Source organism: Coffea arabica, chromosome 1c, assembly GCF_036785885.1.
Source record: "Coffea arabica cultivar ET-39 chromosome 1c, Coffea Arabica ET-39 HiFi, whole genome shotgun sequence".
Lineage (NCBI taxonomy): Eukaryota > Viridiplantae > Streptophyta > Magnoliopsida > Gentianales > Rubiaceae > Coffea > Coffea arabica.
Window position 1 is genome coordinate 30,560,824 of NC_092310.1, and position 72,089 is coordinate 30,632,912.

Here is a 72,089-nt window from a genome sequence, read left to right on the forward strand (position 1 = left end):
TCGAAACTTAGACGTTTCGTTCAATAAAAATCAAGAAATTGGAATTCACTTGGAGAGTAGTCGTGAAACACTTGCTCACTTTTTAAACGATAAACTTTGTAACATTTATACTTGAAAATACCATGCGAGTCGAAAGTACAAGGAAAACATACTCCGAGCAATCATTATTTCATTTTCCAAGGGTACAAGTTTGGCCAAGTCCTTACTTATATACCTCGGAACAAGAAGACCCAAGTACCCTAGATGGTTCAAGCAGTAATCACTCTTAACCCTTACTCAAGTTGCAGTAGTTCTCTAGTCTTCGAGCGTAAATTTGGGCAGCATGCCCTTTATGTTTACCTAATTTTCCAGCCATTTAGGCTTCATTATTTTTCCTCAGCCACAACCCAAAGTCACACATATCATAATTCAAGTCAAAAGCCGTTCCATAGGCTCATCATATCATAAGAATAAGAATCACAATAATAACAAGTGCAGAAATACAATCTAGCACAAGACAGATTTGACGTGTGGATGCAGAAATAACATATCCGAGGCTACGCTTATCGGATTGAGGCACAACCTATGCCATTTCAAAGCTGAGACACAAGGCTACAATGTTAATGAAGGTTACTTAGTCCAGTTCCTAATGTAACTTAGTCAAATCCTCAAATTACAGAACCAAAATTCAACTCGTCGGCTAATTAACCGCATTACACTGTAATGGTCATATCTCAGAGTACAAAAGTCCGATTCAGGTGTTCTTAGAGGCGTTTGAAAGGTAAGTCAGAATACGACAACTTTGATGTTTTGGAAAAAAGCTAAATGAGTACGAATCCTACTGAAAAAACGTGATAAACTGGACAAACTGATGAAACGGACTGCTGGGGAAAAACTTAAAACAGTAAGGGTATTTTGGACTTTTCACGACCTACATTACTCTGATTTAGCTGAAATTTTGTAGGCACCTATAAAATACCATTCTATACAACTTTCATGTTTTGCACTAAGGCCAATTCGGCCTCTAACATAGGGCTACAAAACCGGACAGAATGGAAGCAGAATTTTCCAGAAATCTGGAATTTTTGGTATTTAATGGAACTTTCTCAATTTTCTTGTTCTAATCACTACCAAAACACCTTATACAACCTTAATTGCAACATATAGGCATCATACATCAAATTGGGCAGAAATTCCTCAAACCCTAGTTCATCATATAAAAAGGGGAAAACTTCCAAAACATGATAGCATCCATGATTCCACTACAAATCAAGTTACTAAGCTTAATTTAAACAAGATTGAAAGTAAAATTGAGAGAGATCATCTTCCTTACCTTGATTAGAGTTCACTAAGTTTAGCCCAAGCTTTCTCTTTCCAAAATCTCACCAACAATCACTAACTAATCACTCAAAGGTGAGTTTAATCGGTTTATTTCTTTTGTTTTCTCACTTTGTAGCTAGAAATCAAGAGGTAGGATGGTGTTTCTTCTTGCTCTCTCTCTCACTCTTTGGGTCGGCTAAGCAGCAGAAATAAGGGGAAGAAGATGCAAAATTTGGAGATAAATAGAAAGTCCTTGTCTTTGGTCAAGAAGCTCTAAGGTGGCGACAAGTGTCGCCACCACCACCTTTCTTTTTTTTCTCTTTCTTTCTTGCTATTTTCTAGCCTCAAATTTCGGTCAACCTTGCTGCCAAGTAAGAAGATATTTTGCCCAATAGTCAATAAGCTTGTTTGGTAAGAAAAATGGTGGTCACGTGGTGCGTTCAATCGGTAGTGCGTGGGACCCGCCGGTTCGCGCCGTTTTTCTTAAAAACACACGTATTAGGGTTTTTACTTCCCATTCACTAACCTTATATCATTGCTACTAATCACATATTATTTTTCACTTAAAAGTCACTTTTAATCTCCAAAGTTAATCCTTACTCTGTACCGAAAGTTCATCCGGCCAAAAATCGCGAAAACCCTAATTTTGCTCCAAACTTGAAACCGAAGAATAAAACCCTATTTTCTAGGTTCATCTGCACTTATTGTTGAACAATTGGGTAGTAGGGCTTTAATAAATGATAATTTTCAAATAAAAGGAAATTTTTAAGAAAACGTGAGGAATTTTCCAATTCCAGTAATTAAAATTAGGGTTTCAATTAAAATAGGAGAGATTTAGGAAAACCGGTTAGTCACAAGTAAACTAGCGTTTTTGGCTACAATATTAGGGTTTCTAGTCTTTTAAAACAAAATAAGGTTTTAAATCAAACCCCAAAGAAATACACTTTAATATTTTCTTCACAAACAACCTCCTAATATTCGGGATGTTACACCTTTTCCTCGTTTGCATTTCTTGATCGGACGTTATTGACTCTTCGTCAATGTTCAACAATAACTAACCATAGACTCGACTTTACTTCCATACCTTCCACCTAACATTCCCCAGCCGGGCCCGAAATCCAAACACTTGCATTGTGGTATTACTCGAGTAAACCGGAATCGAGAGTCTCTCATACTACAAGATTCCATATAACATTGCCCCAAGGCACATTAATTGGCACGACCAAACCCTCGCCGGCTCAATTCAATCAATTACCAATGGGGTTGAGCTTATTGATAACATTTGTAGTCGTTGGAGACTCGTCCAAACGACACCAAGTCATGCATTTCATTTCATATAACATTCCAATAACTTTTCAATAACATGCGAAACAATAAGTGAGAATGATAAAGTACACTCTCACTTCAATCAATTAACATTCAACATCTCAAGTTCAAATATCAAAGCCATATAATAGCACACAAGTGAGTAGTGCACTCACCAAGCTAGCAAATGTGGTTTCATGCACTTCCGTCAAAAGAACGTTGTGCACCACCGTCACGCCCTAAAACATGCAAACAAATACAATGAGACTCGATAACGAGTCATAAACCAAGGCCAAACATGACCCCAATAGGGTTCCATAAGCATATACAAACATTAAAGGAAACCAGAAATTTCGGAAATGTAACTAGCTTTGGCCCTGAAAAAAACAGTTTTTGTCCTCATTTTACGGTAATGGTACCAATCTCACTACGATTATCGGATGAGGGTTCAAGACCCACCATCTCGAAGCTAAAAATAGGGCTACAACATCACAGAAGGTCACTCAATCCAGTTTTGAGTGCAAACAGGTCAAAAATGCAAGATACTACATCAAAAACGTAAAACAGATTCACCAAAATGCATTCTAGCGGAAACATTATAACTCAGGCTCTACAAGTCCAAATCTAGAAATTCCAAAACCAGCTGAAAGCTAAGAAACAGGGATAAATTTCATTAGTAGGCCTCAACAACAAATTCAGAAGCAATTCCAGCCAAAACAACCCATTACAGACGCACTTCTCAATTTCGGGTAAAACCAGAACAGCAATAGTAATTTTGACTTATCTCATTCTACACTACTCCGATTGACCTGAAATTTTGTAGGCACCTCTACAATGTCATTCCATACAACTTTTATGTTTTAATCTAAGGCCAATTCGGCCTCTATCTAGGACCTAAAATTTCGGACAGAATGCTCCCTCAAGAACCCTAGTTTTCTGAAATTTCTTCCAAACCAGAAATTGGTTGCAATTAATCACTTTTCCCACCTCCTTAAGTCATTATAGACCATTTCCAATCATCATAGATAGCCACACAATCATGCTTATATTAAAACAGAAAAATCCCCAAAAATAATAAAACTTCATCATTTCAACCACAAATCAAGAATTAATCCATAAAATTGCATCTTATAATACCACTAACCATGATTTAAGCATCAATTAAAGGAGGAGGGTGGTTCTTCACAACTTACCTTAAGAACAAGAGAGAGAGAGCTATTGACCACCTTAACTTTCCAAACAACTCCACAAATCCACTCACTAACTCTAATTGAAGAGGTTTTATGGAGTAATTTCAAGGTTGGATGGTTAGTTTTGATGATTTGGAACAAGATTGAAGTGTTTTCTTCCTTGTGCTTGGAGTAAGAGAGAGAGAAAGAGAGCAAGAGAGGGCCGGCTTCAAGGAGGATTTTTTTTGAGGATTTTGGGTCATTTTTGGTTATTTAAGTCAATGGTAAGAAAAGTCTTAAGGTAAGCCCAATCAAATGGTGACACTTGTCACCTTTTATTAAATGCTCACCAACCTTGTCTCTCTTATATCTGTGACGGCCCCACCTCCCCTATGGCGTACCAGAGGGTTCGGCGGGCCGCCTGCCCAGCTCTCGCCGGGACTCAGTCGTTCACTACAATCCTCAAATATATTACAAGAATAAACCTCAAATATTACAATGTAAATCTCCAATATTTACATATAAACAAAACGAAGCGGAAACTAATTCCAAGCGTGGAACGTATGTATACATCCGATCGATTCCAAACATTCATTACAATCCCTAATAGTAACTATTACACAAAAGGAAATCCATCCATTCACATGAATAAGCACAACAAGTCCTGCCTTCGCCTTGAGCCCTGTGGAGGGGAATAAAATATTTTTGGGGTGAGCTAGAAGCTCAGCGAGTAACCAAATAAAACCAGTAATCAAATATCTTTCACAATAATTCATTTCGATGATGTCATGATGTCATGATTCAAGTATCAAATGCACGTATTTTTGCTCTCGTGAGCCAGTGAAATCATTGAAACTAAACACCCAACGCTCAAACAGATCACGAAACCATAAACATTAAAGGGGAGCAGCATCGGTGCTCCAGATCATATCACAAACTCACGAAAGTGGTGGAGACGTTGGTGTCCAGCACAAGACTTCTCAAGAACTCATTAAAGCCAAACCATGTCAAGAACTCGTATGCGCACACACATGATATGCAAACCAAAGAAACAATGCAAGGAACATTTCAAAAGTAACTTTGGAAACAGTTTAGGGTCACTCACCTCCACGGCTCAGAAACCATCCATCATGTATCATTGCCTTGCTCAACTCCAAGCCTTAGATCACAAACCCAATGCAAACAAGTCCCTTCAAAGTTCGGACAGCACTTCCCCTACATTTGCTAACTTTTCCAGCCATCATGGCTTCATTATTACTCCAGCCAGTCCCAAAGTCACACAAATAAGTTCATCTAATATCCATTCAGCAAGCTCCAAGAAGTACAAAGACAAGTAAAGCTAGGGAAAAAGTCCGGAAATGAAGGTTAAGCTCAAAACCAGAAAAACAGTTTTGACGTCATTTTGCGGTAATGGTACCAAGGCCGTTACGATTGTCGGATGGGGGTGTAAGATACACCGTTTTGAAGCTAAGAGATAGGACTTCAATATTACAGAAGGTCACTCAACCCAGTTTCGAGCACAACTAGGTCAAATATGCCAAAAATACCAAACCAGAACCACTAAAACAGGTTCACAAATCCCACTATGCTGTAGTGAACACAACTCAGTCTATACAGGTCCAAATGCCGAAATTCCAAAGGCATATGTTAGCTAAGACATCCAGCTACATTTCCTCAGAAGACACCAACAACAAAATCCAAACCAATTCCAGTCAAAACAAACGATTACAAGCGCAGTTTTCACATTCTGAGCAACCCAGATCAGCAACAGTAAAATCGACATAACTCACTCTACACATATCCAAATGACCTGAAATTTTGCAATCACTTCAAACTCACCAATACCTACAACTTTCATGTTTTGAGCAAAGGCCAATTCGGCCTCTAACATAGTGCAATAAATTCGGGCAGAATGAAGAACTACAAAACCTAATTTTCTGAAATTTCTTCCAAAACAGAAATTGATTGCACTTAATCACTTTTTCCACCTCCTAGAGTCATTAAACATCATTTCCAATCATCATACATGACCACAACACCATGATCACATTAAACCAGAAAATTCCTCAAAAAATTAAAAAACTTCACCAATTCAACCAAAATCAAGTTTTAATCCATAAACTTGCATCTCCTACTATCACCAAGCATGAATTTAACATCATTAGAGGGAGGAGAGGGGTCCTTCTCAACTCACCTTAGTAACCAAAGAGATGGAGCAACCTTGCACTTAAATCTTCCAAATCACTTCACCAAGAACCTTAATCCAACCAAGAGAAGAGTTTTTATAGAGTAAAACTAAAATTAAACGGTTAAAAGTGAAGATTAAGCAAGCTTGGAGCAAAGAAATTGGAGAGCTTCTCTTCCCTTATTGCTTGAAGGTGGCCGGCCATATGAAGCTTAGCAATGAAGATATTTTGGTCAATTTTTGAAGTTATTATGGTAAATGGTAAAAGGTTGAATAGTAAGTCAAAGTCCAAGACTTAATCTTATGGTGACACTTGTCACCCTTAGGTTTAAAACTTATCTTTTGTCTCTCCAATTACAAATATCTTAACACCTTGTAAAATAATATCACTTAATACAAAATTCAAACAAGTTGTAAAAAAAATATAATGCATTTACCGCACTTGCGGGTCCCACGTCCAAAATACGCTTTTAATTTCTCAAAAACTAACCGATACTAGAAAAATCATTTTAAAACTATTTTTGCTCATAAACTTTATCTGGAAAATTTTTCTAATCAAGAAAATGTAGAAAAGGCGGGCAATTAAAAAAATAAACCCTAGAAAATTAGAAAATTTCCGGGTTCTCAAACTCAGTTTTTTTTTTCGGGGCGTCACAATATCAATCCACTTAGCACCCTCTACTTATCTCTTAACACCCGGTAACTTAATTCCAGTATGCAAAACTTAACCTAGTTGGCCGAATTTTTTCGAACTTTTCGCACTAGTGGGTCCCATGTCCGGTATACGCTCTTAATTTCTCAAAAACTATCAAATACTAGAAAAATCATCTAAAACTATATTTACTCATAAAATTCACCAAGAAACTTTTCCCTAAGCCAGAAAAAGCAGAAAACATGCCATTAAGGGGAAAAACCCTAGGAAAAAATATTAGGAGGAATTTACGAGTTCTCATACTCTTTCCCCCTTAAAAGAATTTCGCCCTCAAAATTTCTCACCTTAACTCCCGAAAAGGTTTGGGTATTGTGAGAACCCGTAATCTTTCCATTTTCTAGGTTTTATTATATTTCCAGGTTTTCTTATTTTCAATGGTTTGTTTTCTGCACTTTCTGTATCCGGAAAATTTTCTAGATAATTTTTATGAGTAAATATAAGTTTTAGATGATTTTTCTAGCATTGGTGAGTTTTTAGAAAATTAAGAATAAATAGTGGACGTGGGACCCACTAGTGCGAAAAGTTCGGAAAAATTCGGCCAATAAGGTTAAGTTTCGGATACTGTGAAAAATTTATCGGGTGTTAAGAGATAAGTAGTGGGTGTGAAGTGATTGATGTGAGAGAGAAAAGAAAGATAGGAATGCATTTAATGAGGTGACAAGTGTCACATTCTCATTGGTTGGACTTTAAGAATTACTATTCACTTTCTTGACTTTTTTGACCAAAGGATTAAATATCAAAAAAATGCACAAAAATTGCCATTTTCTTACCTCTTATGGCCGGCCCTCTCTCAAGCTCAAGAAGGAAGAATTTCATCAACTCTCAAGCTTCCATATGGTTCAATCCACCAAAATAAATTGCCTATACTAGATTCTACTCCATATTATCCTTCCATTAGGTGTTAGTAAGTTGATTAGTGAAGTTTGTTTGAAGGTCTAAGGTGGCCAACATCCCTCTCTCTCTTGATTTCTTGGTAAGTGATGCTTGAAACACCCTACTACATCTAATAATGCTTATTTTGTGCTTAATGGGGGCATGAGAGAAGGAATATATGATTTGTTTCTTGATTTGGCTTGTTTTGGTGAAGTTTTTATTTTATTGGGAATTTTTCTGGTTTAATATGATCTTGATGTTGGGGGCTTGTATGATGAATTGTAATGGTTGGAAATGGCTCTAGTGGATGTGAAATGTGGTTAAATGCAATCAATTTTGGATTTGGTGTGAAATTTGAAAAGTTAGGGTTCTTGAACCCCAATTCTGTCCGGTTTTAGATCACTGGGTTAGAGGCCAAATTAGACTTTGCTCAAAACATGAAAGTTGTAGGTATTGATGTGTTTGAGGTGCCTGTAAAATTTCAGGGCATTTAGATTAGTGTAGAGTGAGTTATGACGAAATTACTGTAGCTGTTCTGCTTTGGACAGAATGCGAAAACTGCGATAGTAATTGGCCATTTTGACTGGAATTGGTTTGGATTCTGGAGTTTGTGTCTTCTGATGAAATGTAGATGGATGTCTTAGCTAACTTATGCCTTTGGAATTTCGGCATTTGGACTTGTATGGACTGAGATATACTGATTACAGTTTTTTGTGTTTTGTGAACCTGTTTTAGGAATTCTGGGTTAGTATTTGGCATATTTGACCTAGTTGTGTTACGAACTGGATTGAGTGGTCTTCTACATTATTGTAGCCCTGTTTCATAGCTTCGAAACGGTGGGTCTTACACCCCCATCCGATAACCGTAGAGAATTTGACGCCATTACCGCATAATGAGTGTAAAACAGTTTTCTATTTGGGGCCAAGACTAAGGCCATTTTCTAATTTCTGGTTTGCTATTATGCTTATATATGTATATGAAACCCTATTGGTTGGCATGGTTTTAAGGCTTACTCTTATTCCGGTCATTTTCTAGCTAACTTTTGTACTTGTACTACTTTGAGCCTAGTGAACGGCTTTTGGGAATGAGATGACTTTTGTGTGAGGTGTTGGGACTGATTTGAGGAAATAATGAAGCCTTAATGGCTGGAAAAGTAAGAAATTTAGGGGAAGTGCTGCCCGATTTTCTAGGCCGTTTGGTTCTTTAAGTTGGATTTGCCTTTAGATGGAAATGAAGGGCTTTTGGGTTGTTTGCGCCTAGGTCTTGATGTTATCTTTTTGTTTTCAAGAAAATCATATTTTTGCACCCTTGCATTAGTATGTCTCACTTGTGCATTCCGTTTATTCGATTTTAGATATGAAACCTTCAATTGGTTTATTTTGATTATTTTAGGGTTTCTTGGCGATTAAGGCCAATCTGAAGTGAAACTTTTGAAGTTGAATCGGTGAGTGTACCACTGCCTGCTACCCTTTATGTGAAATATCTGAATATCTGAATACTTGACTTATGACTATTGAAGCCAAGTACTGCTTTGATAAAGTGGAGGCGAGGGTGTACTTTATCACACTCGTTCTCTGGTCTGTTCATATTCCAATTCTGAACGTCTATCTGAATCTGTTATCTGTATCTGTATCTGAAACTGTACTGAATCTGTTATCTGTATCTGAAACTGTATCTGTTCTGACGTCGTTTGGAAGCTTGTGTCCAACGACCTTTCTGTGACCTATGAGCTCAAATCCTGTGGCTAAGTTATTCAAGTCGGGCCGGCAAGGGCCTGGACGATTAGATAACGAACCACGGTAGTCTGTTCGGGGATCTTTGGGTATTGAGACCCTTGGGTTCCGGTATACTCGAGTATTACCATTTCTGTTACTGATACGGTGAGCGGGCCCGGTAAAGGGGTGTTTGGTGGACGGAATTTGGAGTGAATAGGGGTCTACGGACGCTTTGGTTCTATATACGTTGACGGAGGGTCAACCGGTCTGGATCAAGTACTGAGCTGGAAATTTGGCTCCTGAGAGCCACCCGTATCCTTCTGATTTGAATCAGTGGTTCCGTTGCTTCATATCTGGCATGTGTATCTGATTTGTTAAACATGAAATGCCATGATTTTATTGCTATCTGTTTGGTACCTCATTGAGCGCAAGCTCACCCCTTTCTGTTCCCTTTTGTTTTCCTTACAGGAAAATAATCACTTTTGGGAGCTCATACGTGTTGGTTGCCAAATTGAGCCATGTATATGTCTATTTTGAATAACTCATTTCATGAAACCCTAATGTGTATTGGGTTCATCTTCTGAATGGCAAACCGAATATGTGTATACCATATGTATAGTTTTGACATGCCAAGTGTGGTTGTAAATGTTGAATTGCTATGTATTACTGTTTGGTGGGTTCTCGGTTTCCCCTATTCCAGGCACTATTCATCGTTTTCCTTTTGCTTATTATTTTGTTATTTTGGTTCTTGTGGCTTGTCCGAGCGCACTTTTGCATTTTCGAAACGTTTTAGAACGCGTGTAACCGCTCCGTAGTCCTGGCGAGAGCTGGGCAGGCGACCCGCCAAACCCTCTGGTTCGCCTTAGGGGGAGGTGGGGCCGTCACAGGTGGTATCAGAGCCTGCTTCGCGTGGTCTCTGCGCGGAGTGAGCCTGGACTATGTGGTGAATTGGTATGAAGGAATAAGTGCTCGATCGAGCCTAAGTTCTGAATTGTGAATGTTATAGGCCTTAACTTTTCTTGTGGTATCTGAGGAACATAGATCGGTACGTCTGGTGGGAATTTCGATTGTAGATGGTTTACTCTTGGGACTGGCCAGCTCGAGAGGTGAATTGTCTTATTTCGGATTCTTGTGCCTGAGTACTTCAGAGTAGAGGCGGTGTTAAGTATGTGAAATTTGCATTTTGGGAACATGAATAGGCTTTGTTTGGCTAGAATGAGTCCAAGAGGTTATTGGATATCTAGTTTGCATAGTAAGTGACGTGAGGGATCGGACGGGGTTATTTTAATTGGGTCTGGGACTATATCGCCTTTACTCTTGATTTGCTTGATACCCCTATGACATGACAGTGGTTTGGGTATTGTGCATAGGATTATCTGTCTAATTGGCATGTGTTGGTGTACTTGGTTATCCGTTTTCTTGATACATGGCGTGTTATATGTGTATATGTCTTTGGTGTAATTGGTGTGCTAGAATTCGATTACTTTTGTCACTTTACTGTAGTTATGCGTTGCAGTACTGTGGGAAAGGGGAAAAAGAAAAGAGAGAAAAAAATATATATATATGTGAGGAAGATGTCGTCGTGGACGTGGAACTAAATGAGGCCAGGAATCAAGAAAAGAAAAGGGAAACAATAGCTGGACAAGGACCGGGAGTGCCACTTGTACTTAAGAATGTATTATGACCCATTGTTTTGCCCGGCAGGCTAGCATCCGAGTTCCAGCACTTCAGTAAGATGACACATTGGGTTGATCCGTATCAGGAAATTTTGGTTCTCCGAGATGAATTAGAGGTTCAAAGGAGGCTGACCGAGTACTGGGAAAGGCAATGGAAGCAAGAGTATTCGGAGAAACTTGAACTCTTACACCAAAATATGGAGTTAAAGAGGAAATACGAAGATATTTCCAAGGAGACCGTAGCAATGGCACAAGGTAACACATCTATGGGAACGCCAGAGGAAGCTCAAAGGACGGGAATTGCAAAGCCACAACTGAAGATCTTTCATACAAAGAAAAAGGGTAAAGCTGGTAGATCAATTGTGAAGAAGGGCCGTGGAGCGAGTGGTGAGATAATTTGTGGATATTGTAGAAAATCCAATCATATTGAAGTGGATTGCTGGAAAAAGGGGAGGAGATGTCTGTGTTGTGGGAGCGCCGAGCATTTGGTTGCTAATTGCCCGGGGGTTATTGCACGAAAAGAAAGGAACCAGGAGCCAACCAAGACCGACCCTGGCCCGTCAAGTGGAAAAGGGACTAAAATGAAGAACCTTATTTCTTCTGACTCTGAAGACGGAGAAGGTACAGGCCATTGGTTACTTTAAATTGTGAAGGTAAAATTTCGAGGGCGAAATTTCTTTAAGGGGGAGAGAGTGTGAGAACCCGTAATCTTTCCATTTTCTAGGTTTTATTATATTTCCAGGTTTTCTTATTTTCAATGGTTTGTTTTCTGCACTTTCTGTATCCGGAAAATTTTCTAGATAATTTTTATGAGTAAATATAAGTTTTAGATGATTTTTCTAGCATTGGTGAGTTTTTAGAAAATTAAGAATAAATAGTGGACGTGGGACCCACTAGTGCGAAAAGTTCGAAAAAATTCGGCCAATAAGGTTAAGTTTCGGATACTGTGAAAAATTTATCGGGTGTTAAGAGATAAGTAGTGGGTGTGAAGTGATTGATGTGAGAGAGAAAAGAAAGATAGGAATGCATTTAATGAGGTGACAAGTGTCACATTCTCATTGGTTGGACTTTAAGAATTACTATTCACTTTCTTGACTTTTTTGACCAAAGGATTAAATATCAAAAAAATGCACAAAAATTGCCATTTTCTTACCTCTTATGGCCGGCCCTCTCTCAAGCTCAAGAAGGAAGAATTTCATCAACTCTCAAGCTTCCATATGGTTCAATCCACCAAAATAAATTGCCTATACTAGATTCTACTCCATATTATCCTTCCATTAGGTGTTAGTAAGTTGATTAGTGAAGTTTGTTTGAAGGTCTAAGGTGGCCAACATCCCTCTCTCTCTTGATTTCTTGGTAAGTGATGCTTGAAACACCCTACTACATCTAATAATGCTTATTTTGTGCTTAATGGGGGCATGAGAGAAGGAATATATGATTTGTTTCTTGATTTGGCTTGTTTTGGTGAAGTTTTTATTTTATTGGGAATTTTTCTGGTTTAATATGATCTTGATGTTGGGGGCTTGTATGATGAATTGTAATGGTTGGAAATGGCTCTAGTGGATGTGAAATGTGGTTAAATGCAATCAATTTTGGATTTGGTGTGAAATTTGAAAAGTTAGGGTTCTTGAACCCCAATTCTGTCCGGTTTTAGATCACTGGGTTAGAGGCCAAATTAGACTTTGCTCAAAACATGAAAGTTGTAGGTATTGATGTGTTTGAGGTGCCTGTAAAATTTCAGGGCATTTAGATTAGTGTAGAGTGAGTTATGACGAAATTACTGTAGCTGTTCTGCTTTGGACAGAATGCGAAAACTGCGATAGTAATTGGCCATTTTGACTGGAATTGGTTTGGATTCTGGAGTTTGTGTCTTCTGATGAAATGTAGATGGATGTCTTAGCTAACTTATGCCTTTGGAATTTCGGCATTTGGACTTGTATGGACTGAGATATACTGATTACAGTTTTTTGTGTTTTGTGAACCTGTTTTAGGAATTCTGGGTTAGTATTTGGCATATTTGACCTAGTTGTGTTACGAACTGGATTGAGTGGTCTTCTACATTATTGTAGCCCTGTTTCATAGCTTCGAAACGGTGGGTCTTACACCCCCATCCGATAACCGTAGAGAATTTGACGCCATTACCGCATAATGAGTGTAAAACAGTTTTCTATTTGGGGCCAAGACTAAGGCCATTTTCTAATTTCTGGTTTGCTATTATGCTTATATATGTATATGAAACCCTATTGGTTGGCATGGTTTTAAGGCTTACTCTTATTCCGGTCATTTTCTAGCTAACTTTTGTACTTGTACTACTTTGAGCCTAGTGAACGGCTTTTGGGAATGAGATGACTTTTGTGTGAGGTGTTGGGACTGATTTGAGGAAATAATGAAGCCTTAATGGCTGGAAAAGTAAGAAATTTAGGGGAAGTGCTGCCCGATTTTCTAGGCCGTTTGGTTCTTTAAGTTGGATTTGCCTTTAGATGGAAATGAAGGGCTTTTGGGTTGTTTGCGCCTAGGTCTTGATGTTATCTTTTTGTTTTCAAGAAAATCATATTTTTGCACCCTTGCATTAGTATGTCTCACTTGTGCATTCCGTTTATTCGATTTTAGATATGAAACCTTCAATTGGTTTATTTTGATTATTTTAGGGTTTCTTGGCGATTAAGGCCAATCTGAAGTGAAACTTTTGAAGTTGAATCGGTGAGTGTACCACTGCCTGCTACCCTTTATGTGAAATATCTGAATATCTGAATACTTGACTTATGACTATTGAAGCCAAGTACTGCTTTGATAAAGTGGAGGCGAGGGTGTACTTTATCACACTCGTTCTCTGGTCTGTTCATATTCCAATTCTGAACGTCTATCTGAATCTGTTATCTGTATCTGTATCTGAAACTGTACTGAATCTGTTATCTGTATCTGAAACTGTATCTGTTCTGACGTCGTTTGGAAGCTTGTGTCCAACGACCTTTCTGTGACCTATGAGCTCAAATCCTGTGGCTAAGTTATTCAAGTCGGGCCGGCAAGGGCCTGGACGATTAGATAACGAACCACGGTAGTCTGTTCGGGGATCTTTGGGTATTGAGACCCTTGGGTTCCGGTATACTCGAGTATTACCATTTCTGTTACTGATACGGTGAGCGGGCCCGGTAAAGGGGTGTTTGGTGGACGGAATTTGGAGTGAATAGGGGTCTACGGACGCTTTGGTTCTATATACGTTGACGGAGGGTCAACCGGTCTGGATCAAGTACTGAGCTGGAAATTTGGCTCCTGAGAGCCACCCGTATCCTTCTGATTTGAATCAGTGGTTCCGTTGCTTCATATCTGGCATGTGTATCTGATTTGTTAAACATGAAATGCCATGATTTTATTGCTATCTGTTTGGTACCTCATTGAGCGCAAGCTCACCCCTTTCTGTTCCCTTTTGTTTTCCTTACAGGAAAATAATCACTTTTGGGAGCTCATACGTGTTGGTTGCCAAATTGAGCCATGTATATGTCTATTTTGAATAACTCATTTCATGAAACCCTAATGTGTATTGGGTTCATCTTCTGAATGGCAAACCGAATATGTGTATACCATATGTATAGTTTTGACATGCCAAGTGTGGTTGTAAATGTTGAATTGCTATGTATTACTGTTTGGTGGGTTCTCGGTTTCCCCTATTCCAGGCACTATTCATCGTTTTCCTTTTGCTTATTATTTTGTTATTTTGGTTCTTGTGGCTTGTCCGAGCGCACTTTTGCATTTTCGAAACGTTTTAGAACGCGTGTAACCGCTCCGTAGTCCTGGCGAGAGCTGGGCAGGCGACCCGCCAAACCCTCTGGTTCGCCTTAGGGGGAGGTGGGGCCGTCACAGGTATTTCTTTCGCATTTCTTCTTCCACTTCCCAGGTAGCTTCCTCTATCCCATGGTTTCTCCATAGTACCTTCACTAACGGAATCTGCTTGTTTCGGAGATCTTTGACTTTCCGGTCAAGCACTTGGACAGGTTTTTCTTCGTAAGCAAGCGACTCGTCTACTTCGATCTCTTTCGGTTGTAAGATATGGGATGGATCGGGATAATACTTTTTTAGCATCGAGACGTGGAATACGTCGTGAATTCGAGAGAGACTGGACGGTAGCTCTAATCGATACGCGACCGCTCCTACCCTCTGGAGGATCTTGTAGGGTCCGACGTACCGCGGTTGGAGCTTCTTTCCTTTGCCTGCTGTGACACTTCGTAAGGGTGTGATCTTGAAGAATACGTTGTCCCCAACTTCGAACTCCAAGTCTTTTCTTCGGTTATCCGCGTAGCTCTTTTGTCGGCTTTGAGCTGTTTGGAGTCATTGCCGTATCAACTTGACCTTCTCTCGAGCCTCTTCCATCCATGGAATAGTTGCCGGGTCTAGTGCCTTTTTTTCTCCAACTTCGTCCCAATAAATCGGCGATCGGCATTTTCGTCCGTATAGGGCTTCGTATGGAGCCATTTCAATCGACGAATGGAAGCTGTTGTTGTACGCAAACTCTACTAAGGTCATGTGTTGACCCCAATTGCCTCCAAAATCCAGAATGCAAGTTCGTAGCATGTCCTCGAGAGTTTGAATCGTTCGCTCCGATTGTCCATCCGTTTGAGGGTGATAGGTCGTGCTCAAATTGAGTTTAGTCCCCAGGGTTTCTTGAAACTTCTGCCAAAATCGAGATACGAACCGTGGATCTCGATCAGAGACGATGCTCACAGGAACGCCGTGTAGCCTTACAATCTCATCCATGTACAATTGGGCCAACTTGTCCATGGAATACTTCATGTTCACCGGCAAGAAATGGGCCGATTTGGTTAATCGATCGACGATCACCCAAACTGTGACGACCCCACCTCCCCCTAAGGCGTACCAAAGGGTTCGGCGGACCGCCTGCCCAGCTCTCGCCAGGACTCACTCACTATCTTAATCGAGTCACGTACACACATCCATGAACCATAAATAACATTCCCAATTCAAGCTTATAATTTACATTAATAGAAATCGAGGTACAAAGTCTCAACACACCCAACTAGTTCAAAACGTATACAATCCAAGTACAACATGTTCCATTCGAGGAATAGCGCGAGTACAAGACCAAAAAGTCAAAAGTCAAAACAAAAGGCTACGCTAGTCTTTTACAAGTCTCACGCGTCACTCGTATCCCTGAAAGGAAAACAAATGGAGTGGAATGAGCTAAAAGCCCAGTGAGGTTCCAAATAGCAAATTGACCATTATTTAGAAGTACAAGTTTTCGGTATAGCAAAGTAACAAGCATGAAGAGTTCATAAAGGTGAGCAATAACACGTCAAGTAGCAATCTTAAAATGAACGAATGTAGAAAATTTTTCAAAAGAAACAATAATCCAATAAACAATAATTACTCCAAAGTATAAGGATACGGATGACTCTCAGGAGCCAAATTCCCATTACATTACCAGAAGCTTGATCCCGTAGTAGTTGACACTCCGTCAACTTTCAAGTAAGTAACCAATCCAGTAGAACACCACTTAAACGACTCTCCGTCCACCGTTCAACCCCCAGCTGGGCCCAAAATCCTCAAGAACATGGGTGGTAATACTCGAGTATACCGATTAGTCGAGGAGATATCACTCCACTCGACAATACAAGAGACCCAGGGTTCGTTACCCAATCGACCAAGCCCTTGCCGGCTCGACTAGAGTAACTCGCCACAGGGTTTCTGGAATTCCAGGAAGTGCGCGCATCATAATCAAGTATATCAAGTCAATTGCAACAATAAACAAGTATATCACGTAAGGGCAAGTGCGATAAAGTACACTCTTGCCCTATCAATTCACGTATATAACATGTACTCATATTGGTCACGTATCAAGTTCAAGTATCTAGTGCAATTCGGTATTTGAAAGCACTCACCAAAAGATATAGTGCCTTTACTGGTCACTTTCAGGTTATACTCCGGGTTCGGAGTCCAAATCTGCGATAAAACTCAGTTTGAGAACTTTGAAACATGACTAAGATTCGAAACTTAGACGTTTCGTTCAATAAAATCAAGAAATTGAAATTCACTCGGATGGTAGTCGTGAAACACTTGCTCGCTTTTTAAATGGTAAAACTTTGTAACATTTATACTTGAAAATGCCATGCAAGTCGAAAGTATAAGGAAAACATACTCCGAGCAATCATTATTTCCTTTCTCAAGGGTACAAGTTCGGCCAAGTCCTTACTTATATACCTCGAAACAAGAAGACTCAAGTACTCTAGATGGTTCAAGCAGTAATCACTCTTAACTCATACTCAAGTTGCAAAGATAGTTTTCTAGACCTCGAGTAAAAATTTGAGCAGCATGCCCTTTGTGTTTACCTAATTTCCAGCCATTTAGGCTTCATTATTTTTCTTCAACAACATCCCAACATCATACAAATCAGCAATTTATGTCAAGAGCCGTTCCATAGGCTCACAATATCATAATAACAAGAATCGCATTAAGTACAAGTGCAGAAATTTAACTTAGTACAAGACAGATTTGACGTACAATTGCGGAAATAACATATCCGAGGCTACGCTTATTGGATTGAGGCATAACCTATGCCGTTTCGAAGCTAAGACACAGGGCTACAATATTCATGAAGGTCACTTAGTCCAGTTTCTAATGTAACTTGGTCAAATTCTCGGATTACTAAACCAGAAACCAAATCGTCGGCTGTTTAAACGCAGAACACTGTAATGGACAAAACTCAGTGTTCACAAGTCCGAATCAGGTGTTCTTAGAGGCATTTTAAAGCTACTTCAGAGCACTACAACTTTCATGTTTTGGTCCAGAGCTAAATCAGAATGGATCCTGGTCAAAAATCGTGATTAACTGGACAAACTGAACACACGGACTGCTGAGGAAAAACTTAAAACAGTAAGGGTATTTTGGACTTTTCACGACCTACGTTGCTCCGATTGAGCTAAAATTTTACAGGCACCTACAAAATACCATTATCTACAACTTTCCTTCTTTGACCCAAGGCCAATTCGGCCTCTAACACACCGATACAAATTCGGACAGAATGCTTGGGAAATTTTCCAGAAATCTGAAATTTTTAGCTCTAAGTGTAATTTCCTCAAATTTCTGGTTCTAATCACCACTAAACAACCTTATATAACCTTAATTGCAACATTTACACATCATACATCACATTGAGCAGAAAATCAGAACCCCTAGTTCATCAAATAAATTGGGGAAAACCTCTAAATCATGCTAATCATCCATGATTCCACCACTATAATCAAACTACTAACTTAATTTAACAAAATCAAAAGCAAAACTTAGAGAGATGAGTTCTCTTACCTTGGTTAGAAGTCTCTAAAAGCAGCCCCAAGCTTTCCTTTTCCAAACTTTCACCACCAAACACTAACTAACCACTCAAAGACAAGATTAATCGGTTTCTTTTGTTTGATTTCTCACTTTGTTGGTGGATTGAAGAAGAAATGGAGAAGAGTTTTGTTTTTCCTCTCTTGTTCTTACTCTCTCTCTCTCTATGCTCTTAGCAGCAGAAAATGAAGAGAAATGAAGCTGATTTTTGTCTTATAAGGAGTAAGAAGGTTAGAGTTAATTAAGACCACAATTTGGCTAACACTTGGACAATTCTTAGCCACTAATTTTTCTCTTTCTTCCCCTTGCTTATAAGCCACAAATTTCGGTCCCCTTAGCTGTAATATAAGAAGATATTTTGGCTCAAATATCAATAAGCTTGTGGTGCAAGAAAGTGGTGGTCCAGTGGTGCGTTCAAACGGTAGTGCGCGGGACCCGCCGGTTCGCGCCGTTTTTCTTAAAAACTCACGTACTAGGGTTTTTACTTCCCATTCACTAACCTTATCTCATTGCTACTAGTCACATATTATTTCTCACTTAAAAGTCACTTTTAATCATCAAATTGATCCTCGGCCAGTACCGGAAATTTATCCGGCGGAAAAATCGCAAAACCCTAATTTTGCTCAAATCTTGAGACCGAAGTATAAAACCCTATTTCCAGGTTCATCTGCACTTATTGTTGAACGATTGGGTAGTAGGGCCTTAATAAATAATAATTTTCAAATAAAAGGAAATTTTTTAAGAAAACGTGAGGAATTTAAAATTTCAATAATTAACAGTAGGATCTCTAGTAAAATATGAGAGATTTAAGAAACCGTGTAGTCACAAGTAAACTAGGGTTTTTTGATTAAAACATTAGGGTTTCTAGTCTTTTAAAACAAAATAAGGTTTTAAATCAAACCCAAAGAAATACACTTTAATATTTTCTTCACAAACAACCTCCTAATATTCGGGATGTTACATAAACGGCATCGTGCCCTCTTTGCGTTCGCGGCAAACCTGAAACGAAGTCCATAGTGATGTTTTCCTACTTCCACTCGGGTATCTCAAGGGGCTGTAACAAGCCCGATGGTTTTTGATGCTCTGCTTTAACTTGTTGGCACACGAGGCATTTCTGCACGTACAGAGTGATTTCCTTCTTCATATTGTCCCACCAATAGTTTCCTTTCAGGTCCTGATACATCTTGCTACTCCCCAGATGAATTGTATACTTGGATCGATGGGTTTCTTCTAGAATCTCCGTTTTCGATGATTCATCTTTCAGCACCACTATCCGCTTTCGGTATTGTAAAATACCCTCAGGACCAAAATTGAAATCAGTGGTTTCCCCTTTTTCCACTTTCTCTCCCCACTTTCGTACCATCTGATCCTCCTTTTGAGCTTCTTTAATTCTCTCCAAGAGAGTGGAAGTCACTTTAATATTGCCAAAAATCACCTTATGGCTCCCAGGGCAGGGTTTCCATTCACACACGGAGTTTAACAATTCCCACTCTTTTATCATTAGACTCGCGACCTGAGTTTTGCGACTTAGGGCATCAGCCACCACGTTTGCTTTTTCCGGATGGTAGTTGATGGTACAGTCGTAATCCTCCAAGAATTCCATCCATTGTGGCTGCCTCATGTTTAATTCCTTCTGTGAGAAAAGATACCTCAGGCTTTTATGATCGGAGTAAACCTCGAAAGTTACTCCATATAAGTAGTGCCTCCACTTCTTCAGAGCAAACACAACTGCAGCTAGCTCCAGATCGTGGGTCGGGTAATTTTGCTCGTGGGGTTTTAACTTCCTCGAGGCAAAAGAGATCACATTTCGATTTTGCATTAATACACAACCTAGGCCTTCTCGGGATGCATCAGTGTACACAGCATATCCGTCCACCCCGTTTGGTAAGACTAGAATTGGAGCCATGGTCAATCTCTTCTTTAATTCCTGAAAACTTGTCTCACTTCGGGCGTTCCATAAGAACCAAACATGTTTCTTTGTCAAATCGGTTAGAGGACCGGCTAGTTTGGAGAAGTCCTTGATAAAACGCCGGTAATATCCAACCAGTCCTAGAAAGCTGCGGACCTCTGTGGGAGTTTCTGGCCTCTTACAATTAGTCACAGCCTCTACTTTCGCCGGGTTGATTGAAATACCCTCTTGAGAAATTACGTGCCCCAGAAAAGCAATTTTTTTCCAGCCAAAATTCGCACTTGCTGAACTTGGCATACAGTTGATGGTCTCTCAGGGTTTGCAAGACAGTCTTCAAGTGTTGTTCATGCTCTTCACGGGTCTTGGAATAGACCAGGATGTCATCGATGAAGACTACTACAAATCGATCCAGGTAGGGCTTAAAAACCCTATGCATTAGGTCCATGAAGGCGGCAGGAGCATTGGTTAGTCCGAAGGGCATCACTGCGAACTCGTAATGCCCATATCTCGAGTTGAAGGCGGTCTTCGGAATATCCTCCTTCCTGATTAGTAACTGGTAGTACCCTTGGCGGAGGTCCAGTTTCGAGAAAACCACCGCTCCTTGCAACTTATCAAATAGCTCATCGATATGGGGCAGTGGATACTTATTTTTAATTGTAATATTATTCAGGCACCGATAATCAATACACATCCTCAAACCACCATCTTTTTTCTTTACAAACAGTACAGGAGCTCCCTAAGGAGACCCACTCTCTTGAATGAATCCCCGCTCCAGAAGGTCCTGTAATTGCAACTTTAGCTCCTTGAGCTCGGCAGGAGCCATTCGGTATGGTGTTTTTGAGATGGGTGAGCCTCCCGGTAGCAGGTCTATTTTGAATTCAATTTCTCTTTCTGGAGGTAAGGCTACTAATTCATCAGGAAACACGTCCGGAAATTCCTTCACTATGGCCACATCCTCCACTTTCAACTTATCCGTGGGGGTGTTAATCAAAAAGGCCAAAAATCCTTGCGCCCCTCTACTTAGCAATTTCCTAGCCCGAATGCCTGAAATTAAAGCAGATGAGGCTAACCTACCCCTTATATCCAACCTTAAGGTCGCCTCACCAGGAATGCGAAATTCAACCACTTTTGTTTTACAGTCCAGTTGGGCATTATACTTGGCTAACCAGTCCATACCCAATATCACATCATACCCTTTAATAACCAAACTTATCAAGTCCCCTAACAATCTTTTCTCTCCTACCCACACTTCACAATCCATATAAACCATACTAGTAACCAAACGTTGATTCCCCGTAGGTGTACTAACTTCTAGGTCGTAGGGTAAACTAGCAGGTTTTATATCGATGCCACACATGAACTCAGAATTAACAAAGGAATGGGTGGCACCAGGATCAATTAAAACTTTGGCAAAACGGTGGAAAATAAAGATCGTACCTTCTACGACCTCTGAGGAATCTGGGACCTGTCGAGGTTCTAAGGAATAGACTCGAGCTGGCACCTTAGGTTTCGCCTCATTCGGTCCCATGTTGGTCTTTGACGTGGGTTGAGCTCCCCTTCCTTCTTGCGTTAAAAGTGGGCAGGTAGCAAGCTGGTGGTCTGCGCTTCCGCAACGCAGACATTTGCCTCCCTTCTTCTAGCAATTGTCTTCCGAGTGATTCTGTGACGCCCCCACTTCTCCCTAAGGCGAACCAAAGGGTATCCGCAGGACGCCTGCCCAGCTCTCGCCAGGACTCAAGCAATTTCCGTCCAAGCTTAATACAACACTAGACGTTACGATTAAATACCATAAATACAATCAGTGCGTAAGCTTTCAAGCTTATCAATATTCAACATCTGCCCAATCATTACATCGAAATCTCGAAATACATCAATATTCAAAATATACATCAATCACAAGTCTAGCCCCAAAGTGTAACGGAAACCCTAAAACAAGAGTACGCCAAGAGGGGTTTCTCCAACATTTCTCCAAGTCCAATCCTGTTAAGGAAAACAAATCTATAGGGTGAACAAAACGCTCGTGAGGGCAAGAACACACATGCAAGCACTTTGTTCAAATAGCAATCCCAAATTCATTAAATAAAACAGGATATTTCATTAATCAATCATTCGAGCAGGAAAAGTAAATCAGAAACAATTCAAGGATATAGTAGCTCTCAGGAGCTAAGTTCCACTCGCTCTGTCGATGTCATTCGTATACTTTCCCGCATTGACCCTCCTGTCAACCGGGTCGGTATTTCCATTTCCGTAGATCACCACTTTCTTTCCTCCGTCCACCGTACACCCCAAGGGCCCACAATGTCCATTATTGGGCGATACTCAACGAGTATGCCAAGCAAGACCTCTTATTAGGTCGAGCTTATATGTATCTCATGGCTCGCCCAAATCCCCGACCAAGCCCATTGCTGGCTCGAGTCTAAGGACGGCCTATGAGTTTGGGCGTCCCCCATTCATTTGAAAGTCGAGGAGGTTCACTCCAACGACATAAGTGTAACAGCCCCACCTTCCCCTAAGGCGAACCGAAGGGGTTAGCGGACTACCTGCCCAGCTCTCGCCAGGACTAACGGTTCAGTTCACGTCGATCTAATACGCTCCGAAACATACCCACGCGCGTAAACAAGGCAAAAGGGCAAAATAACCCAAAATAAAAGAAATGAAGTCCAGAGTCGGCCATGAATAGTAACCGACCCGTCCGAAACCCAACCAAACATCGAAATACATATACAACATAACATTAACCATTTGCAAGCCACAATGGCCTTTGAAAGCGATACAAAAGTCGCTACATATGTGGGTTGCCAAAACAAAAGTGAAAACGGCCCTAATGATACATTTAGGGTCCCATTTTATATACAATACAAAAGAGGCATTCATCTAGTTCATTCGGCAACCATTTAACAAAATTCATTCCAAAAGTAGTCATATGCCTGTAAGGAAAACAAAAGAAACGGGGTGAGCTATATGCCCAGTGAGCAACTATCACAATAGCAGTTAAGATCACATAAGCATAACCATTCAATTCAAGTATGCAATTTCGAAGTAAAGCAAATCAGTGAAAGGATACGGTCGGCTCTCAAGAGCCCATTTCCACGCTTGCAATCTTGATCCAACCTCATTGACCCTCCGTCAATGTTTAGAATACCCGACCGTAGACCTCACTTCACTCCATTCCTTCCACCAAACATACCCCAACCGGGCCCGCACTCCATTCAGTAGCTTTTGGTAATACTCGAGTATACCGGAACCAAGGGTCTCAATACCACAAGGTTGCCCAGTACAGTCCCCGTGGTATGTCACTTATCACGACCAAGCCCTTGCCGGCTCGATCCAAATGACCACCAAACGGGGTTGAGCTCAGTAATACAGTGAGGTCGTTGGACATCGTCCAAACAACACCAAATCAGTTTTCCAAGATTGCAATTCAATAACTCATATAGCCAGTGCAGTATTTCAGTATAACAGTAAGCAGTCATGAATGAAATCACAAGGGGTGAGGGCGGTCAAGTACACCCTCACCTCAATCACTTCCAATAACCAATTAAGCCTTCAAGGCATCAAATACACATAGAGCAAAGCCATATTATAACAAGTAAGTGAGTAGTATACTCACTAAGCAATTAAGTGCTATGTCATGCACTTCCGTCAGGGGAATGTTGTGAACCACCGTCACGCCCTAGAACACGTAAGCAAGTACTATGAGACTCAATACCGAGCCATAAAACAATGCCAATCACAACCCCAATAGGGTTTTATAAACATATATAAGCATCATAGGCAACCAGAAATTAAGAAAGGGCTTTAATGTAGGCCTTGATAAGAAAACCGGTTTTGATGTCATAATGCGGTAATGGCACAACTCTCACTACAATTATCGGTTGGGGGTGTAAGACCCACCGTTTCGAAGCCAAGAAACAGGGTTACAACAATGTAGAAGACCACTCAATCCAGTTCCTAACACAACTAGGTCAAATATGCAAAATACTATACCAGAATTCCCAAAACAGGTTTGCAAAACGCAGAAAACTGTAATCGGTATATCTCAGTCCATACAAGTCCAAATGCCGAAATTCCAAAGGCATAAGTTAGCTAAGACATCCAGCTACATTTCATCAGAAGACACCAACTTCAAAATCCAAACCAATTCCAGTCAAAATGGCCAAATACAAACGCAGTTTTCGCATTCTGTCCAAAGCAGAACAGCTACAGTAATTTCATCATAACTCACTCTACACTAATCCAAATGCCCTGAAATTTTACAGGCACCTCAAACACATCAATACCTACAACTTTCATGTTTTGAGCAAAGTCCAATTCGGCATCTAACCCAATGATCTAAAACCGGACAGAATTGAGATTTTATGAACCCTAACTTTCCATTTTTCATCCAAATCCAAAATTGATTGCATTTAACCACAATTCACACCTACTAGAGTCATTATAGTCCATTGCCAATCATCAAAGATGGCTACAACATCCATTTCATATTAAACCAGAAAATTCATCATAAAATTAAAAACTTCACCAAATCAAGCCAAACTAAGAAATAAATCATATAATCCATCACTTTAGCCACTTCTAAGCCAAACATAAGCATCATTAGATGTAGTAGGGTGTTCAAGCATCACTTACCAAGAAATCAAGAGAGATAGGGATTGTGGACACCTTAGCTCTTCAAATCAACTTCACTAATACACTTATTAGCACTAGAAGAAAGGTTTTTATGGAGTGAAATCTAGTCTAAGCTCTTGTTTGTGGAAGATTGAGTGAGATGGAAGCTTGAAAGTTGGAAAATTTCCTTCTTCTTTGAGAGAGAGAGGGCCGGCCAACACAAGGAAGAAAATGGTGAATTTTGTGAATTTTTGGACATATAAACTAATTTTGGTCAAAAGTCAAAAATGTGAATAGTAAACCATAAAGTCCAACAAATCATATTGTGACACTTGTCACACTCATTAATGCATTCTTATCTTTTTTTTTCCCTCTCACATCAATCACTTCACACATTCTACTTATCTCTTAACACCCGATAAATTTCACACAGTATCCGAAACTTAACCTTATTGGCCGAATTTTTCCGAACTTTTCGTACTAGTGGGTCCCACGTCCAATATAGATTCTTAATTTTCTAAAACTCACCAATGCTAGAAAAAATCAACTAAAACTATAATTACGCATAAAATCTACCAGAAAAATATTTCTAAACCAGAAAATGCAAAATTTATGCAATTAAGGGAACTAAAACCCTAGGAAAAATAATTAGGGTTTTACGGGTTCTCACAATAAGCATTCATGACATAACATTGCATTTCATTCATTCATTCAATACATTTCATTCATTCATTTGAAATTAGAACGAGTGCGATAAAGTACGCACCCGCCCTTATTTTTAAAACTTTTAACAAATACCACAAATAAACAAGTATCAAAATTCACACACTTGACACTCACCGAGCAATTCAATAAGAATTATTTTCTGGGAGTTCAAGTGTCCACGGTGAGATCCTCTTGAAGGTCTCCTTGTGCGCCTGGCAATTAACAGTGGATAATCACACAATTAACCCACTTATCAAGAAGATTGTACACTAGTACAATCTAAGGATTATTTCGCAAAAAGGAACCTCAATTACACGTAAATCGAGGTTCAACTTGCCTTTTATTATGTACAATATTATTTGAGTTTTTATCATGAAAATCGTAAGCAAAACGTTTTAAGAATATCAAAAGAATAAAGAGTTTTTGAAAAACTCTATTTCTTTGAAATTGGAAAATTTTTCAGTTTTATGATGAATCCTTGAAAAATCGTAACTCGCTCGGTATAAGTCGAGAATTGGAAAACTTTATACCGTTGGAAACCTCTTAGAGAGTACTATAAGTTCCTAGAAGACACTTTTCATGAATCGAAGTGAAAAGTGGTCAAAAATGAGCTTGAAGACGCAGGGTGGGTTTTCATGGCAGAATTAAGTTGGATTTCGGCCAACTTTGGAAATTCGGCACGATTCACACGTTGCAAACCAGCCTCTGAATTTTGCAGCTCAATTAGTGTTGCAAGTGAAGTTTATAACAAAACAAGCGGATCAAGAATCAGAGTTTCGAGTACCGAGATACGGTAGCCCGAAGTTGAGCAAATTCAAGACTGGATGAGAATTTTCCAGATTTGAACCTCTAACTTAAGTAATTCAATTGGGTATCGAAACGAACTTGAATTGGCACTAAAATTGGCAGTATTTCAATACTATATGGAAAGTATCTCTCTATCGAATTTCGGGGAAAAATACCTTCGGCAAGGTAGTTAATTAGCCAACCAAAGTTCAAGAAAAATCCTAAGGCAATCTGCCTTTGACTTTCATTTTCCAAATTTCCAATCGTTTAACCAAGAAAGTTATCCAACCATGGTTCATTTGTGAAATAAAGGCCTAAGAAACATCCATAATACCTTTGGTAAGTGTTTAATATCAAGAACATCAACTAACAAGTTCACTCCAAGATTTTGTTCCAAACCAGTCCAAACATTAGGGTTTTCCAAAACAGAGCAGTCCACTTGTTTCAGTCACAACTCAGTCAATATAGCTCGAAATCGAGCATGGCTTATGCCGTTGGAAAATACATTCATAGATTTAAAATATCACACAAGAAATCGTTCCCAAATTCGGCACCCATCGGGTTCAAAATCGGGCATCAAGTTGCTGCCTGAACACTTCATTCCAGATGAACAGAGCAACAGGACAGCGAATTTAAAACATTTGGTTCGGCTTGCTCACAAAGAATCAGAACGTGCATTATATACCAAATTAAATCTAGGAATGTCTAGTTTCAAACGCCACTGACGGTACATGATTTTGACATCCGAGGACAGAGTTATAGCCAAAATACTACTGCTGGTCAGAGACATACGCGAATCAGTTTTCCAGATTTGCTGGTTTCTCAAAAAAATTCATTTGCTCAATCAAACCTCAATATTTTCCAATGAAATTTTCCACACCTCTAATACATCATATAGGCATCCAATTCAAGCCATTAGTTCATTAAAAACTGGCCTTAAAATGGCCGAACATGGCAGGGGCAAAATCGGAAGTTTTTGCTTCTTACACCCAATGAAGTTTCTACTAATTACCCACCACTAATGCATCATTATAACCACTAAACCAACAATATAATCACCATCACTCATCAAATCAGCAACAAAAACCCAAGTGTGGGAATTCAAAGAGCCCACAATCACATTTTTACACCATATACAAGCTAACCAAATGCATGCATGAACTTAACAAGGTAAGATAGCTTCCAAACTTCAAGTTTCCAAGAGTGGATCATCACTTACTTTGGGTTGGTGTTCAATCAGAAATTTCGGCCCTCTATTACCCCAGAAAAACCGTGATTTCCAGCCCTTGTTTGCAGCTCAAAATGATCCTCAAGTGTCAAGCTAGGTGTGGTGCAAGTTTGGTTAAATTTGGAGATGATTTGGGGTGGTTTTGAGTGAGATTAGTGAGCAGAAATTTTGAAGCAAATGTGTTAGAGAGAGGAGGGTGTTTGGTCGGCTGTGAGGAGAGAGAAAATGGAGGGAAATCTGACTTCCTTTAGCTTCCAAGAGAAGGTGAAATAAGTGGTGGTAATTCACCCAAAAGTCAACTCTCATTAGGGGCCGTTTGGTGCGATTACGGCTTGATTTCCTCGCGCGTTTGGTTCACTAGTGCACTAAACCTCCAAGGCATATATATTCATGTAAATATTATTCACTCTTAATTGTCCCGAAATAAGGGTCTAAAGTCCCTCAATTGAAGTCGCGCGTGAAAACGCGTACCGTCAAATTTAACGTTATAACGCGAAACTTCCGAGAAATTCTTATAACGATTGCACTATTAACTATCACTTGAATATTTATTCATAAGATTACCTATTTTAGGACCATAGTACAAGTCTCCAATATTCCAAGCTTATTGTGCTACTACGCGGATAAAATCTCCAAGTACTATTCACTATTTTTACTAAACGCGCTCTAGGAAATTAATTTTCGAAACGAATCATTTTAAAAATATAACGAAGTTATATTACCATGTATTTAGGTTCAATAGGTCTAGAAAATAATACTCGGAATAAATGAACAAGTAAATAATTAAATAAGCTCAAATTAGGGTTTTAATAGGAGTTTTACGAGTCTTTACATGAGTCGAGTATTAACTCCGCAAATCTCCAATAAATTTGTATCCATGCGTCTTTTGGAAAACTATCCACGCGTGAGTAATATATGCTCACCTAGAACTTATTCACCTTTGATTCTCGATTAACTTTTCTTAATCTGCTATTGTCCGTTCTTAATTTCCCCAGGATAATCATACTCTCGAATACAATATCACCTTGAAACACTCGTGTTCATTATTTCTCACTTAAACAATCCTTCCGAAAATTGAAGTTGTTAACGGGACATTTCAAAAACATAATGAAGACATTATTCCATACGAATGGATTTAAAATGGTCGTAATAAATTATTTGGGAGAAACAGGTGGTTAAATACTTAATTAAACGGTTAATATTTGATAAAAATAAGAAATTTTTCGGGTCCTCACATCCTCCCCTCCTTAAAAGGAATTTCGTCCTCGAAATTCAAACTTAGAAAAATATCACATCCCTCAATAGTCATGCTTAGCAAGTTAGTCAATAACTTACACTTTCCAATTCTTATCTCATAGTTTCTATCCGCCCAATTAACAATCAAGTTTTTGATCACCAAAATGCAATTTAACTTCCCAATCGGATAGTAGCTTAAGTGGCTTCCTGTCTACCTCATATAGGAAATGTTTGTACTTCTTTAATGCGAATATCACAGCCACTAACTCCAAATCATGAGTTGGCTACTTTCTCTCGTGATATCTTAACTTTCCAGAAGTATGCACAATCACCTCGTCATGCATCAGTAGTATACATTGTAAACTATCATTTGAAACATCTATATAAATCACAATACTGCCTCCTCAGCTTGGTAAGGCTAACACAAGTGCATCGATTAAACATTTTTTTTTTCCACTTTCAAAATTCCTCCTCACATTTAAAATCCCACATAACTTGCCAAGTCTTGCACTCTTAGAAAATTCCTTGATCAAACCAAAGGAAAGGTTCGACTACCATCAAGAACTCCAAATTTCGGTAGGATTTTCTAGTCGTTTCCTCTTAAACAACTTCTACTGTAGTTGAGTCAACAATAATTCCTTCCTTAGATATTGTATAACCTAGAAAGGCTATTTCCTTCCAGTCGAACTCACATTTGCCGAACTTAACGAAAGTTTGTGCATTCTTGGGGTTTGTAAAACATCTCCAAGTACCTTTCATGATCTTCTCAAACCTTAGAGTATACCGATATATCATCAATAATGCTACCACAGATTAATCCAATTACGATCTAAAACCCCAATGCATTCAGGTCATAGTTGCTACTAGTGCATTGGTCAACCCAATGGCGTAATTGAAAGTTCAAAGTGTCTCTTTCTTGAATTGGAGGTGATTTTAACACATCAGTCTCTAGAGTCCTCAACTGGTAATAGCTCTACTTTAAATTCAACTTGAATAATATCACGGCTCCTTGCCATTGGTCGAAATTTTCCGACTACGTGAGACAATGGAGCATTTGCTCTTAGTGGACACATCGTTCAAGTCTCGTTATTGTATATATATATATACCCTCAAGTTTCCATTCCAAATGTGATATCTGACTCCTCAATCATTATGCTCGGAAATCTACCAAAGATTTTCTTTCACTAACCCAAGTCTCACAGTATTAATATATCAAATTGGTAACCAAACATTGGATTCCAACTTCAACACCAAGCTCCCGATTTGGTCACGGTCCCTAGTCGCCTCCAGACCTTAGGGTGGTCTATATTCTCAAGCACAACCTCGACCATGTCTAATACCGTTCGTGTCTTATGATAAGTCTAAAAGTGTGAGCAAGATTTTGAATATACATGTAAGTCGTAAAACAAATCAAAAGCGGAGTAAAGTTTCATATGTCATAATGATCATAATAGGTACATCAAGTTGGAATAGATTTATCAAATCATTTCAAAAGGAAAAAGGGAAACAATAAGATCGTAGCAAAACGTGCCAAATTGCCAAGATACAAAACAAAAGACCTTTCCCTTTTCCACAAGGTTAAATTTCCAAAAGTGCTAGTCTAGTCTAGGGTACTACAACCCCTATCCCTCGAGTGTAGTCAAAACATCCTCACTCGTAAAACTTTCACTACTAGAACCCCCTTCATAAACATTAGTACTAATTACTTCCATCTGGCACTTGATTGCTTTATAGCGGCCTAGCTGGCTGTTGAGTATTTTCTCTTTTTGATAGGATTACCAGGGCAATTCGAAAACTTATGCTCGGTACTACCGCACTTAAAACATTTTCCTTGCTTTCTCCAGCACTCGGCCTCAACGTGGTTAACCTTGCCGCAGTATCCACAATGTGCATGAGAAGTGGCGGCTTGGCCAGTTCGAGGATTTTCTTTGCATTTCTTCTCTAATTCTACATTCTGGCGTAGTAATTCAATTTTCTCTGCATATTCTTGTTTCCACCGTCCTTCCCAGTACTCAGCTAGTTTTCTTTGAAATTCTACCTCATTTCGAAGAATATCCATTTCCTTAAGCATTTCCTCCAAAGTTGTCATCTTGCCGGTTGGTTTAAGTCAAATGCTAGCCTGCCAGGTAGATCAGAGGATCAAAATAAGTAACTATTCATAATGGAAGCTCGAGTCATGGTACTCTTTCATTCTTTTGCTTATAAGTTACCCCGGGATACCAATCTTAACTATCCTCTGCTTAATACGGCGAGTTCTTAAGTCTCCAAGAGATTGTTATCATTACTTACAAACATAACCAGATGCAGGGACCATATTCCTTAATATAAAATTTTCAAGTCTTAGTTCACTCTCCAATACTTACTTATAAGTTACTCGAGAAGAAACTCTAATATCTTGTTTTCACTAGTACCTTATTTGATTCCCTTAAATCGATCCTACTATTTCGAGATTAGATTCTCCGTGAAACTTAGATGGAGCGAACTTCAAGAATTGCTCAACTCCTCAACCTTACTTGGTTCTTAGGTTGGTTGATTGGTTTAGGGTTTTAGTGCTCCACTAATCATGCTAGGGCATCAATCGTCTGATTAATAGCAATAACTACACGATTATTTTCATTCATTTCTAGGGTTTTGATCCAGTCCAGCAGTCACTCTATAATCGTCTCCTTGAGCTTGGGGTTGCTTAATCCCTCACCCTCACTCCTTTTCACTCTTTTGGTCACCCATAAATTTAACATATTTAAAGGCATGACATAAAGTGAGTGCATATAAACGGAGTTTGAAAAGTGATACCTTTATCACGCCAACAAATACAAGAATAAAAAGGGAAGATACCAAAATAATCGCAAATGGGTACAACCCAATCATGGATTTGAAATCATGAAACAGTAAAGTCAATCATGCCATGAGTAACGTTTAATTGCCTCAAAAGGTAGGAAACATTGTGAAACAAGATACAAAATGCAAAGGCCTTTAAGCGAGTGCCACCCCTTCTATCTTTGGCAAAACTATTAAAATAGTTTAAATCACTAACTTAGTGATTGGCGGAGCCAAAAGTCTTAATTACCTCCGTAGGATCATTTCCATTTCCAGCACTAGGAGTTTTAAATCTCATGTCCCTTATCGAATATCTTGTCATTCTCCACTTGTTCAACCAAGATAATACACCCAGCCATCGACTTATCCATCATGTCTTTAATTTCGGACACTACCCCACAAGTCGATTCTTAGCTTTTTAAAGCTTCTCACAAGGAGCTTTTGTCTTCCTCGCTCCTTAAATATCTCAATCTCCACTTCAGGAATTCTAGTAGTCTAGACATCCACAATCGCCCTCGGTTCTCGATTATCCCCTTGAATCACCCTATTTTCCTCAAATAGCCACTTCCGATGATCGGCCACTATAAACACTCCATTACTTGGGCACGAGTAAGTCCTTTGGAAATAACATATCATACTAGTTCGGCGAGTTGGATCACACTTCCAACGAGCCCTTCCCTAGGCCCTTCACGGCCATGGTTACCATAACGCGTCTCCAAGACGGTGCAATGCCACCATTACTTTCCGTAACTTACAACTAAGATTAAAAGCTTAAATGGGACCAAATACACTGAATAAACTGGATTTGATCACCCCATATTATCCCACATGTATCACACAAGATTAAGACTCCTTATCATCCACTAATCCAAACCTAAGTTCTAGTTTTCGTTCCCACGAGCAGTCACTTAACTTTCCAACCAGTTCCACAGTCCGGCATCCTAAACATTTAAGCCTAGGATACACTACAGAGATCTAAAGCCTAAGCTCTGATACCAACTGTGACGCCCCCACTTCTCCCTAAGGCGAACCAAAGGGTATCCGCGGGACGCCTGCCCAGCTCTCGCCAGGACTCAAGCAATTTCCGTCCAAGCTTAATACAACACTAGACGTTACGATTAAATACCATAAATACAATCAGTGCGTAAGCTTTCAAGCTTATCAATATTCAACATCTGCCCAATCATTACATCGAAATCTCGAAATACATCAATATTCAAAATATACATCAATCACAAGTCTAGCCCCAAAGTGTAACGGAAACCCTAAAACAAGAGTACGCCAAGAGGGGTTTCTCCAACATTTCTCCAAGTCCAATCCTGTTAAGGAAAACAAATCTATAGGGTGAGCAAAACGCTCGTGAGGCCAAGAACACACATGCAAGCACTTTGTTCAAATAGCAATCCCAAATTCATTAAATAAAACAGGATATTTCATTAATCAATCATTCGAGCAGGAAAAGTAAATCAGAAACAATTCAAGGATATAGTAGCTCTCAGGAGCTAAGTTCCACTCGCTCTGTCGATGTCATTCGTATACTTTCCCGCATTGACCCTCCTGTCAACCGGGTCGGTATTTCCATTTCCGTAGATCACCACTTTCTTTCCTCCGTCCACCGTACACCCCAAGGGCCCACAATGTCCATTATTGGGCGATACTCAACGAGTATGCCAAGCAAGACCTCTTATTAGGTCGAGCTTATATGTATCTCATGGCTCGCCCAAATCCCCGACCAAGCCCATTGCTGGCTCGAGTCTAAGGACGGCCTATGAGTTTGGGCGTCCCCCATTCATTTGAAAGTCGAGGAGGTTCACTCCAACGACATAAGCATTCATGACATAACATTGCATTTCATTCATTCATTCAATACATTTCATTCATTCATTTGAAATTAGAACGAGTGCGATAAAGTACGCACCCGCCCTTATTTTTAAAACTTTCAACAAATACCACAAATAAACAAGTATCAAAATTCACACACTTGACACTCACCGAGCAATTCAATAAGAATTATTTTCTGGGAGTTCAAGTGTCCACGGTGAGATCCTCTTGAAGGTCTCCTTGTGCGCCTGGCAATTAACAGTGGATAATCACACAATTAACCCACTTATCAAGAAGATTGTACACTAGTACAATCTAAGGATTATTTCGCAAAAAGGAACCTCAATTACACGTAAATCGAGGTTCAACTTGCCTTTTATTATGTACAATATTATTTGAGTTTTTATCATGAAAATCGTAAGCAAAACGTTTTAAGAATATCAAAAGAATAAAGAGTTCTTGAAAAACTCTATTTCTTTGAAATTGGAAAATTTTTCAGTTTTATGATGAATCCTTGAAAAATCGTAACTCGCTCGGTATAAGTCGAGAATTGGAAAACTTTATACCGTTGGAAACCTCTTAGAGAGTACTATAAGTTCCTAGAAGACACTTTTCCATGAATCGAAGTGAAAAGTGGTCAAAAATGAGCTTGAAGACGCAGGGTGGGTTTTCATGGCAGAATTAAGTTGGATTTCGGCCAACTTTGGAAATTCGGCACGATTCACACGTTGCAAACCGGCCTCTGAATTTTGCAGCTCAATTAGTGTTGCAAGTGAAGTTTATAACAAAACAAGCGGATCAAGAATCGGAGTTTCGAGTACCGAGATACGGTAGCCCGAAGTTGAGCAAATTCAAGACTGGATGAGAATTTTCCAGATTTGAACCTCTAACTTAAGTAATTCAATTGGGTATCGAAACGAACTTGAATTGGCACTAAAATTGGCAGTATTTCAATACTATATGGAAAGTATCTCTCTATCGAATTTCGGGGAAAAATACCTTCGGCAAGGTAGTTAATTAGCCAACCAAAGTTCAAGAAAAATCCTAAGGCAATCTGCCTTTGACTTTCATTTTCCAAATTTCCAATCGTTTAACCAAGAAAGTTATCCAACCATGGTTCATTTGTGAAATAAAGGCCTAAGAAACATCCATAATACCTTTGGTAAGTGTTTAATATCAAGAACATCAACTAACAAGTTCACTCCAAGATTTTGTTCCAAACCAGTCCAAACATTAGGGTTTTCCAAAACAGAGCAGTCCACTTGTTTCAGTCACAACTCAGTCAATATAGCTCGAAATCGAGCATGGCTTACGCCGTTGGAAAATAAATTCATAGAGTTAAAATATCACAGAAGAAATCGTTTCCAAATTCGGCACCCATCTGGTTCAAAATCGGGCATCAAGTTGCTGCCTGAACACTTCATTCCAGATGAACAGAGCAACAGGACAGCGAATTTAAAACATTTGGTTCGGCTTGCTCACAAAGAATCAGAACGTGCATTATATACCAAATTAAAGCTAGGAATGTCTAGTTTCAAACGCCACCGACGGCACATGATTTCGACATCCGAGGACAGAGTTATAGCCAAAATACTACTGCTGGTCAGAGACATACGCGAATCAGTTTTCCAGATTTGCTGGTTTCTCAAAAAAATTCATTTGCTCAATCAAACCTCAATATTTTCCAATGAAATTTTCCACACCTCTAATACATCATATAGGCATCCAATTCAAGCCATTAGTTCATTAAAAACTGGCCTTAAAATGGCCGAACATGGCAGGGGCAAAATCGGAAGTTTTTGCTTCTTACACCCAATGAAGTTTCTACTAATTACCCACCACTAATGCATCATTATAACCACTAAACCAACAATATAATCACCATCACTCATCAAATCAGCAACAAAAACCCAAGTGTGGGAATTCAAAGAGCCCACAATCACATTTTTACACCATATACAAGCTAACCAAATGCATGCATGAACTTAACAAGGTAAGATAGCTTCCAAACTTCAAGTTTCCAAGAGTGGATCATCACTTACTTTGGGTTGGTGTTCAATCAGAAATTTCGGCCCTCTATTACCCCAGAAAAACCGTGATTTCCAGCCCTTGTTTGCAGCTCAAAATGATCCTCAAGTGTCAAGCTAGGTGTGGTGCAAGTTTGGTTAAATTTGGAGATGATTTGGGGTGGTTTTGAGTGAGATTAGTGAGCAGAAATTTTGAAGCAAACGTGTTAGAGAGAGGAGGGTGTTTGGTCGGCTGTGAGGAGAGAGAAAATGGAGGGAAATCTGACTTCCTTTAGCTTCCAAGAGAAGGTGAAATAAGTGGTGGTAATTCACCCAAAAGTCAACTCTCATTAGGGGCCGTTTGGTGCGATTACGGCTTGATTTCCTCGCGCGTTTGGTTCACTAGTGCACTAAACCTCCAAGGCATATATATTCATGTAAATATTATTCACTCTTAATTGTCCCGAAATAAGGGTCTAAAGTCCCTCAATTGAAGTCGCGCGTGAAAACGCGTACCGTCAAATTTAACGTTATAACGCGAAACTTCCGAGAAATTCTTATAACGATTGCACTATTAACTATCACTTGAATATTTATTCATAAGATTACCTATTTTAGGACCATAGTACAAGTCTCCAATATTCCAAGCTTATTGTGCTACTACGCGGATAAAATCTCCAAGTACTATTCACTATTTTTACTAAACGCGCTCTAGGAAATTAATTTTCGAAACGAATCATTTTAAAAATATAACGAAGTTATATTACCATGTATTTAGGTTCAATAGGTCTAGAAAATAATACTCGGAGTAAATGAACAAGTAAATAATTAAATAAGCTCAAATTAGGGTTTTAATAGGAGTTTTACGAGTCTTTACATGAGTCGAGTATTAACTCCGCAAATCTCCAATAAATTTGTATCCATCCGTCTTTTGGAAAACTATCCACGCGTGAGTAATATATGCTCACCTAGAACTTATTCACCTTTGATTCTCGATTAACTTTTCTTAATCTGCTATTGTCCGTTCTTAATTTCCCCAGGATAATCATACTCTCGAATACAATATCACCTTGAAACACTCGTGTTCATTATTTCTCACTTAAACAATCCTTCCGAAAATTGAAGTTGTTAACGGGACATTTCAAAAACATAATGAAGACATTATTCCATACGAATGGATTTAAAATGGTCGTAATAAATTATTTGGGAGAAACAGGTGGTTAAATACTTAATTAAACGGTTAATATTTGATAAAAATAAGAAATTTTTCGGGTCCTCACAGTAATCGAATTAGGGTTTACACATTTTCCAGCTTCAAGTGGCAATCCAAAAAGGAAAATACATTATCCCAAATAACACATTACAGCCCACAGAATAAGTTATAGTATTCAAATACAGTCCAAAAGAAAAACATAAATAAGCATCCAGCTTTCAATTTCCAGAACCTGTTAAGGAAAACAATAAACGTGGGGTGAGCTAAAGCTCAGTGGTGCCCCAAAACATGCAATCACATAAATCACACAGCGAGTAATAATTTAATCAAATTGAACAGTTAGGAAAGCGTGTAACAGCACAAGGTAGGATACAGGGCTCTCAGGAGCCATTTTCCACGCTTGATCAAATACCATCGTAGTTGACCCTCCGTCAACTTTCACTACTTATAGTCCATGTAGATCCACTTATTTTAATCCTAACCCGTCACCGTTCATACCTCTGCTTCGGGCCCGAAATTCGCCTACCGACGCAGTATACTCGAGATATACCCGTATAAAATTTAGTCGAGGGATTCACCCAATGACTTATTGCAGTTAGATTCAAGCGTCGAGGGATTCACCCAACGACGTAACCACATTTAGATTTATGGTAGTTAGATTCACGCGTCGAGGGATTCACCCAACGACGTAACTACATTTAGATTTATGGTAGTTAGATTCACGCCTCTCGACGTAACTACATTTAGATTTATGGTAGTTAGATTCACGCGTCGAGGGATTCACCCAACGACGTAACTACATTTAGATTTATGGTAGTTAGATTCACGCGTCGAGGAATTCACCCACCAACGTAACTACATTTAGATTTATAAAAAAATGATTCACACAAGCCACCACTCGAACGGCTAGTGCGATAAAGTACACACTGCTCACTTCGATGGATCAAAAACCATTTATTTCATTTTGACAATTATCACATAGCGAGTTGAGAAAGCACTTAACCACATAGGCATAAAACAAGCAGGGACACTCACCAAGAGTGGAGTTCAGATATCAAGTTGGGGATCGAATTCCGCGTCCTCGAAAAACCCTAAAAACCAAAATTTGAAACTATAAGTTTCTACTCAGTTTTTAAGCTTATAGACATTGAGGTATATTTAATATACTACTAGTTCACTTTCCCTTAGAAAAAAAATCAAGAGTTCCCTAGGTTAAAACTTGACAAAAGTAGAAGAGATATTTCTTATAGTTTTCCTTGAGGTATTTTTTTCAAAAAAAATATAACTAGTATTATTTTCTTGAAATAAGTCGACAAACCTCTCAATATCAATGTTAGAAAGTTACTTTGAACATTTGTCTAAAGTTACGGCTTTTGCAAAAATTATCCTTAAAAACTATTTTTCCTAAAATAGGGTTTCTTGCCGAGCAAGTTTCCCAGGCTTTTCACCAAAATTAGTAAAACTCGTATTTTGGAACTTTTCCTATATTTAACTATCCAAGTGCAAAGCTTAAGGAAAGAAAAGGAATTAAAATAAGACTTAGAGTTTTCAAAAGCTATAGAACTTATTTACTATAGCCATCAAGGCTAGTTTGAGCTAAAGGGAATTATTGGGTTAGAAAGTTTTAGGCAAAACACTAGATATTGAGTTTTATAATATACTAGCTGGAAAATACTTTTGATTACTTTGACCATAGTCACTCGAGTTCGCAAGGTCGATACAACTTCCACAGCTCCGATTCCGTTTCGAAATCATAATATGGATCAAAATATGGCAAAAATCACATAGCAAATTACTAGGGCTTCGTCAATCATTAGCCCTAGATTTCAACAAGTGCATTTCTGAATAAAATAAAATGATCAACCAAGGCTTCATCAATCATTAGCACTTGGTTTCAGCAAGCCCATCATAAGCAAATAAAACTGAAAGTAAAGCCTCCAAGACATTCCAGCAATTAACTTTCATCACCCTGTAGTACTTATAAAATCATTCAAATGGCCAAGGGCTTCATCAATCATTAGCCCTTGACAACATCAATTACTTCCAAACACAATTTAATCAAGAATTTAAACCACAAGTAAACTAAAATCTCAATCCAAAACCCAATTTCAATTTCACAAAGAAACAGGACATTCCTACCAAAACAGTCTACTTCAAGGATTTACAAAGAGCAGTACAAATGGAGGAAAAATGCGAAATTTCTACAGGACAAAGGTCTATGATTCTAGTTTCAAATGCCACTGACGGCGCCTTAAACGGAGTTTCCTACACCAAGATATAAACATTTTATTGAGACTGGTCAGGGACATCCGAAAATTTGAAATTTCAATTCTTCACTTGTGAAAACTCCTTTTTCTCTTTTAACACTAAAATGTTTTTATTCAAACCATCCATACACTTCTTATAGAACTTCCAAACAACATTTTCCAGACATTTCCATCCATCAAGATTCAAGGAACAATTTAAAAATCAAGTTAAGGTTCCAACTCACCCTTTGGCTATCACACCAGAATTTCCAACATGTATAACCCAACATTTTCTGGTTCCATCTTCAATTTATCAAATATTGCATTGTTAACAAACTTACACAACTTAAGACTTACAACTCCTCTGTAATTCTAAGCCATCATTTTCCAAGGAAAATCCAGAAATAGGTTAAAATTTCAAAAGAAAACAAATTGAAAATTTCTGATCACACCTCTCGGCTATCCAGAATTTTCCAGCACTTAGGTGTTTATAAAGCCAACTTTTCCTCGGCTAAAACATGGCTTTTGATACCCAAATTAGTCATGCAAAAACTTATCTAGCTAATTAATATTTCCAATTCAAAATTTAACTTAAACAACAGCTGCAAATTCCCAAAATTTCCATAAATTCTGTACAGCTAGCTTCGGACAAATATGCATGCAACAGATTGCATTATTATTTTATTTTCTGGTTTAAACTAACTAATTAGCTGCATGCAGAGCCTAATTAACTTGTTATGAACCATCTAATCATGTTTATAATCTTAACCAACACATTAAACTAAATCAGGCTGCAAAAAAAATTAAACTAAGCTCTCGGCAGTTTCTATTCTAGCACATAACAGAATTATTTTTCTTAAACATCTCATCCGATTGCCTAACATCACATGCATGTCACTAGATAACTTAAGCTTCTTGTTTTTGACTAGCTAAACACTTAAACAACCTCAGATTGTCGCAGGAAATCAGAAATAAAATTACAATCCCAAGCCAGCTCCTTGGCAGAATTTTTCTTAACCAAACCAGAAATATTCTCTGCTTTAACACTTCATCCGAATGCCCAATTTAACATGCATGGTCATAATCTTCAAGTTTTCACTCAGCTAAAGACACTTAGATGTTCAGATTGTCACATAAAAACACCAATTGGAGCTGCAACAACACCTCAGAGTCTCGGTAGCAACATTTTATCAAAACAGAATTTTTTTCTAATGGTTGGATTTCAACATCCGACTGCATAATCTGAACATGCAAGCTCAGATGTAGCTTGCTCAACTAATAAACAACCAATTAGACCAAAAATTACCTCAGATAGCAGCTAATCCTTCACACGAAAATTTTCCAAAAATTTCTTCCCTAGCTCTCGGCCAAGTGCAGTCGGTGGTTCCTGTGTCCTAAGTTGCGGCTGGAATTGAGTGTAGCTGGTGGATTTGTGTTCGGTTGGTTGGAGTTGGTGGAGATGAAGGTGAAAAATGGTGAAGCTTCCTGCAAATCTCCTCCCTGGCTTCACTCCAACTCACGGCAGGACCAGAAAAAAAAAATTTTCTGGCAGCTCACGTTCCTTCTCCCAAGCTCACGGATGCAGTTCACTAGGTGGTTCTCTCTCTCGGATGCTCTTGATCGAATGCAGAGGAAGAGGTATGATGTGGTTGAGGAGAGAAATTGCAGTGGTTTCGGTGGAGTGTGCAGAGAAGGAAATGAGATGGTGGGCGGTGTCTTGGTATTTAGAAAGGAAGAAATGATTTGCGGTTTGGTTTTGTGCAGAGAAGGAAATTGAATTTGTGGTCTTAAGCCGTGAGATAGATTGGATGGTTTTGTGGTGCCGCTGTTTATGAGAATGGTTTGCGTGTAAGAGTGGTTTGCGTACAGATTTGGTAATAGCTGCGTGATTTGATTTGAGGTCAGAGGTTCCGTTTGGTTTGCATGGAAAGGTAAGGTAAGGGTATTTTAGTCTTTTCACTTTGCTCCCTAATCTCAACTTAATTTCTCAAATCCAACTTAATTCTAAAAATTATCTCCAAGTGCAATTCCAACGCCTAACTATACCCTAATATACCTAAACCATTTTTATCGAGTAATTATCGATTAAACTTGAATATTAAGGTTCCTAGTGATTCTTATATTATTTAGCGATTAAATTAGTCATTAAAATTTCCAATTATTATTTCTCAAGAAATAGAGTTAGTCTAACTCGAAATCTATCGATTTAGTAATATAAAGTCAATTGAAATGATAATTTAATCCAAGGTGTCAATTTGCACATAAAAATTATTTTTACGCACTTATTTGAAAACAAAGAAAAATAAGGATATAATTTTTGAACCTTTACACATTAGTTATGTTTAGTATATTAGAATTATATTTATTTAAAGTTCATTGGTTTTTTTATCTTAACGCGGAAATTTTTATTAACATTTTCCATTAGCACCTAATTGGAATTAAACATAAGGATTTAAATAATTTATTTTAAGATAGTAAATCTAACGATTCAATTATCATTAATTTTAGCATAAAGGAATTAAGTAATCTAACATTTTATTTTAAGGCGAAAAATTATTCCAACCCTAAAGATATTAATTTAGTCAAATAAAACCAAGAAATTTCATAACTTTGGAAAATTATATTATTTTTCACGTAAACCTATTTTTACGTACTTAATTGTGGACAATTAAAAGTAATGCTAGAAGTTATTGAACAATAAAAGAAATGCAAATGAAATATGCTCTAACTTATATATCCATTTTTTCAGGGTTCTCACACCTATCCGGTGTGGGTTGTCTAGTTCCGCGCCCACGTCCCCTTCCACTACGTGTTCCTTGCATAACTTCACTTGGTCTAGACAATAATTCTAAACCAATATAAAACAATACATGTAAGTAACCCAAAACTTTTCCAAACAAATATATACATTCCAAACAAGGCAAACAATACACATATATACAATCAGTCAAGTCAAGTTCAGTCAAGTCAAGTACAAGCATGGACAATCCCCAAGGGAATGGCCTCATCAAAAGAAATATACACGTAGCTAATCTAGCCGTACAAAATGATTAGCTAAGGCCCTACTCCCTATCCGCCCTATATACAAGACCAAAACTATTTACAACAACTCTAGGAGTCGTAACCTAGACCGATGACGAGCTATGAGACCCATCCGACGGAGTGGATCCAACCCCAGCCTCAGACCCCGCACAGGAGTCCTCGTCGCTCACTCCCTCCACCACCTCGGCGCAAAGGTTTAGGATCGCAGCGGCTCGATTCTTCACCTTTCGAGCCCTCTTAGACTCGCGCTCACGAGTGTCCCTAAGCTGGGTGCAGAGGTCATCCACCCTATCCTCCACCTCAAGCACATCATACTCTAAATCCTTGATTCGCTTGGCTTGTTTCTCATTATCTACCCTCAACTGCTTCACCTCAGTCTCAAGCCTAGCGTTATCTTTCGCCAACGCCTTCCGCTCCTTCGCCACGGCCAACACTAAGGTGTTAGGGTAAGCGTAGGCGTGGCGACACTCACACCGACGAAGGCGACTCGCCGGACTCCAACGCAAGACGGCCCCTCTCGGCCGAATCTGGTACGGGATCACTGGGAGCGCTACACGGGGTCACTCGCCTGCAGGGCCATCACTCGGTCCACTAGATCCGTCCATCCTACACCAAAAGTGTAAATAAGCATAAATAAGCTTAAAGGCCATAACAAAGAACCCTCAAATCAAGCAATTCTAATACACCCAGGCCAATTCAAACCTGGCTCTGATACCACCTGTGACCGCCCCACCTTCCCCTAAGGCGAACCAAAGAGGTTAGCGGACTGCCTGCCCAGCTCTCGCCAGGACTAACGGTGCAGTATAGAGCGATCTATTTCGTTCCGGAACTTATAACGCGCGTAAACAAGGCAAAAAGGGCAAAATAACCCAAAATAAAAAAAAATAGATCCGGAATCGGTCATCAATAGTAACCGACCCGTCCGACCGCAACCAAATATCGAACAAACATTCATATCTTGAACTTTAGCAAATACAATCCAAAGTGACATACAAAAGTTTTCAAAAGTTAATATATACAAGGTTTGCCAAATTGAAAGTGAAAATGGCCCTAAAGATACATTTAGGGTTTCACTTCATACACAATACAAAAAATATACATTTAGTTCATTCGGCAACCATCTATCAAGATTTATTCCAAAAAGGTCATATTCCTGTAAGGAAAACAAAAGAAACGGTGTGAGCTAATTGCCCAGTGAGATACTATCACTTACGCAACCAAGTGCATATAAGCATCAAGCTTTCAATCAATATAATAAAAATAAGCAAAGGCACACGTCAAATATGGTGATAAAAGGATACAGATGGCTCTCAAGAGCCCTTTTCCTCGTTTGCATTTCTTGATCGGACGTCATTGACTCTCCGTCAATGTTCAACAATAACCAACCGTAGACTCCACTTTACTTCCATACCTTCCACCTAACATCCCCAGCCAGGCCCGAAATCCAAACACTTGCATTGTGGTATTACTCGAGTAAACCGGAATCGAGAGTCTCTCATACTACAAGATTCCATATAACATTGCCCCAAGGCACATTAATTGGCACGACCAAGCCCTCGCCAGCTCGATTCAATCGATTACCAATGGGGTTGAGCTCATTGATAGCATTTGTAGTCGTTGGAGACTCGTCCAAACGACACCAAGTCATGCATTTCATTTCATATAACATTTCATGTAACATTCCAATAACTTTTCAATAACATGCGAAACAATAAGTGAGAATGATAAAGTACACTCTCACTTCAATCAATTAACATTCAACATCTCAAGTTCAAATATCAAAGCCATATAATAGCACACAAGTGAGTAGTACACTCACCAAGCTAGCAAATGTGGTTTCATGCACTTCCGTCAAAAGAACGTTGTGCACCACCGTCACGCCCTAAAACATGCAAACAAATACAATGAGACTCGATAACGAGTCATAAACCAAGGCCAAACATGACCCCAATAGGGTTCCATAAGCATATACAAACATTAAAGGAAACCAGAAATTTCGGAAATGTAACTAGCTTTGGCCCTGAAAAAAACAGTTTTTGTCCTCATTTTGCGGTAATGGTACCAATCTCACTACGATTATCGGATGAGGGTGCAAGACCCACCATCTCGAAGCTACAAAACAGGGATACAACATCACAGAAGGTCACTCAACCCAGTTTTTAGTGCAAACAGGTCAAAAATGCAAGATACTACATCAAAAATGTAAAACAGATTCACCAAAACGCATTCTAGCGGAAACATTATAACTCAGGCTCTACAAGTCCAAATCCAGAAATTCCAAAACCAGCTGAAAGCTAAGAAACAGGGATAAATTTCATCAGAAGGCCTCAACAACCAATGCGGAAGCAATTCCAGCCAAAACAACCCATTACAGACGCACTTCTCAATTTCGGGTAAAACCAGAACAGCAATAGTAATTTCAACTTATCTCATTCTACACTACTCTGATTAACCTGAAATTTTGTAGACACCTCTAGAATGTCATTCCCTACAACTTTCATGTTTTAAGCTAAGGCCAATTCGGCCTCTATCTAGGACCTAAAATTTCGGACAGAATGCTCCCTCAAGAACCCTAGTTTTCTGAAATTTCTTCCAAACCAGAAATTGGTTGCAATTAATCACTTTTCCCACCTCCTTAAGTCATTATAGACCATTTCCAATCATCATAGATAGCCACACAATCATGCTTATATTAAAACAGAAAAATCCCCAAAAATAATAAAACTTCATCATTTCAACCACAAATCAAGAATTAATCCATAAACTTGCATCTTATACTACCACTAAGCATGATTTAAGCATCAATTAAAGGAGGAGGGTGGTTCTTCACAACTTACCTTAAGAACAAGAGAGAGAGAGCTATTGACCACCTTAACTTTCCAAACAACTCCAGAAATCCACTCACTAACTCTAATTGAAGAGGTTTTATGGAGTAATTTCAAGGTTGGATGGTTAGTTTTGATGATTTGGAACAAGATTGAAGTGTTTTCTTCCTTGTGCTTGGAGTAAGAGAGAGAGAAAGAGAGCAAGAGAGGGCCGGCTTCAAGGAGGATTTTTTTTGAGGATTTTGGGTCATTTTTGGTTATTTAAGTCAATGGTAAGAAAAGTCTTAAGGTAAGCCCAATCAAATGGTGACACTTGTCACCTTTTATTAAATGCTCACCAACCTTGTCTCTCTTACATCAATCCACTTAGCACCCTCTACTTATGTCTTAACACCCGGTAACTTAATTCCAGTATGCAAAACTTAACCTAGTTGGCCGAATTTTTTCGAACTTTTCGCACTAGTGGGTCCCACGTCAGGTATACGCTCTTAATTTCTCAAAAACTATCAAATACTAGAAAAATTATCTAAAAACCATATTTACTCATAAAATTCACCAAGAAACTTTTCCCTAAGCCAGAAAACGCAGAAAACATGCCATTAAGGGGAAAAACCCTAGGAAAAAATATTAGGAGGAATTTACGGGTTCTCACAGAGTTTCTTCCTTTCTTTTTGAGAGAGAAGGCCGGCCAAGATGAAGAGAAAAATGGTGAAATTTTTGGTTAATTTTGTGATTTATTTGGTCAAATAGAAAAGGTGAATAGTGGTCTTATGTAAGAAGCAATCCTATGGTGACACTTGTCACCTCATTTAATGACTTGCCTAACTTTTGTCTCTCTTATACCAATCCACTTAGCATCCTCTACTTATCTCTTAACACCCGGTAAATTAATTCCACTATCCAAAACTTAATCTAGTTGGCCGAATTTTTCTGAACTTTTCGCCCTAGTAGGTCCCACGTCCGGTATACACTCTTAATTTCTCAAAACCTATTCGATACTAGAAAAATAATCCAAAAACTATATCTACTCATAAAAATTATCTAGAAAATTTTCCTACTAAAGAAAATGCAGAAAACAAGCCATTAAATAAATAAAACCCTAGAAAATGGGAAAAGTATGGGTTCTCACACTCTCTCCCCCTTAAAAGAATTTCGCTCTCGAAATTTCTCACCTTAACTAGCGAAAAGTGCAGGGTATTTCTTTTGCATCTCTTCTTCTACTTCCCACGTAGCTTCCTCTACCCCATGGTTTCTCCACAGTATCTTTACCAACGGAATTTGCTTGTTTCTTAGCTCCTTGACTTTCTGGTCAAGCACTTGGACAGGTTTTTCTTCGTAAGCAAGCGACTCGTCCACGTCGATCTCTTCTGGTTGCAAGATATGGGAGGGGTCGGGATAGTATTTCTTGAGCATCGAAACGTGGAAGACGTCGTGAATTCTCGAGAGACTTGACGGCAGCTCTAGTCTCCAATTTCTCTCGGTTGCAATTTCTTTCCTCTACCCGCCATGACACTCCGTAACGGTGTAACCTTGAGGAAAACACAGTCTCCAACTTCGAACTCCAAGTCTTTTCTTCGGTTGTCTGCGTAGCTCTTTTGTCGGCTTTGAGCAGTTTGGAGTCGTTTCCATATCAACTTGACCTTTTCTCGAGCCTCTTCCATCTACGGAATAGTGGTTGGATCTAATGCCTTCCTCTCGCCAACTTCATCCCAGTAGATCGGTGATCTGCATTTCCGTCCATATAGTGCTTCATATGGAGCCATTTGAATTGACGAATGGTAGCTATTGTTGTATGCAAACTCTACTAAAATCATGTGTTGACCCCAGTTGCCTCCAAAATCCAGAATGCAAGTTTGTAGCATGTACTCGAGAGTTTGAATTGTTCGCTCCGATTGTCCATCCGTCTGAGGATGATAGGTCGTGCTCAAGTTGAGTTTCGTTCCCAGAGTTTCTTGGAATTTCTGCCAAAACCGAGATACAAAACGTGGATCACGATCGGAGACGATGCTAACAGGAACACCGTGCAGCTTTACAATCTCATCCATGTACAGTTGGGTCAACTTGTCCATAGAATACTTCATGTTTACTGGCAGGAAGTGAGCCGATTTGGTTAACCGATCGACGATTACCCAAACGGCGTCATGTCCTCGTTGCGTCCGCGGCAAACCTGAGACGAAGTCCATGGTGATGTTTTCCCACTTCCACTCGGGTATCTCAAGGGGTTGCAACAAGCCTGATGGTTTTTGATGCTCTGCTTTAACTTGTTGGCACACGAGGCATTTCTGCACGTACAGAGCGATTTCCTTCTTCATGTTGTCCCACCAATAGGTTCCTTTCAGGTCCTGATACATTTTCCTACTACCCGGATGAATTGTATACTTTGACCGATGAGCTTCCTCTAGAATTTCTGTTTTCAACGACTCCTCTTTCGGCACCACTATTCGCTTCCGGTATTTTAAAATATCCTCAGGACTGAAATTGAAATCAGTTGTTTCTCCTTTTTCCACTTTCTCTCCCCACTTCCGTACCATCACATCCTTTTTTGCGCTTCTTTAATCCTCTCCAAAAGGGTGGAAGTCACTTTAATATTGCCAAAAATCACCTTATGACTCCCAAGGCAGGGTTTCCACTCGCAAACCGACTCGAGCAAATTCCACTCTTTAATCATTAAGCTTGCAACTTGAGCTTTGCGACTTAGGGCATCGGCCACTACGTTCGCATTTCCTGGATGATAGTTGATGCTACAGTCGTAATCCTCCAGAAATTCCATCCACCGTCGCTGCCTCATGTTTAATTCCTTCTGTGAGAAGAGATACCTCAGGCTTTTGTGAGCGGAGTAAACCTCGAAGGTTACCCCATATAGGTAATGTCTCCACTTTTTAAGAGCGAAAACAATGGCAGCTAGCTCCAGATCGTGGGTTGGATAGCTAAGGCTCTTTCCCCTATTCGCCTATATACAAAACAAAACTATCCCAAAAGACACTGAAAGTCGAGACCTAGTCCGTCGATGGGCTAGTAGACCCCCTCGACGGGGTGGATTCACCCGACGGGGTAGATCCAATCCCAGCTTCGGCCCCCGCACATGAGTCCTCGTCGCTCACGTCCTCGACCACCTCGGCGCAGAGGTTCAGGATCGAAGCGGCTCGATTCTTCACCTTTCGAGCTCGCTTGGACTCGTGCTCATGGACTTCCCTCAGCTGAGGGCAGAGGTCATCAACCCTATCCTCCGCCTCAAGCACATCGTACTTCAGACCATTAATGCGCTCGGCCTGTGACGGCGTCACTTCCCCCTAGGGCGTACGAAAGGGTTCGGCGGGTCGCCTGCCCAGCTCTCGCCATGACTGACTCGTTCACTTCAATCCTCAATAAAAATCAAAATAAATCATGGGAATAAATATAACGACGATCCAAAACTTAACGCAAAACTTATGTACATTACTATCTCAAAAGGGAGTACAAACATCGAATATACAAAGGTTCTCAGTTCACCACACATCCAGCCCGTGCCAAGCACTAGGGCGAGAACCATTACAAAACCAAAAACTAGTCTAGGCTAGTCTAAACTGAGCTCTCGTCCTTGCTCGTCTTCCCCTGTTAAGGAAAACAAACTAAAGGGGTGAGCTAAAAGCTTAGTGAGATTCTATATACAAAAACAAGTAATTGAACAAGGACATTAATCATGTAATAACAAATAATCCAGAAAACATGTCCAATATAAAGCAATGATAATGCATTCATTAAAAGGATACGGGCTCACAAGGAGCTATTTGTTCGTTCGTTCGTTCCCTTGACATTTCCCCTTATTCCTCCAATTATTTGAAAATTTCCTTTTTGAGAAGTAAAACCCTCGTGCCTGCGTTCGTTCATTCATCCCTTTCCGGACGTTGGCCGGACTACAAGGTAATACTCGAGTATACCAAATGTTCACCCAGGTCACCATATCGCCCGACCGAGTCCGCTTCTGGCTTGAGTCGATCGGTAACAAGAGCAAGGGCCTAGTTCAGCCAAAAGGCTTACATTCATGCGCAACTAGTATTTCAACATTTAATCACCGAAAATTTCATATTTATTTAGGTCGAGTGCGATAAAGTACACACTCACCTAGCAAAAGTTCATTTTAGAAATCATAGAAAACAAGTAACATTTAATCAAATAGTCACAAATAATCACATAGACCCAACAATCCACATAGTCATAGAAACAAAACGTATATAGAACACTCACCTATTTAAGCAAAATAATGTCCAAAGTATCCTCCCGGATAACACACTCAATCGCCAAGAAACCCTAATAATAACCAAGAGAAAATGTGACAGTTAAACCCCTCCAAAGGTTAAGTGGACCAAAGAAAATTCAAATAACTACTAATACAAAGTGTAAGTATAGTTTTCTAGTTCTCGAGCGTAAATTTGGGCAGCATGCCCTTTGTATTTACTTAATTTCCAGCCATTATGGCTTCATTCTTTTACTCAATCCAACCCAAAGTTATCCATAACACAATTTCAGTTCAATAGTATGACGGCCCCACCTCCCCCTAAGGCGCACCAAAAGGTTCGGCGGACCGCCTGCCCAGCTCTCGCCAGGACTCAGTCACTCGTATCCCGTGCGTACATCCATAGACAATAAGTAACCCATCCACTTCAACTTAATATATACATAGATGCTCAAGTAAAAGATAAGAAACTTCTGCACACCAGAAGTTTTCAAAGTTTTTACCATTCAAGTACAAACATCGAATATACAAGGTTCTCATTCCTCATACAACCAGCCCGTGCCAAGCACTAGGGCGAGAACCATTACAAGGCCAAAGAACTAGATCAACCAGACTATACAGAACTCTCGTCCTTGCTCGCCTTCCCCTGCTAAGGAAAACAATTGACGTGGTATGAGCTAAAAAGCCCAGTGAGGTTCTATATAAATAAACAAGTAATTAAACAAGGAACATATCAAAAGGTATGGCACATGATTTCATGTTGGCATTTTAGCATGGAACAATTATCATGATACACGGTAACCATATACTGAAGGATACGGTGTTCCGGTGGAACTTTGTCGGTCCTCTGCACCTTATAACTTTCGGATCCCACGGTTGACTGGCCATCACCTTATCCCTCCAGTGGTAATACTCGAGTATACCGACGGTTGTCCAGGGTTCCAACCTACCCGACCGAGCCCAGTCCTGGCTCGAGTAGGTCGGTAACCGAGGCGGGGCCCAAGTTCAGCTTAGAGCTTACAACATGCACAAGTAACCAAGTAAATCGGTAAACGGTGAATGGTAAAATTCATCAATTGAATAGGTCGAATGAGGTAAAGTACACACTCGCCTAACAATGATGGACAACTTCATATAGCATGTGATTCATGATACTTAAGTAATCAAGTGGACACTTAGCACGTAAACAATACAAATTGATTTCATGGGAGCATGTAATTCACGAATATCACGTAATCACATAAATTGGAAATCGAGTAAACAGATAGTCAGGTAATCAGGTAGTCACAGAAAACACGGGTATATAGAACACTCACCTATTTACGCACAACAACGTGCAAAATATCCTTCCGGATATTATCTTTAGTCACTGAGAAAACCTAAAATTAAATGAAAAGAATATTACCACTCATTTATCACAAACAATTAGGTGCAATCAAAGAAACTCGACGAATGATGAGTAGAACGTATAAAAAGAGACTTTAAAGTGGAACGAGGACATTTGGACCCGTGGACAAAATACTCAAGAAAATCCTAAACCACTCCTCTTTATTTGGTAAGAGTAAGTAAACATTTGGAGTTTCCAATTGAAGAAGGATCATGTTTTTAAGATGGAAAAACGGTCATACTATTATACAAGTTCAAATAGAACTTAGCTTTCGGGCGAAAATTTGGGCAGCATGCCCTTTGTGTTTACCTAATTTCCAGCCATTTATGGCTTCATGATTTTTCTCAGCCAATTCCAAAGTCATGTACAGCACAAACTCATCATAATAGCCATTTCATAGGCTCAAGACAATATAAGAACAACATCAAAGGAATAACAAGTGCGGAAATGCAATTTGACAAAAGACAGCTTTGACGGGTTCATGCATAACGGTCACAACCGGAGTTACACTTATCGGATTGGGATGAAACTTAAGCCGTTTCGAAGCTAAGACACAGGAATACAATGTTGAAGAAGGCCACTCAGTCCATTTTGCCCTGTATCTAGGTCAAATTTATCAAAATGATCCCAGATTTTCTAGTTCGAGGTTTACTGTGGTAGTCTTGATTCATCCACTCTAATCTCCGCACACATAACTCCAAATCCAATAATTCCAAAGCCATATGAAAGCTAAGACAAATGTATACAATTCTCATGAAGATGACTTAGTCAGATTTACAGTGCAATCTAGTCAAATGCCCACTTTACAGATCCAAAATCCAACTAGTTGGTCAATTAACCGTACTGCATTCAAATGACCATATCCCAGTCTACCGAGGTCCGTTTAAGACGTTCTTGGTGGCGTTGAAAAGCTAATACAGGGTAATAAAACTTTCATGTTTTGACAATTGGCTAAATCTGAACGGATTATAGTAAACAAACACAACCAAAGAGACTAAACTGTCCACGCGGAATTCTGGAAAGCAACCTAGATCAGCGAGGGTATTTTCGTCTTTTCACAAGCTACGTTGCTCTGATTGAGCTGAAATTTTATAGGAATATATAAAATACCATTCTCTACAACTTTCATGTTTTGTGCCAAGCCAAATTCGGCCTCTAACATGGAGCAATAAAATCGGGCAGAAAAGGGGGAAAATTTTCTAGAAATCTGGAATTTTGATTTCTAATGGAACCTTTCTTGATTTCTTGCTCCCATCATCACTATAACCACTTATCTAAGCTTAGATACAACATAGATCATCCATATAGCAAGTATAAGCAGCACATACCTCAAAAGAAACAAGGCTTGCAAGAGTACCACTTCACTTCCTCTTGAAAATTTTAGCTTCCCTAGCTTCCCAAGATCACAATTCACACTTTAATCGGTTTAGAATTTGTTTCTTGCACTTGGATGGTGCAAATCAAGAAGAAATTTTGGTTTTCTCTTGCTCTCCCTTTCCTCTCTCCTTGCTCGGCTATGCAGCAGAAAAATTGGGGAAGAATGAAGCTCACTTGGTCTTATAAGAAGACAAGAAAGTTAGAACAAATTCTGTCCACAAGTTTAGCCAACACTTGGCTTGATTTCCACCACACAATTTTCTCTCTCCTTCCTTGCATTTTAGCCACAAATTTCGGCCAAGCTGTCATCATGAGAGAGGAGATATTTTACTCCATTAGTAATAAACTTGTGTGACAAGTAAGTGGCAGTCAAGTGGTCGGTTCAAACGGTAGTGCACGGTACACGTCGGTGTGACGCGTTTTCTCTTAAATCGCACGTACTAGGGTTTTTGCTTCCTATTCACTAACTTTTTATCATTGCTTCTAATCACATATTATTTCTCACTTAAAAGTCACTCTTAAGCACCAAATTTGATCCTTACTCGGTACCGGATAATTATACTTCGGTTACACGAAAAATCCGATTTCACCTTGAATTGAAAACGAATAGGAGAACCCTAATTTCCTATGGTCATTGGCACTTTTCTAGGGTGATTGAACCATGGATAACATGAAATAATAATTTCCAAATAATTTTCAAATAAAAGGGAATTTTTGAGAAATATGTAAGGAATTTGCGAGTCCTCACAAATAGCCATTCCATAGGCTCAAAACAATACAAGAACAAAAATTAAGCTAATATCAAGTGCGGAAATGAAGTTAGAAAAGACAGATTTGACGTGTGGTTGCGGAAAGAACACATCCGAGGCTACGCTTATCGGATTAGTATGTAACCTATACAGTTTCGAAGCTAAGACGAAGTCCTACAACTTCCATGAAGGTCACTTAGTCAGATTTCCAGGGTAACCTGGTCATATTCCCAAGTTACAGAACCAACTTCCAACTTGACGGCTAATTGACCGCACTAGACTAGAATGGTCATATCTCAGTCTACCAAGGTCCATTTAAGGTGTTCTTAGAGGCGTTTCAAAGATAAGACAGAGTACTAAAACTTTCATGTTTTGGAAAAAGGCTAAATCAGTACGGATCCTAGTGAATAAACATGATAAACCGGATAAACTGACCAAACGGACTACTGGGAAAAACCTTAAAATAGTGATGGTATTTTGGTCTTTTCACAGGGTACGTTCCTCCGATTGAGCTGAAATTTTGTGGGCAACTATAAAATACCATTCTCTACAACTTTTATGTTTTGACCTAAGGCCAATTCGGCCTCTAACATGAGGCTAAAAAACCCCCTATATAACCTTATATACAATATATACTAACTATACAACAAGTTTAGGCAGAAATTAATCAAACTCTAACTTACATATTTCATCCAAAAATCACCACAACAACTTGCATCGCTTGTAATCTAACCCAAAACATGAACTATTTAACATCTTAAACAAGAGTAAAATGATCAAAGCCATAGATCAGATTTTATACCTCAAAGACAAAGCTTGGAAGAGTAATACTTCACCTCCTTTGGAAATTTTTAGTTCCCCTAGCTTCCCAAGATCACAACTCACTCTTTAATCGGTTTAGAATTTCATTTCCTCACTTGGTTAGTGCAAATCAAGAAGAAAAAAAAATGGTTTCTCTTGCTCTCCCTTTTCTCTCTCAAAAATTTCGTCCATAAGCAAGCAAAAATGAAGAAGAAAGAGCTTAGTTTGTCTTATAAGAAGGTAGGAGAGATAAGGTTTAACTTAGTCCACATGTTGGCCAACACTTGGCTCAACCTCAACCACACAATTTTCTCTTTCTTTCCTTGCATTTTGGGCCACATATGTTGGTCAATAGGTAATCATGAGAGGGAAGATATTTTGCTCAATTAGTGATAAGCTTGTATGGCAAGAAAGCGGTGGTCAAGTGGTGGTTAAATCGGTAGTACCCGGTACACGTCGGTTCGCACTGTTTTTCCTTAAATTCCCCATATTAGAATTTTTTCTTCCTATTCACCAACTTTATATCATTGCTCCTAATCACATATTATTTCTCACTTAAAAGTCACTCTTAAGCACCAAATTTGGTCCTTACTCTGTACCGAAAATTCATCCGTCTGAAAATCGCGAAAACCCTAATTTGCTCCAATCTTGAAAACGAAGAGTGAAACCCTACTTTCTAGGTTCATTTGCACTTATTATGGTGTGATTGGGTGGTAGGGCTTTAATAAATGAATAATTTCTAAATAAAAGGCATTTTTGAGAAAAATACACGAAATTTGTGAGTCCTCACACTCTCTCTCCCTTAAAAGAATTTCGACCTCGAAATTCATACCTTTCGTCGCCTCGGAGGACCCCAGAACTTGTTGCTGATCTACGGCATAAACTTGTGTTGATACTTTTGTTCGGTTTCCTCTTTCATGAGTTTGTTTCGGTTTGGTTCCTTCCACTTGTTGAGTACTACCCTCTAGTGGCTGTTTCTTCGGGCAATTGTTAAGTTGATGATTGCTACTCCCACAAATCAAACATTTTCCCCCTTTCCGCCAACAATCATTCTCAGTGTGATTTGCCTTTCCACAGTATCCACAGGCCAATCGAGGAGCTACTGTTGGATCTTCTCGAGAAATGTCCGTTGATCCGATCTGACTTCCTTTCATGGACCTTTCACCTAATGCTCTTAATGTCCAAGGTGGGCGAGGTGAATGGTTCACTTTTTGCACATTGGAGAGCATTGTCTTTTCTCCGAATTCCTCAGGTGTGCTGCTGGATGTATCTCTTTTCCGCGTTTGAAAGGCTTTTACTTGGGATTTCACATCCTCAATTCTTTGGGCCTTCTCAAGAGCCTCTGCAAACGTATTAACTTGAACTGCCGCTAATGCCTCCTGGATTTCCAAATTTAGTCCTTGTACAAATCGTCTTATTCTCCGTCGCTCCGTAACCACCAATTCGGAAGCGAATTTAGATAGTCTAGTAAATTTGGTCTCATATTCGTCCACACTTAGGGTTCCCTGACGCAAGCCAATAAATTCGTCCTCTCTCCTTTCTTGGACTAAAGGTGGGAGATACTTTTCGTTAAATTCCCTTACAAAGTTCGCCCATGTCCATACCGTCTGTTCTCTTTCCCACTTGGCCTTAATTACATTCCACCACGCGCGCGCTGGTCCTTCGAATTGAAATACAGCAAAATTTACTTGTCTTTGCTCCATGTAATTCAAAGCCGCAAAGATATTAATCATTGCCTCCAACCACTGCTCAGCTATATCCGAATCAGGCCCTCCTTGAAATTTCGGAGGTAGAAACTTTTGGAACCTCTCAAGAGCCTTATCCTCTCCGATCTCAGGATTCCGGGGTTGATTCACTGGCATTTAGCCTTGTTGATCTACCAGTCGTGCCAGGATATTTGTCATTTGTTGCATCGCCGTTGCCATTTGATCTCCACCCTCAACCCTCGGTCCCTGTTCTTGCTCGGTCACTGTTTCTATTTCTTCTCTCGGTTCTTGAGCTTGCCTAGCTCCACGGCCACGACTAGCTCCACGTCCACGACTACGTCTCCCGTCCATATATATGTTTTCCCTCTCTCTTTTCTTTTCTTTTCCCCAAAAAGGTAATTTAGTAAATAAACACAGTAAATTGACTACAGTAACAAATTCTAGCATTCCTAATACACAAATAAACATATATGCACATAACACGCCATATCAAGAAGACGGGTAAGCAAATACACGAATACATATCAAGTTGGACAGATAACCATGTACACACAAGTATACTAACGTCATGTAGTAACAATATACAGGTAAATCAAAAGGAAAAGGTGAAGTCATCCCAGTATCAGCCCGTCCAGTCCCTCACATCACTTACTATCCAAACTAGATGCCCCTGTCCTCTTGTGCTCATTCTAGTCAGACAAAGCCTGTTCATGTTCCCAAAATGCAAGTCTCAAGTACTTAGCAGCGCCTTAACTCTGGAGTACTCAGGCACAAGAATCCGAAATAAGATAATTCACATCTCGAGCTGCAGTCCCAAGAGTAAACTATCTACAATCGGAATTCCTACCTTACATACCTATCTATGATCCTCATATACCATGAGAAAGATTTAAGGCCTATAACATTTGCAATTCATAGCTTCACTTAGTCCCTCATACTTATTCACCACTTAGTCCAGGGTCACTCCGCGCCGAGACCACGCGAAGCAGCTATAGGCTTTATCCCTCAATCGTTTAACTTTCAAGTCAAATCGAATCCCACAGTCCGGCATCCTAAACTTCAAGCCTAGGATACACTACAGAGATTTGAAGCCTAAGCTCTGATACCACCTGTGACGGCCCCACTTCCCCCTAGGGCGTACCAAAGGGTTCGGCGGGTCGCCTGCCCAGCTCTCGCCAGGACTCACTCGTTCACTTCAATTCTCATTAAAAATTGAAATAAATCATGGGAATAAATATAACGATGATCCAAAACTTAACGCAAAACTTATGTACATTACTATCTCAAAAGGGAGTACAAACATCGAATATACAAAGGTTCTCAGTTCACCACACATCCAGCCCGTGCCAAGCACTAGGGCGAGAACCATTACAAAACCAAAAACTAGTCTAGGCTAGTCTAAACTGAGCTCTCGTCCTTGCTCGCCTTCCCCTGTTAAGGAAAACAAACTAAAGGGGTGAGCTAAAAGCTCAGTGAGATTCTATATACAAAAACAAGTAATTGAACAAGGACATTAATCATGTAATAACAAATAACCTGGAAAACATGTCCAATATAAAGCAATGATAATGCATTCATTAAAAGGATACGGGCTCACAAGGAGCTATTTGTTCGTTCGTTCATTCCCTTGACATTTCCCCTTATTCCTCCAATTATTTGAAAATTTCCTTTTTGTGAAGTAAAACCATCGTGCCTGCGTTCGTTCATTCATCCCTTTCCGGACGTTGGCCGGACTCCACCCATCCAGACGTTGGCCGGACTCCACCCATCCGAACATGGCCGGACTACAAGGTAATACTCAAGTATACCAAATGTTCACCCAGGTCACCATATCGCCCGATCGAGTCCGCTTCTGGCTCGAGTCGATCGGTAACAAGAGCAACGGCCTAGTTCAGCCAAAAGGCTTACATTCATGCGCAACTAGTATTTCAACATTTAATCACCGAAAATTTCATATTTATTTAGGTCGAGTGCGATAAAGTACACACCCACCTAGCAAAAGTTCATTTTAGAAATCATAGAAAACAAGTAACATTTAATCAAATAGTCACAAATAATCACATAGACCCAACAATCCACATAGTCATAGAAACAAAACGTATATAGAACACTCACCTATTTAAGCAAAATAATGTCCAAAGTATCCTCCCGGATAACACTCTCAATCGCCAAGAAACCCTAATAATAGCCAAGAGAAAATGTGACAGTTAAACCCCTCCAAAGGTTAAGTGGACCAAAGAAAATTCAAATAACTACTAATACAAAGTGTAAGTATAGTTTTCTAGTCCTCGAGCGTAAATTTGGGCAGCATGCCCTTTGTATTTACCTAATTTCCAGCCATTATGGCTTCATTCTTTTACTCAATCCAACCCAAAGTTATCCATAACACAATTTCAGTTCAATAGCCATTCCATAGGCTCAAAACAATACAAGAACAAAAATTAAGCTAATATCAAGTGCGGAAATGAAGTTACAAAAGACAGATTTGACGTGTGGTTGCGGAAAGAACACATCCGAGGCTACGCTTATCGGATTAGTGTGTAACTTATACCGTTTCGAAGCTAAGATGATGTCCTACAACTTCCATTAAGGTCACTTAGTCAGATTTCCAGGGTAACCTGGTCATATTCCCAAGTTACAGAACCAACTTCCAACTTGACGGCTAATTAACTGTACTAGACTAGAATGGTCATATCTCAGGCTACCAAGGTCCCTTTAAGGTGTTCTTAGATGCGTTTCAAAGATAAGACAGAGTACTAAAACTTTCATGTTTTGGAAAAAGGCTAAATCAGTACGGATCCTAGTGAATAAACATGATAAACTGGATAAACTGACCAAACGGACTACTGGAAAAAACCTTAAAATAGTGAGGGTATTTTGGTCTTTTCACAGGCTATGTTGCTCCGATTGAGCTGAAATTTTGTGGGCAAGTATAAAATGCCATTCTCTACAACTTTTATGAAGGAGAAAGAGCTTAGTTTGTCTTATAAGAAGGTAGGAGAGATAAGGTTTAACTTAGTCCACATGTTGGCCAACACTTGGCTCAACCTCAACCACACAATTTTCTCTTTCTTTCCTTGCATTTTGGGCCACATATGTTGGTCAATAGGTAATCATGAGAGGGAAGATATTTTGCTCAATTAGTGATAAGCTTGTATGGCAAGAAAGTGGTGGTCAAGTGGTGGTTAAATCGGTAGTACCCGGTACACGTCGATTCGCACTGTTTTTCCTTAAATTCCCCGTATTAGGATTTTTTCTTCCTATTCACCAACTTTATATCATTGCTCCTAATCACATATTATTTCTCACTTAAAATTCACTCTTAAGCACCAATTTGGTCCTTGCTCTGTACCGAAAATTCATCTAGCTGAAAATCGCGAAAACCCTAATTTGCTCCAATCTTGAAAACGAAGAGTGAAACCCTACTTTCTAGGTTCATTTGCACTTATTATGGTGTGATTGGGTAGTAGGGCTTTAATAAATGAATAATTTCTAAATAAATTTGTGAGTCCTCACACTCTCTCCCCCTTAAAAGAATTTCGACCTCGAAATTCATACCTTCCGTCGCCTCGGAGGACCCCAGAACTTGTCGCTGATCTACGGCATAAACTTGTGTTGATACTTTTGTTCGGTTTCCTCTTTCATGAGTTTGTTTCGGTTTGGTTCCTTCCACTTGTTGAGTACTACCCTCTCGTGGCTGTTTCTTCGGGCAATTGTTAAGTTGATGATTGCTACTCCCACAAATCAAACATTTTCCCCCTTTCCGCCAGCAATCATTCTCAGTGTGATTTGCCTTTCCACAGCATCCATAGGCCAATCGAGGAGCTACTGTTGGATCTTCTCGAGAAATGTCCTTTGATCCGATCTGACTTCCTTTCATGGACCTTTCACCTAATGCTCTTAATGTCCAAGGTGGGCGAGGTGAATGGTTCACTTTTTGCACTTTGGAGAGTATTGTCTTTTCTCCGAATTCCTCAGGTGTGCTGCTGGATGTATCTCTTTTCCGCGTTTGAAAGGCTTTTACTTGGGATTTCACATCCTCAATTCTTTGGGCCTTCTCAAGAGCCTCTGCAAACGTATTAACCTGAACTGCCGCTAATGCCTCCTGGATTTCCAAATTTAGTCCTTGTACAAATCATCTTATTCTCCGTCGCTCCGTAACCACCAATTCGGAAGCGAATTTAGATAGTCTAGTAAATTTGGTTTCATATTCGGCCACACTTAGGGTTCCCTGACGCAAGCCAATAAATTCGTCCTCTCTCCTTTCTTGGACTAAAGGTGGGAGATACTTTTCGTTAAATTCCCTTACAAAGTTCGCCCATGTCCATACCGTCTGTTTTCTTTCCCACTTGGCCTTAATTACATTCCACCACGCGCGCGCTGGTCCTTCGAATTGAAATACAGCAAAATTTACTTGTCTTTGCTCCGTGTAATTCAAAGCCGCAAAGATATTAATCATTGCCTCCAACCACTGCTCAGCTATATCCGGATCAGGCCCTCCTTGAAATTTCGGAGGTAGAAACTTTTGGAACCTCTCAAGAGCCTTATCCTCTCCGATCTCAGGATTCCGGGGTTGATTCACTGGCATTTGGCCTTGTTGATCTACCAGTCGTGCCAGGATATTTGTCATTTGTTGCATCGCCGTTGCCATTTGATCTCCAGCCTCAACCCTCGGTCCCTGTTCTTGCTCGGTCACTGTTTCTCTTTCTTCTCTCGGTTCTTGAGCTTGCCTAGCTCCACGGCCACGACTAGCTCCACGTCCACGACTACGTCTCCCGTCCATATATATGTTTTCCCTCTCTCTTTTCTTTTCTTTTCCCCAAAAAGGTAATTTAGTAAATAAACACAGTAAATTGACTACAGTAACAAATTCTAGCATTCCTAATACACAAATAAACATATATGCACATAACAAGCCATATCAAGAAGACGGGTAAGCAAATAAACGAATACAGATCAAGTTGGACAGATAACCGTGTACACACATGTATACTAACGTCATGTAGTAACAATATACAGGTAAATCAAAAGGAAAAGGTGAAGTCGTCCCAGTATCAGCCCGTCCAGTCGCTCACATCACTTACTATCCAAACTAGATGCCCCTGTCCTCTTGTGCTCATTCTAGTCAGACAAAGCCTGTTCATGTTCCCAAAATGCAAGTCTCAAGTACTTAGCAGCGCCTTAACTCTGGAGTACTCAGGCACAAGAATCCGAAATAAGATAATTCACATCTCGAGCTGCAGTCCCAAGAGTAAACTATCTACAATCGGAATTCCTACCTTACATACCTATCTATGATCCTCATATACCATGAGAAAGATTTAAGGCCTATAACATTTGCAATTCATAGCTTCACTTAGTCCCTCATACTTATTCACCACTTAGTCCAGGGTCACTCCGCGCCGAGACCACGCGAAGCAGCTATAGGCTTTATCCCTCAATCGTTTAACTTTCAAGTCAAATCGAATCCCACAGTCCGGCATCCTAAACTTCAAGCCTAGGATACACTACAGAGATTTGAAGCCTAAGCTCTGATACCACCTGTGACGGCCCCACTTCCCCCTAGGGCGTACCAAAGGGTTCGGCGGGTCGCCTGCCCAGGTCTCGCCAGGACTCACTCGTTCACTTCAATCCTCAATAAAAATCGAAATAAATCATGGGAATAAATATAACGATGATCCAAAACTTAACGCAAAACTTATGTACATTACTATCTCAAAAGGGAGTACAAACATCGAATATACAAAGGTTCTCAGTTCACCACACATCCAGCCCGTGCCAAGCACTAGGGCGAGAACTATTACAAAACCAAAAACTAGTCTAGGCTAGTCTAAACTGAGCTCTCGTCCTTGCTCGCCTTCCCCTGTTAAGGAAAACAAACTAAAGGGGTGAGCTAAAAGCTCAGTGAGATTCTATATACAAAAACAAGTAATTGAACAAGGACATTAATCATGTAATAACAAATAATCCAGAAAACATGTCCAATATAAAGCAATGATAATGCATTCATTAAAAGGATACGGGCTCACAAGGAGCTATTTGTTCGTTCGTTCGTTCCCTTGACATTTCCCCTTATTCCTCCAATTATTTGAAAATTTCCTTTTTGAGAAGTAAAACCCTCGTGCCTGCGTTCGTTCTTTCATCCCTTTCCGGACGTTGGCCGGACTCCACCCATCCGGACATGGCCGGACTACAAGGTAATACTCGAGTATACCAAATGTTCACCCAGGTCACCATATCGCCCGATCGAGTCCGCTTCTGGCTCGAGTCGATCGGTAACAAGAGCAACGGCCTAGTTCAGCCAAAAGGCTTACATTCATGCGCAACTAGTATTTCAACATTTAATCACCGAAAATTTCATATTTATTTAGGTCGAGTGCGATAAAGTACACACTCACCTAGCAAAAGTTCATTTTAGAAATCATAGAAAACAAGTAACATTTAATCAAATAGTCACAAATAATCACATAGACCCAACAATCCACATAGTCATAGAAACAAAACGTATATAGAACACTCACCTATTTAAGCAAAATAATGTCCAAAGTATCCTCCCGGATAACACTTTCAATCGCCAAGAAACCCTAATAATAGCCAAGAGAAAATGTGACAGTTAAACCCCTCCAAAGGTTAAGTGGACCAAAGAAAATTCAAATAACTACTAATACAAAGTGTAAGTATAGTTTTCTAGTCCTCGAGCGTAAATTTGGGCAGCATGCCCTTTGTATTTACCTAATTTCCAGCCATCATGGCTTCATTCTTTTACTCAATCCAACCCAAAGTTATCCATAACACAATTTCAGTTCAATAGCCATTCCATAGGCTCAAAACAATACAAGAACAAAAATTAAGCTAATATCAAGTGCGGAAATGAAGTTACAAAAGACAGATTTGACGTGTGGTTGCAACTTCCATGAAGGTCACTTAGTCAGATTTCCAGGGTAACCTGGTCATATTCCCAAGTTACAGAACCAACTTCCAACTTGACGGCTAATTAACCGCACTAGACTAGAATGGTCATATCTCAGGCTACCAAGGTCCCTTTAAGGTGTTCTTAGATGCGTTTAAAAGATAAGACAGAGTACTAAAACTTTCATGTTTTGGAAAAAGGCTAAATCGGTACGGATCCTAGTGAATAAACATGATAAACTGGATAAACTGACCAAACGGACTACTGGAAAAAACCTTAAAATAGTGAGGGTATTTTGGTCTTTTCATAGGTTACGTTGCTCCGATTGAGTTGAAATTTTGTGGGAAACTACAAAATACCATTCTCTACAACTTTTTTGTTTTGACCTAAGGCCAATTCGGCCTCTAACATGAGGCTTCAAAACCCCCTATATAACCTTATATACAACATATACTAACTATACAACAAGTTTAGGCAGAAATTAATCAAACTCTAATTTACATATTTCAACCAAAAATCACCACAACAACTTGCATCACTTGTAATCTAACCCAAAACATGAACTATTTAACATCTTAAACAAGAGTAAAATGATCAAAGCCATAGATCAGATTTTATAACTCAAAGACAAAGCTTGGAAGAGTAATACTTCACCTCCTTTGGAAATTTTTAGTTCCCCTAGCTTCCCAAGATCACAACTCACTCTTTAATCGGTTTAGAATTTCATTTCCTCACTTGGTTAGTGCAAATCAAGAAGAAAAAAAAAATGGTTTCTCTTGCTCTCCCTTTTCTCTCTCAAAAATTTCATCCATAAGCAAGAAAAAATGAAGAAGAAAGAGCTTAGTTTGTCTTATAAGAAGGTAGGAGAGATAAGGTTTAACTTAGTCCACATGTTGGCCAACACTTGGCTCAACCTCAACCACACAATTTTCTCTTTCTTTCCTTGCATTTTGGGCCACATATGTTGGTCAATAGGTAATCATGAGAGGGAAGACATTTTGCTCAATTAGTGATAAGCTTGTATAGCAAGAAAGTGGTGGTCAAGTGGTGGTTAAATCGGTAGTACCCGGTACACGTCGGTTCGCACTGTTTTTCCTTAAATTCCCCGTATTAGGATTTTTTCTTCCTATTCACCAACTTTATATCATTGCTCCTAATCACATATTATTTCTCACTTAAAAGTCACTCTTAAGCACCAAATTTGGTCCTTGCTCTGTACCGAAAATTCATCCGGCTGAAAATCGCGAAAACCCTAATTTGCTCCAATCTTGAAAACGAAGAGTGAAACGCTACTTTCTAGGTTCATTTGCACTTATTATGGTGTGATTGGGTAGTAGGGATTTAATAAATGAATAATTTCTAAAGAAAAGGCATTTTTGAGAAAAATACACGAAATTTGTGAGTCCTCACACGGCCTGTCTCTCATTGGCCGCCCTAAGCTGGGTCACCTCTGCCTCAAGTCTCGCATTCTCTTTGGCCAACTTCTTACGCTCCTCGGCCATTGCAAGCACTAGAGCGTTTGGGTAAGCATACTTATGTCGACACTCACACCGTCTGAGGCGATTAGCCGGGCTCCAACGAACCACGGCCCCTCCTGGCCGTTTCTGGTATGGTATCACTAGGAGTGCTCCACGAGGTCTCTCTCCCGGAGGACTATCACTAGGCTCACCCTGTCCGGCCATCCTACACCAAAAGAGCAATTAACCATAAATAAGCTTAAAGGCCATAAACAAAGAACCCTCACATCGAGCATTTCTATCACACCCAAGATAATTCAAACCTATGCTCTGATACCACCTGTGACAGCCCCACCTTCCCCTAAGGCAAACCAAAGGGGTTAGCGGACTGCCTACCCAGCTCTCGCTAGGACTAATGGTGCAGTTTAGAGCGATCTATTGCGTTCCGAAACTTATAACATGCGCAAACAAGTCAAAATGGCAAAATAATCCAAAATACAAAAAAATGAAATCCGGAGTCGGCCATGAATAGTAACTGACCCGTCAGAACCCAATCAAACATCAAAATACATATACAACATAACATTTAGTATTTACAAGCCAAAATGGCATACAAAAGTGATATAAAAGTTACTACATGTATGGTTTGCCAAAATCGAAAGTGAAACGGCCCTAAAGGTACATTTAGGGTTTTGATTCATAAGTTATACCAAAGAGACATTCATTTAGCTCATTCGGCAACCAACTAGCAAGAATCATTCCAAAAGTAGTCATATGCCTGTAAGGAAAACAAAAGGAACGGTGTGAGCTAATTGCCCAGTGAGATACTATCACTTAAGCAACCAAATTCATGTAATCATAAAGCCTTTCATTTCAATTCACCAAAAGTAAACAAAGGCACACATTAATGGTGGTGAGAAAAGGATACGGATGGCTCTCAAGAGCACTTTTTCCTCATTTGCATTTCTTGATCGGACATCATTGACTCTCCGTCAATGTTCAAAAGTAACCAACCGTGTAGACACCAAATTTTTTACTTTATTTTTTTTCATTATTAGTTTTATTAATATTTATTTTAGTTTGGTTTTACTAATCTCATTTTTAGACATTTTAGCATAAAATATCAAAAAAAAAAAAAAGGAAAAAAAAAAGAGAAAAACGAGAAAAAACGATGAAAATGGAAAATAAAAAAAAAAGGAAAACGCGGCATGCAAGCTGCGTTTTGTCGCAGCTTGCAAAGGATGGCTTGGTCAGCCCCTTGGCTGCAAATTTTGGAGAGTATAGCTGAGGGTTTTAGGGTGGAGGTCCCATATAAATAGAAAGGTTGGAAGCCGCAGCCGGAGGGAGTTTTTTTGGGAGATAGAGAGAGGCATTGAGTGATGGCTGGAGATAGAAAAACAGAAAAGAAAAACAGAGATGAGGGCAGCGGGGATTGAACAAGAGAGAATCTGAGCAAGAAAGAAAAAACAGCGGCTAAGGAAGCTAAGAAGGGAAGAGGACGGCTGCATAAGAAAAATTTCTGGAAGAGATACGGGAAAAGCTAGAGAGATAGAGGAGTGACGGCTGGGGAGTTGAGGGAATAGAGTGATTGTCGACTGAAAAAGAAAACAAGGAGAGAGAGAGCTAAGGAGCGGGGCAAGTTTACGGCTGAGTGAAGGAGAGAAAGGAAGCGAACGAAAGCGAAGGGAAAGGTTACCAGTTTCTGAGGAAACCAAAGGGAAAGACGGCCAAGAGAAAATCTGGAATAGGGAGGAGGCAGCAAAAAAGGCCGAAATGCAAGGGAGATCTGAGATCTTGGTGAGGAAGAAAGGAATCAGTAAAGAAGATGCTGTTGCCGCGGTCACCAACGAAAGCCGCCACCACCTTGTCAGAATCCACCACTGCCACCACCAGAATTCGCCGTTGCTACTTGCAAAGCTCCACCAAGAGAGCCACGACTGAGGAAGCTGCGGGCAAAATGAGGAAGCAAGAGTGGCAGTGGCGGCGGCAGAATCTTATGCGAGGATGTTTTTCAGAAATTCTGTGACGATTGGGAGAAATTTGTCCATCGAGAAGAAGAAAAGCTTGGCCAGGAAAATTGAAGCTTGCTGTCGGCTTCGGAAATTTCCATTACAGCTTGCGAATCTGCCGTAAGCCATCTTTTCCCTTTAAATCTCGTTTTCTCTTCAAACCCGACTCTTAAAGCTTTCAAAACAGAGGATAGTTTTCATAATTGTTCTCGATGATTGTCCATAATTTGTGAACACATACACTTTATGTGCTGATGGGAATGAGACCCTTTTGTGCTTCTGATAAATCTTGGGCTGGATATTACCGCAAGGCTACAAAACTTTTTCTATCTTCGATTTTTCTGGTCAAGTTTTAATAGATGTGCAGGTCACATTTGCTGCGTCTGTGATCAGAAGTTCTCTTTCGATTTGTGAAGTTGCAGAAAGTTTCTAGCTTTGCATGTTCTTTACGCTTAAATCCAAAGGTTCTATGTTGCAAAGTATGGAATGTTTCATGACCTTGATGCCTGGGTTTAAATTGTGTTTGGCTGAGATTTGTTGCAGCAGTATGGGCAGATAATCTTTTCTTTCTTTGGCTGCTGAATTTGCTTGACTGGGATGCCATGAACATGTTCGTTATCAAAGCTGTGTTTAGAATCTTCTTGTTGGGAACTTGGGAACAGAAGCCATTAGCTCTCTTTCATGCGTGAAGCTTGGGTCTTAGATTGTTTTTCTGTTTTTGAAGATTTGTGGGTTCATAATTGCTGCAAATGTTGATTTTATTTTGCTGTATTTCCTTTCTCCCTCATCCTAAGTTCATGCACTCGGGTTTAGTCGTCAAATCAGTTAAGGCTTCTTTGAATTGTTCGCGTGAATATGTTTCGGATGAACGAAAGTTGCAGAAAGTTTCAAAAGTTGTTGAATGGTTTTCATTGGAGAAATCTTCCTCGTATGCATGCATGGAATGTTTGTTGAGTTTTCATTCTAACCCCTCAAGTCTTCCTTTGTTGCACTATGGCCCAACTACATTCCAATCTCTTGCAATTGAGTCCTAAAGTATTTGCATTTGAACCATTACTTGCCTTTTTCTTTGCTCTTAGACCCTTGAAGTTCCTAAAAATGTTTAATTAGGCTTGAATACTTGGTTAATGTTCGCAATTTGGTCCTTGGCAACTTCAATTTTTCCACTCGATTGTTTGTTTATTTTCATTTGTTTAGGTGGTACTTAATGCAAGAGTTTAAGAACTTTGTGTTCAAATGAGCTTGTGTTCGCCTATCTTCCTGAATTTTCTGAAATAAATTGGCCTTGGCCTTTTTCTTGCTCTTGGACTTTCAAAGTTTCTAAAATGTTTCAATTGGCTTTGAATGGTTGATTAATGCTTGCATTTGGGTCCTTGGTGGATCCCTTTATTGGAAACTATGTATTGTTTGATTTCATTTAAATTGCAATTAGGAAAGATTTGGTGACTTTGTTATACTTTACTATTTGAGGTACCGTGACATTTTTATTGTTTTGAAGCCATTTTTCTTTCATTTGGACATCGTTCAAAGGGGGCGGTATAATTTCTTTTATCCCTTTTTGTGTCTCTCCTATGTGATCCAACGTGCTAAGTGAGAATTGCATGCCTACTTTGCTTTCCTAGGCTTTCCTTAATTCCTTTCATTTATGTCATTTACTTTCATTTTCATTAAGTTATTCTTTTAATGGGGTATGTGTACACCTCTTGGCTTGTAATAGATAGGGCTTTGGCGAGCGATTTGGTCCATTTTCCCCTTCCCCTTTTGTTTTAGTTAGTGAATGTAATAGGTTCATTAGCTTGGTTGCATGCCTATGTGTTACGTGTTACTTGCTTTATTAGGTTTTTGCATCTAGTCGAGCATGTTAAGTGTTATGTGCTATGTGTTTATGAGTGTTTGACATGTCTACTTGCTTTCTATAGCCATGGATGAATGTGATGGATGAATGTACGTCTTCCACTAGTCCAACGCTAGTAGGAAATTCTTAGAAAGGGCTAGTCCAACGCTAGACCCAATAGGCCGTCCCCCTTTCATAGGTGCATCTTTGCGTGTTTCACTTCATTTCACGCATTTTTCCTAGTTTTTCTATCATTTGGTATGTCCCTCTAATCCCTTTCCCCTCATTTTAGGATTTTGCACCTCATGCTAGTTATAGGGACATTTGCTTGAAGAGTCCCCTTAAATATGGGATATAGACGAGTGTGGCTTTTTCTAAGCCTTAGCACGCTTGTATCCTCTCTATCAAAGGGAAAATTGAGTCACGATTTAGGTCTCCCCGTGCCCAACTTGCATACATTCCCTAGGCGCATGCATTTTAAATCCACTATATCATTTTATACCTTCATTACACTTTCATTTTTCCTCTCATTTTCACGCGTGCACCTCTATATCTTTTCACTTGCACACGAACACTCTTATCTTCATTTGCACACTTTCACTTACACACTATTGTTTTTATCACTTTTTCACTTCACACAAACTCACATTTTCACATGGCATGCATTCATTTCACTCATTTTTACGTCATTTAGGATCATGTGTGACCTCTCCAAAGGATCATTATTGGGCTTCACAATTAATGTGATTGGCACCACTCAACCTTTGAAGAGAAATTTCCCCATCTACCCCTAGGTCTAGGGTTTGCATTCATGTAGCACACCCAAATGTAATAAATTCTTTGGTTAAAACAAGAAAATCTTTGATTAAATCACGCAACTAGCCTTGGCTAGGTCGAAGGGGTGCCTTGGATTTTATCCTTGCCTTCCCCTTCGTCAAATGTGACTCCCGAACCTTTTTCGTTGGTTTACGTGGACTAGGAGTCGTTTAAAAGGGGTTTCTTACTACTCTTTCCTATTTTTTCTTTAAAAAATTCATTTTTAGGTGACTTGTACACCTTAACTCATTACCAAGTGGCGACTCCGATTTTTTATTTTAAAAACCCTTTTTAAACTATAATTTTGGGCCAAATCGTCGCATTCTCAAACCCCCATTTAGACCCATTTTTCTTTTAAAACACAATTCACTTTTCAGTCACAAATTGAATCAAAAAATACATATTTAAACCATTTTATTTATTTGTCAAAAAATGGGGCGCGACAAACCGTAGACTCCACTTTACTTCCATTCCTTCCACCTAACATTCCCCTACCGGGCCCAAAATCCAAACACTTGCATTGTGGTATTACTCGAGTAAACTGGAATCGAGATAATCTCATACTACAAGATTCCATATAACACTTCCCCAAGGAACATCAATTGGCACGACCAAGCCCTCGCCGGCTCGATTCAATCAATTATCAACGGGGTTGAGCTCGAGGATAACAATTGTAGTCGTTGGATACTCGTCCAAATGACACCAAGTCATGTATTTTTATTTCATGTAACATTTCATATAACATTTCAAGAACATGATAAACAATAAGTGAGAGTGATAAAGTACGCTCTCACCTCAATCAATTAACATTCATCACATCAAGTTCAAGTATCAAAACCATATATTAACACACAAGTGAGTAGTACACTCACCAAGCTTGCAAATGGTGTTTCAATGCACTTCCGTCAAAAGAACGTCGTGAACCACCGTCACGCCCTAAAACATGCAAATAAGTACAATGAGACTCGATAACGAGTCATAAACCAATGCCCAATACGACCCCAATAAGGTTCCATAAACATATACAAGCATTAGAGGAAACCAGAAAATCCGGAAATGGATTTAGCTTTGCCCTGAAAAAAACAGTTTTTTGACCTCATTTTGCAGTAACGGCACCAAAGGCACTACGATTATCGGATGAAGGTGTAAGACCCACCGTTTCGAAGCTAAGAAACAGGGCTACAATATTACACAAGGTCACTCAGCCCAGTTCTGAGTGAAAATAGGTAAAAAATGTAAGATACTACACTAGAACCGCAAAAACAGATTCACAAACCACATTCTGCTGCAAACAGCATAACTCAGCCTACTTAAGTCCAAATTCAGAAATTCCAAAGCCATCTGAAAGCTTAGAAACAGGGCTACATTTTATCAGAAGACCTCAACAACAAATTCCGTAGCAATACCAACCAAAACACCCAATTACAGGAGCAATTCTTACATTCGGGTAAAACCAGGACAACAAGGGTAATTTCGACTTTCTCAGGTTACGCTACTCCGATTGACCTAAAATTTTGTAGGCCCCTCTAAATTATCATTCCCTACAACTTTCATGTTTTAATCCAAGGCCAATTCGGTCTCTAACCATGAGCTACAAAACCGGACAGAATGTTCCCAATAAAACCCTAACTTTCTAAAATTTCTTCCAAACCAGAAATTGGTTGCAATTAATCACTTTTTCCACCTCCTAGAGTCATTAAACATCATTTCCAATTATCATAGATAGCCACACAATCATATTCATATTAAAACAGAAAAATCACCAATAAATATAAAACTTCACTAATTCAACCACAAATCAAGATGTAATCCATAATATTGCATCTTATACCACCACTAATCATGATTTAAGCATCATTAGAGGAAGGAGAGTGGTTCGTCACAACTCACCTTAGAAACAAGAGAGAGAGAGCAATTGGTCCTCTTAGCTTTCCAAATAACTCCACACAACACCTCACTAACACTCACTTAAAGTTTTCTATGGAACAAAAGTAGGATTAAATGGTTGTTTTGTTGATTTGGAGCAAGATGGAATCAAGAACTTGGAGAGTTTCTTCCTTTCTTTTTGAGAGAGAGGGCCGGCCAAGATGAAGAGCAAAATGGTGAAATTTTTGGTTAATTTTGTGATTTATTTGGTCAAATAGAAACGGTGAATAGTGGTCTTATGTAATAAGCAATCCTATGGTGACACTTGTCACCTCATTTAATGACTTGCCTAACTTTTGTCTCTCTTATACCAATCCACTTAGCATCCTCTACTTATCTCTTAACACCCGATAAATTAATTCCAGTATCCAAAACTTAATCTAGTTGGCCGAATTTTTCCAAACTTTTCGCCCAAGTGGGTCCCACATCCGATATACAATCTTAATTTCTCAAAACCTATTCGATCCTAGAAAAATCATCCAAAAACTATATCTGCTCATAAAAATTATCTAGAAAATTTTCCTACTAAAGAAAATGCAGAAAACAAGCCATTAAATAAATAAAACCCTAGAAAATGGGAAAAGTATGGGTTCTCACACTCTCTCCCCCTTAAAAGAATTTCGCTCTCGAAATTTCTCTCCTTAACTCGTGAAAAATGCAGGATATTTCTTTTGCATCTCTTCTTCTACTTCCCACGTAGCTTCCTCTACCCCATGGTTTCTCCACAGTATCTTTACCAACGGAATTTGCTTGTTTCTTAGCTCCTTGACTTTCTGGTCAAGCACTTGGACAGGTTTTTCTTCGTAAGCAAGCGACTCGTCCACGCCGATCTCTTCTGGTTGCAAGATATGGGAGGGGTCGGGATAGTATTTCTTGAGCATCGAGACGTGGAAGACGTCGTGAATTCTCGAGAGACTTCACGGCAGCTCTAGTCTATATGCTACCGCGCCTATCCTCTGCAGGATCTTGTAAGGTCCTACGAACCTCGGTTGCAATTTCTTTCCTCTACCCGCCGTGACACTCCGTAACGGTGTAACCTTGAGGAAAACACGGTCTCCAATTTCGAACTCCAAGTCTTTTCTTCGGTTGTCTGCGTAGCTCTTTTGTCGGATTTGAGCAGTTTGGAGTCGTTGCCGTATCAACTTGACCTTTTCTCGAGCCTCTTCCATCCATGGAATAATGGTTGGATCTAATGCCTTCCTCTCGCCAATTTCATCCCAGTAGATAGGTGATCGGCATTTCCGTCCATATAGTGTTTCATATGGAGCCATTTGAATTGACGAATGGTAGCTATTGTTGTATGCAAACTCTACTAAGGTCATGTGTTGACCCCAGTTGCCTCCAAAATCCAGAATGCAAGTTCGTAGCATATACTCGAGAGTTTGAATTGTTCGCTCCGATTGTCCATCCGTCTGAGGATGATAGGTCGTGCTTAAGTTGAGTTTCGTTCCTAGAGTTTCTTGGAATTTCTGCTAAAACCGAGATACGAAATGTGGATCTCGATCGGACACGATGCTCACAGGAACACCGTGCAGCTTTACAATCTCATCCATGTATAGTTGGGTCAACTTGTCCATGGAATACTTCATGTTTACTGGCAGGAAGTGAGCCGATTTGGTTAACCGATCGACGATTACCCAAACGGCGTCATGTCCTCGTTGCGTCCGCGGCAAACCTGAGACGAAGTCCATGGTGATGTTTTCCCACTTCCACTCGAGTATCTCAAGGGGTTGCAACAAGCCTGATGGTTTTTGATGCTCTGCTTTAACTTGTTGGCACATGAGGCATTTCTGCACGTACAGAGCGATTTCCTTCTTCATGTTGTCCCACCAATAGGTTCCTTTCAGGTCCTGATACATTTTGCTACTACCCGGATGAATTGTATACTTGGACCGATGAGCTTCCTCTAGAATTTCTGTTTTCAACGACTCCTCTTTCGGCACCACTATTCGCTTCCGGTATTTTAAAATACGCTCAGGACTAAAATTGAAATCAGTTATTTCTCCTTTTTCCTCTTTCTCTCCCCACTTCCGTACCATCACATCCTCTTTTTGCACTTCTTTAATCCTCTCCAAAAGGGTGGAAGTCACTTTAATATTGCCAAAAATCACCTTATGACTCCCAAGGCAGGGTTTCCACTCGCAAACCGACTCGAGCAAATTCCACTCTTTAATCATTAAGCTTGCAACTTGA

The 72,089-nt window shown here is 39.6% G+C and overlaps 2 long non-coding RNA genes across 2 annotated transcripts; both read right to left on the bottom strand.

The window, feature by feature from the left end:
- Positions 1-33,139: 33,139 nt before the first annotated feature.
- Positions 33,140-35,516, bottom strand: LOC140006436 (uncharacterized). The gene is made up of 2 exons (XR_011814054.1): positions 35,422-35,516; positions 33,140-33,627 (listed from the first exon to the last, which is right to left on the bottom strand). It is a non-coding gene; the product is annotated as an uncharacterized lncRNA (long non-coding RNA).
- Positions 35,517-49,410: 13,894 nt separating this feature from the next.
- Positions 49,411-51,836, bottom strand: LOC140006437 (uncharacterized). The gene is made up of 3 exons (XR_011814059.1): positions 51,640-51,836; positions 50,241-50,303; positions 49,411-49,570 (listed from the first exon to the last, which is right to left on the bottom strand). It is a non-coding gene; the product is annotated as an uncharacterized lncRNA (long non-coding RNA).
- Between the last annotated feature and the right edge of the window lie 20,253 nt (positions 51,837-72,089).